General features: G+C 33.8%; 3 protein-coding genes and 1 pseudogene across 4 annotated transcripts; 2 read left to right on the top strand and 2 right to left on the bottom strand.

Annotated features, from left to right (window-relative positions):
• The first annotated feature begins 13,065 nt into the window (after positions 1-13,065).
• LOC133305073 (proteasome subunit alpha type-4-A) lies at positions 13,066-16,925 on the top strand. 2 transcript variants are annotated; one of them, XM_061505204.1, is made up of 2 exons: positions 13,066-13,207; positions 15,970-16,925. In XM_061505204.1, the coding sequence occupies exon 2, from the start codon at positions 15,982-15,984 to the stop codon at positions 16,732-16,734; it is 753 nt and encodes a 250-aa protein (XP_061361188.1). In that variant the 5' UTR covers positions 13,066-13,207; positions 15,970-15,981; the 3' UTR covers positions 16,735-16,925. The 2 variants fall into 2 exon arrangements, with proteins under 2 accessions (XP_061361188.1, XP_061361187.1); XM_061505203.1 differs by having other exon boundaries at positions 15,967-16,924.
• Positions 16,926-17,801: 876 nt separating this feature from the next.
• Positions 17,802-20,411, bottom strand: LOC133305085 (protein trichome birefringence-like 34; annotated as a pseudogene).
• Positions 20,412-37,768: 17,357 nt separating this feature from the next.
• On the bottom strand, positions 37,769-38,713 carry LOC133305075 (abscisic acid receptor PYL4-like). The gene has a single exon (XM_061505206.1). It carries the CDS (start codon positions 38,432-38,434, stop codon positions 37,769-37,771), a length of 666 nt encoding a protein of 221 aa, XP_061361190.1. The 5' UTR covers positions 38,435-38,713.
• A 23,220-nt stretch (positions 38,714-61,933) lies between these two features.
• Positions 61,934-66,121, top strand: LOC133305074 (uncharacterized protein At5g01610-like). Its single transcript, XM_061505205.1, has 3 exons — positions 61,934-62,200; positions 64,501-64,555; positions 65,597-66,121. The coding sequence occupies exons 1-3, from the start codon at positions 62,114-62,116 to the stop codon at positions 65,965-65,967; spliced, it is 513 nt and encodes a 170-aa protein (XP_061361189.1). The 5' UTR covers positions 61,934-62,113; the 3' UTR covers positions 65,968-66,121.
• The last annotated feature ends 5,968 nt before the right edge of the window (positions 66,122-72,089 follow it).

The following is a 72,089-nucleotide window of genomic DNA, read 5'->3' as shown; positions in this document are numbered from 1 at the left end:
ATGAAAATGAAAGTATTCAAAGTACACAAAAGAGATTCACACACCTCATTACACATTTGAATGCTCTAGATAAAGACTTACACTAATCATGATTTAATTATTACATCTTGCTCCACTATTTCCCCTTCATATGATGAATTGTCTAAGATGTTTGAAGAAATGCATAATGAACCATTAGAACATGTTAAATCTCCTAGAGCATCAAGAAAGACTATTGCTTCCTTAGAAAAAAAAATTGCATCATTAGATAAGGAAGTGAAAGAATTAAAAGATAAAAATCAAACTCTTAAGTTGCTTGATGCTAGTGTAGGTTGTATCAAATGTTTATCTTCAAATGATCATGCATCCTCATCATTATACACATCCTGTAAAAAACTAAAGAATGAGATTGATGATTTGAACAATAATTTAAGCAAATTCACATGTGGTAAAGATAACTTAAATGTGTTGCTTAGTAAACAAAGATGTATGTTCAACAAATCCAGTTTGGGTTTTGACATGAGCACACAAGAAAAATCATATAAGAACTTTTTCATTTCTCTATCCTACATGACAAGTAGTTAATTCATTAAATGCTTTCATTGTGGGGAAAAAGGTCGTAGTGCATCTATATGTAAAATTAGAAAGAACACATTATTGGGCAAAAAAATGTGGGTTCCTAAAGGAATTATACCCAAGACTAACACACAAGGACCCAACAAGGTTTGGGTACCAAAAATTAAATCTTGATCATGTGGTCTAGATTTTTTTAAGGCCAAAAGCTCCAAGTGATACTTGGATAGTGGTCGTCCAAGTCACATGACGGGAGATGTAACCAATTTTCAATCATTCACAAGGAAAGAGCATGAATATGTTTCCTATGGTGACAACAACAAAGGAAAGATCCTTGATATTGAAAAAGTTGGTAACTCCTCTTCCATCTCTATAGATAATGTTTTACTTGTTGATGACCTTAGGCATCTTTTAAATCCATACTCTTTATTTCTAACCCTTTAATTGCATTTTTATATATAATATGTGCTAATATTGATTATATCATTGTGGTAGATTGTGTACTATAGGTTTCTTAAATATATTGATAATCTTGTCATATATCAAAGTTTGGATAAAATAATAATTTAGTAACAAGAAGGGGGTATTTGCCAAAAATGTTGTCATATCCAATTCATCCCCCAATTTGAATACGAAAGTCACATTCCAAACAATTTTTTAGACTATAATGAACAAAAAACAAGACATGACTTGATAATCACCAAAAAGGATAAGAAACTTAACATTAACTCGAGAAAAGTTGATCAAGAAGACTAGTTATTTTATTAAGTCTAAAAGATATAAACATACTCAAAAAGTTTGAAGTCTTACAAAGACATCATTGTAAGTTTAAAAGTAATATGAAAGTGAGATTTCTTGATTACAATATCAAGAAAATTTCAAGAATGCATAGAAAAGTCAATATGAAAAAAATACAAGACATAAGAAACTAAGTTGCTTAATTGAAAATGCGTATGAAGAATCTCACTCAACTCACTAAACTTTAAAACTATAAACAAAGTAGTGAGAAATATTGAGATGATACTTATTTACTCTTAAATGATCAATACCAAATGAGAAGCATAAGAACAAATGATCATAAGGAAAGGGAGGAATTCGAATCCCTTTGCTCAACAATCAACCATCCCTTTCCTCAATAGTTAATCTTAGGCTTAAGAAAAGTCTTCTTGGATAGCATTAGATCTCCACATGGAAGGAAAAATATGACCATTTAATGATGGTACTTGTTGTGCAATTTGCAATCAATTAAATCAATCATACAAATACGCAAGTGCATGTGCCACAAGTGATAAAGGGATGTGTGAGTCCAAGTATCATTCCCACGGAGATGATTTATAAAACAATGATTATTTAAGTAAAGAAACTAGAAAATGATTAATTTTTATGGTTGAGTTTGTAATATAAAAGATAATTAAACTAAGAAAACAGTAAGCTAAATTTAAAGGTATTAAGATGATGGATGAGATATAGGTCATATTCAATTTCCCTGATACAACAATACTGAAACGATGCTTTAATGATGCTATATCAATGCTAACTAGTAACCGAACACTAAGGTATATTGGGGCTTTTGGCCAACCTAACATATATACCCAATAACTAATTCCCACATCTCTATGGCCAAACTAATCACTGAATTGTTCAAGTTCAAGTTCTAGGTTATGTGGTGTGAATGATCTCTCTACCCACAACTTAATCAAGTTATATTAACCTAATTAATCCACACAATTCAACAAGGGTCTGGATTCATAAACTTCTCGGCCCCAACCTCCTCAATATCATATATGTATTTCTCGACATGCACATGAATAAGATTAAGCAAACTCGTGGAAAAATAATTAATCATTAATAAAAACAAAGTTTAGGCATACATCTCAATGTTACAGCATAGGTACTTTATCACCTAACCTATAGAGCAATTTAGCTCATAATGGAATTAAATAAAACAGAGAAAAGAAAGAAAGAACTCATTGGAAAACAGAACAGAAGATGAAAACAAATGTTGTAGGAAAACGTCGTCACTGCTTTGCTCCAGCACTGCTCCAATAGCTCTTCCTCCTCCAAGAACCTTACTTTCTCTCTCTAAAACGTGGGAGGGGTACTACATTCTTCCCCTCCCTTCTTTCTTGCCTTTTTGACCTCTCTCTCGCTTTGTTCCGAACTGTTGTTTAACTCGTGGGGGAGCTCTTCTTAAATAGGAAAAATGGTTGGGCAATTGGGCTTTTAGGTTAAGAGTTATAATTCATGAATCTTGTTGCTATAGCCTTATCGTATCCCTAGATTCTTGGGCTGTTGGCACTTGTTGGATAAAATCTTGATTTTCTTGGAATCCTTGTGCCAATGTTGTTGTTGACCGAATCAAGGTTGTTGTCCTTGTTCTTTGGGATTTGGATAAGATTCAATCTTTGAATTTGTCTTTGACCCTTGTGGTTTCTGAATTAAATCTTCAGAAACTTCTCTTGCTTGCTGGTGTATTGTTGGAGAATAACTAACTTTTGAAATTCAAAAGTTCGGTTGTCCCTTTGTCCATGCTGTCATGCTGTAGCGCTTGCTATATCATTACTTCGTCAACTTCTCTGCTACAGCATTTTGACGTCAACTTTTCCTGCAAAGACAAACACTCAACAAATCATCTTTTCTTATACAAAATCAAGGAATATTATCTCATTTGCCATACTTAGTGCCTGTTTGGATTCTCTTTTTTTTAAGCTAGAAGCTCCTTATAAGCATAAGTTAGGCCAAACAGGTTTTGGGAAAAGCTCTTATAACGAAAAGCTCTTTTTTTTTATAATGAAGAAAAAAGCTGAAAACTAAAAGCTACTAGGAGGAGCTTTTTTTTAAGCTCTTATCTGTTTTTCTTGAATTGTGTGCTTTTTTTTAAATGAAGAGTGATAAAGATAGAAAGAGAGATAATTTTCTTGAAATATGTGTTTTTAAGTCATTTTTAAGCTAAAACTTTTATGTAATTTCCAAACAGCTTCTAGCTTCTTTTTTTAGCTCTTTTTTTTAGCTTTAGCTTATAAGTAGCTTCTAGCTTAAAAATAAGAGAATCCAAACATGCTCTTAGTCATCTCAAAGCACTTAATCATGAATATGCAACATTTAGCTCAATTATCATGCAAAGAGGTCAACTTATATGGAATTTATGCAACAAATTCATCATAAAAATACTAAATTAACTCTCATTTGGGAGAGTTATCAGTACTTTATGGTATTTTTGGACTTACGTCCAAATATGCATTTCGCACAAACCAATGTTAGAAATTTAGTGGAAACACATGCTACATCAACCTAAGCACCAATTAATTTGGTACTTTATTGTGTCATCTAATTTGTCATGACTCATTTTCGCGTCATCTAATTTGTCATGACTCATTTTTGCGTCATAATCAGTACACATGCTACATCAACCTAAGCACCAATCAATTTGGAAAACTTAATTGTGTCAATGATACATTTAGCATATGATGACTAAAACACATTAGATTTGCCCAAGCTTATAAGAAATACTAGATGTAGAAATAATAGAGGGTGGAGTATCTTGATATAACAATGCTGAAAGAGGCAATGGTGAGGATCAAAGTTGTGAGTGAAGAGTCACCATGAATATCTCAAACGAAGGCAAAGAGAGAAGGAATGGTGCAAATTGTTAAGGGCACAATGCCTCTGTATTTAGATAAAGTAACAACTCATAAAATATTATATTCAAGATTTATCTTCAATGGCTGAAGAAGGGTATTAATATGTGATAATTAATATTCTCTAATCATGAATGAGAGAACTACAACTATTTTGCCCATTGGGCCCTACTGTGTGTATGAGACAAGCGCACCCCCTATATGTGGAGTGTGGTGTGCTAGTATAAGGGAGTAAGATCCTCTGCTATGAAGGTTTAAAAGTCTCACTTTAAGAATGCAAGTGAGGGATCCCTTAAATAGGCCTCAGTGGCCAGTCCATGACACTACATATATAGATAGTGAACTAAAACTAGATTAATAGTTTGAAGGGCTTCTAAAGCCTTAATACTTATAGTTATTACTTGCGGTGTTTTAAGTCCTCCATCCAAAATTAATTCGAAATTATAAGTCATAATATTTTTTTTATTGGCATAATTAATCATAAATATCTCATAATACGTATACAAAATTTTTCCACTCTTTTCGATTTTGTACAATTAGATAACATCAATGTGATATTTCTATATTATTTCATAGGAAATAATATCTTTTATGTTGTAGTAGATAAATTTTATTTTTTACACACATAAAAATATATGGGATTCATATTTCTTTTCTCCTTTTTCTCCTCACATTATCCCTCATGAGCGCAATACATTTTTACGTATGTAGCAGATAATAGAGAAACATTAATCCCCATTTCTTAATATCATCAAAATCAAGTCAAATATTATAAAAAATTATTTTAACAAAGTAATTTCACTTCATGTTACCTTTTTCCTACAACAGTTAATTAGATAATATTACAAATTTTATTTATAAAGTCAACACATAATAATAAGTCACACGAGTTAAATCATAAAGAATTATATATAATAAAATTATCTCCTACAATATGAGAAATATTGATTTTATATATTTAAATATAAAAAAGAAAATAATGATATTTTTTAAATATAATGATTTTTTTAAATAAATACAGATATTATGTAAATTTCCTTATTAAATTAATAATAATAATATATTATTATTATATTTGTGTCCATGTGTGCGTACATGTATAAAATTTTAATTTTTTTAAATTAAATTAAAATTTAATTTTATAATAAAAATCATTATAATTCCATTCGATTGATTATTTATTTCAAACAATATAATTATTTTGAATTATGATTCATATATTAAAAAAAATAATCATAACTTTTACATAATGCAATTTAATAGTTTTACGTCACTAAGTTAAGTGAGGTTTAAATTATTTTACACACTCATAATCAATACTTTTATAAAAATAATAACCCACATTGTAAATCTATATATATATATATATATATATATATATATATATATATATATATATATATAAAAGAAACCCATTTGTTGGAAAGTTTTGCCATGTGTCACTCCCTGGTGAATTCTGAGTTTTCCTTTCACATTACATGGCACCTGCAAACTTTCCTTTTTGGATAAATTGAAAAAAGACTTTTCTTTTAAAAATCGAAAATCAATTTTAATTTCTAATATTTAAAACAAATGTGGTGGAAGACAAAACATTTAATGCGCCACTTACCTTCACATTGGTTTTAATGACTCAACTATTTTATTGGTCTTCACATTTACAATGGAATTATTAAATATTTTAAATATTTTAAAATACGAAAAAAACGGAAAATTAATTTTTTATTCAATTAAGTAGTGGTGTAAAATTTTGAATTTCGAAATGGAATGACTTAGCTGTTTTTACATTGAAATTATTAAATATTTTAAAATGCAAAAAAAAATCGGAAAATTAATTTTTTATTCAATTAATTTTTCGATTTTTCTTTTAAAATTCGAAAATCAATTTTAATTTCTAATAATTTAAAACAAATGTGGTGGAAGACAAAGCATTTAATGTGCCACTAACATTCACATTGGAATTGATCATCTGATTTAATGAGTCAGCTGATTTAAAATTTAAAATTTTGAAATAGAATCACTCACCTGTTTTAATGGCTCAGCTATTTTTACTATGGAATTATTAAATATTTTAAAATAAGAAAAAAAAACAAAAAATTAATTTTTTATTCAATTAAGTTGTGGTGTAAAATTTTGAATTTTGAAAAGGAATGACTCACCTATTTTAATGACTCAACTGTTTTTACATTGGAATTATTAAATATTTTAAAATATAAAAAAAAGCGGAAAATTAATTTTTTATTCAATTAATTTTTTAGATTTTTCTTTTAAAAATCGAAAATCAATCTATATACATATATAAAGGAAACCCATTTGTTGGAATGTTTTGTCATGTGTCACTCCCTGGTGAATTCTGAGTTTTCCTTTCACATTACATGACACCTGCAAACTTTCCTTTTTGGGTAAATTGAAAAAGATTTTTCTTTTAAAAATCGAAAATCAATTTTAATTTCTAATATTTAAAACAAATGTGGTGGCAGACAAAACATTTAATGCGCCACTTACCTTCACATTGGAATTGGTCATCTCATTTAATGAGTAAGCTGATGTAAATATTTTGAATTTTGAAATAGAATCACTCACCTGTTTTAATGACTCAACTATTTTTACAATGGAATTATTAAATATTTTAAAATACGAAAAAAACGGAAAATTAATTTTTTATTCAATTAAGTTGTGGTGTAAAATTTTGAATTTTGAAATGGAATGACTCACCTCTTTTAATGACTCAGCTGCTTTTACCTTGGAATTATTAAATATTTTAAAATGCAAAAAAAAAAGGAAAATTAATTTTTTATTCAATTAATTTTTCGATTTTTCTTTTAAAATTCGAAAATCAATTTTAATTTCTAATAATTTAAAACAAATATGGTGGAAGACAAAGCATTTAATGTGCCACTAACCTTCACATTGGAATTGGTCATCTGATTTAATGAGTCAACTGATTTAAAATTTTGAATTTTGAAATAGAATCACTCACCTGTTTTAATGGCTCAACTATTTTTACATTGGAATTATTAAATATTTTAAAATACGAAAAAACGGAAAATTAATTTTTTATTCAATTAAGTTGTGGTGTAAAATTTTGAATTTTGGAATGAAATGACTCACCTATTTTAATGACTCAGCTATTTTTACATTGGAATTATTAGATATTTTAAATATTTTAAAATACAAAAAACAGTGAAAATTATTTTTGTATCCAATTAATTTTTTCGATTTTTCTTTTAAAAATCGAAAATCAATCTATCTATATATATATATAAAGGAAACCCATTTGTTGAAAAGTTTTGCCATGTGTCACTCTCTGGTTAATTCTGAGTTTTCCTTTCACATTATATGGCACCTGCAAACTCTCCTTTTCGGGTAAATTGAAAAAAGATTTTTCTTTTAAAAATCGAAAATAAATTTTAATTTCTAATATTTAAAACAAATGTGATGGCAGACAAAGCATTTAATGCGTCACTTACCTTCACATTGGAATTGGTCATCTCATTTAATGAGTCAGCTGATTTAAATATTTTGAATTTTGAAATAGAATCACTCGCCTGTTTTAATGACTCAGCTATTTTTACAATGGAATTATTAAATATTTTAAATATTTAAAATATTTTAAAATACGAAAAAAACGGAAAATTAATGTTTTTATTCAATTAAGTTGTGGTGTAAAATTTTGAATTTTGGAATGAAATGACTCACCTATTTTAATGACTCAGCTATTTTTACATTGGAATTATTAAATATTTTAAAATACAAAAAACAGTGAAAATTATTTTTGTATCCAATTAATTTTTTCGATTTTTCTTTTAAAAATCGAAAATCAATCTATCTATATATATATAAAGGAAACCCATTTGTTGAAAAGTTTTGCCATGTGTCACTCTCTGGTTAATTCTGAGTTTTCCTTTCACATTATATGGCACCTGCAAACTCTCCTTTTCGGGTAAATTGAAAAAAGATTTTTCTTTTAAAAATCGAAAATAAATTTTAATTTCTAATATTTAAAACAAATGTGATGGCAGACAAAGCATTTAATGCGCCACTTACCTTCACATTGGAATTGGTCTTCTCATTTAATGAGTCAGCTGATTTAAATATTTTGAATTTTGAAATAGAATCACTCGCCTGTTTTAATGACTCAGCTATTTTTACAATGGAATTATTAAATATTTTAAATATTTAAAATATTTTAAAATACGAAAAAAACGAAAAAATTAATTTTTTATTCAATTAAGTTGTGGTGTAAAATTTTGAATTTTGAAATGGAATGACTCACCTGTTTTAATGACTCAGCTTTTTTTACATTGGAATTATTAAATATTTTAAATATTTTAAAATGCAAAAAAAAAAAAACGGAAAATTAATTTTTTATTCAATTAATTTTTTTGATTTTTCTTTTAAAATTCGAAAATCAATTTTGTTTTCTAATAATTTAAAACAAATGTAGTGGCAGACAAAATATTTAATGTGCCACTAACCTTCACATTGGAATTGGTCATCTGATTTAATGAGTCAGCTGATTTAAAATTTTGAATTTTGAAATAGAATCACTCACCTGTTTTAATAGTTCAACTATTTTTACATTAGAATTATTAAATATTTTAAAATACGAAAAAAAACGGAAAATTAATTTTTTACTCAATTAAGTTGTGGTGTAAAATTTTGAATTTCGAAATGGTATGACTCACCTATTTTAATTACTCAGTTGTTTTTACATTGGAATTATTAAATATTTTAAAATAAAAAAAAACAGAAAATTAATTTTTTATTCAATTAATTTTTTCGCTTTTCTTTTAAAAATCTAAAATCAATCTATTTATATATAATGGAAACCCTTTTGTTGGAAAGTTTTGCCATGTTTACTCCCTGGTGAATTCTGAGTTTTCCTTTCACATTACATGGCACCTGCAAACTTTCCTTTTTGGGTAAATTGAAAAAAGATTTTTCTTTTAAAAATCGAAAATAAATTTTAATTTCTAATATTTAAAACAAATGTGATGGCAGACAAAGCATTTAATGCGCCACTTACCTTCACATTGGAATTGGTCATCTCATTTAATGAGTCAGCTGATTTAAATATTTTGAATTTTGAAATAGAATCACTCACATGTTTTAATGACTCAGCTATTTTTACAATGGAATTATTAAATATTTTAAATATTTTAAATATTTTAAAATACGAAAAAAACGTAAAATTAATTTTTTATTCAATTAAGTTGTGGTGTAAAATTTTGAATTTTGAAATGGAATGACTCACCTGTTTTAATGACTCAGCTGTTTTTACATTGAAATTATTAAATATTGTAAATATTTTAAATGCAAAAAAAAAAACGGAAAATTAATTTTTAATTCAATTAATTTTTTTGATTTTTCTTTTAAAATTCGAAAATCAATTTTATTTTCTAATAATTTAAAACAAATGTGGTGGCAGACAAAATATTTAATGTGCCACTAACCTTCACATTGGAATTGGTCATCTGATTTAATGAGTCAGCTGATTTAAAATTTTGAATTTTGAAATAGAATCACTCACCTGTTTTAATGGCTCAACTATTTTTACATTAGAATTATTAAATATTTTAAAATACGAAAAAAAACGGAAAATTAATTTTTTACTCGATTAAGTTGTGGTGTAAAATTTGGAATTTCGAAATGGTATGACTCACCTATTTTAATTACTCAGCTGTTTTTACATTGGAATTATTAAATATTTTAAAATAAAAAAAAACAGAAAATTAATTTTTTATTCAATTAATTTTTTCGCTTTTCTTTTAAAAATCGAAAATCAATCTATTTATATATAATGGAAACCCTTTTGTTGGAAAGTTTTGCCATGTGTTACTCCCTGGTGAATTTTGAGTTTTCCTTTCACATTACATGGCACCTGCAAACTTTCCTTTTTGGGTAAATTGAAAAAAGATTTTTCTTTTAAAATTCGAAAATCAATTTTATTTTCTAATATTTAAAAGAAATGTGTGGCAGACAAAACATTTAATGCGCCACTAACCTTCACATTGGAATTGGTCATCTGATTTAATGAGTCAGCTGATTTAAAATTTTGAATTTTGAAATAGAATCACTCACCTGTTTTAATGACTCAGCTATTTTTACAATGAAATTATTAAATATTTTAAAATACGAAAAAAACGGAAAATTAATGTTTTTTTTTTTTTTGGTATATGAAAATTAATGTTTTTATTCAATTAAGTTGTGGTGTAAAATTTTGAATTTTGAAATGGAATGACTCACCTGTTTTAATGACTCAGCTGTTTTTACATTGAAATTATTAAATATTTTAAAATACAAAAAAAGATGGAACATTAATTTTTTATTCAATTGATTTTTTTGATTTTTCTTTTAAAATTTGAAAATCAATTTTAATTCCTAATAATTTAAAACAAATGTGGTGGCAGACAAAGCATTTAATGTGCCACTAACCTTCACATTGGATTGGTCATCTGATTTAATGAGTCAGCTGATTTAAAATTTTGAATTTTGAAATAGAATCACTCACCTGTTTTAATGGCTCAGCTATTTTTACATTGGAATTATTAAATATTTTAAATATTTTAAAATACGAAAAAAAACGAAAAAAACTTTATGAGACAGATGCAGGTACTTAAGCCCAACTTTATGTTTGCTTTCTGTTGTCTAGCTGAATCAGCTCTTTAATTTTTTCTGGGTATAGTATTTGATGTGAAAGACCTTTTAGGTAGTTTTCCAGTTTTACAACCCCCATTTCGTCTACATGGACTCTTATGTAGCATTAGCATGCATCCCTTCTGTTATTTACTTTACCTTCTAGAAGCAGATCAAATTAATGCCAAAAACACTCTTTCTAGGTTGTGTTGACTGTTGATAAAATGTTATTGTCTTTACTCTTTTTCACTAAATTTTGGGTTATGTCAACCACCATGTTTCTATATGACTCACTGCTCTGTTGTCTTTAGTTTTCATGAAATTGACTTGAATAAATTGGATGTTGAATTTAATGTGGTATCATATTGCTACATGGGAGTTGATATTTTATCAATATGGGAAGTCAAATGGATAACAAAAAAAAGGGTTCGTTGTTGTCATCTTAGTTGGGGTATTTTTTATTTTATTTTTCCTGCAAATGATGTCAAAACCAATGTTGTTAAATCGAGATCTTAAATAAAATCGGAAGGGGATTAAAAAATCGTATAACGTAAAATCGTAATGTAAAAAACCGTAAAAAATCATAAAAACGTAAAAGCGTTTGGAATATTAGTAAAACCGTTTTGATGAAAAAAATCGCAAAAACGTAAAATCGTAGTGATAAATCGAGATTTTAACAACAATGGTCAAAACCATTTCATTTGTTGACGCAGGTTCAAATTACTGATTTTTTTTATTTTGTTACATCTTTTTAAATAGGTTTGATACAGAAGCGTATACAAACTCGCAGTGAAGGGAGCAATTCTGACCGAAGCAGCATATTTTGTGTTTCAGAAACATGTTTTTCTAGAAATTTGTTGTATTTTATAATTCGATATTGCAGTTTCTTTTTGTTTATGTTACATTTTGTTTAGCTTCTTATCACATTGCATTTTTTAATAACAAATAAACAGAGAAATACTAATTTTCAAGGGCTATAATAGTACTAAGGATTGTAAATGAAAGTGTAAAATATACATTAACGAATTTCACATTAATTAAAGTGTATATTATGAAATTTCTTTTTTCTTTTCTATGATGCTATATCTGTCCATTTTTTCATGGGTAATTGTTAGCCCTATTAATGTTGCATAAAAAAACAAAAACATTAAAAAAATTGTAAAATAACAAAATTATTTATATTGTAAAAACCTAGACGCAACTATAAAAACTTTTGATTGTAGTAAATAAAAGTTCATCTCTGAGATAAAATATAAAAACCTAGACGCAACTATAAAAACTTTTTTGTGTGGATAAATATAAAAACCTTTTACATGCTGATAGTTAGAGGTGGAAAACTGAGCTCAGCCCTGAGGGTCGGCCCGCCAATATATTTTTATAATTCAATTGAAATTTTATCCTTCTTCTTTTATAATTAAATTACTAAATCTGATTTCAATTTTTGTAAATACAAATTTGTGAAATTCCAAAGACTAACGACACTAATCCTTGCAAAAAAATTATTTATATAAAATGCTGACAGTTAGAGGAGGAAAACTGGGCTCGGCCCGGAGGGCCGGCCCACCAATATATTTTTATAATTCAATTGAAATTTTATCCTTCGTCTTTTGTAATTAAATTATTAAATTTGATTTCATTTTTTGTAAATATAAATTTGTGAAATTCCAAATACTAACGACACTAATCCTTGCAAAAAAATAATTATTTATTATTATTTTATAAATCTGATTGTAGTAAATGAAAGTTCATCTCTGAGATAAAATATAAAAACCTAGACGCAACTATAAAAACTTTTTTGTGTGGATAAATATAAAAACTTTTTATATGCTGATAGTTAGAGGTGACAAACTGGACTCGGCCCGGAGGGCCGTCCCACCAACACATTTTTATAATTAAATTAAAATTTCATCCTTCTTCTTTTATAATTAAATTCCCAAATCCTCACCCAAAAAAAAAATTCCCAAATCTGATTTTAATTTTTGTAAATATAAATTTGTAAAATTGTAAATACTAACGACACAAATCCTTGCAAAGTTTTATGTTAATGCTGTGATTTTTTTCACTGAAATATAGAACAAAATAACAACACGATTTTTTTTGTAAATATGAGATTTGCAGTGTGATTAACCAACTACGACGCACGATAAAATTTTTAATCTTTTTCGGCGTGCTTCGCAGGGCTATTATACTAGTAAAAGGAAAAAGTCACCCTTTAAGATTTCAGATTTCGTGTTTTGCAAGCCCAAGTGTGACTCAAGAGTCCTGAATTCCCCTTCCCCTCCTCACACTTCGTTTCCTTCACAACATCGCACACACAAACCTGCCCTTTCACCTCTTTCTCTCGCCGTCAGCGTCTCTGCTTCTCGCGCCTTCGATTTCGTGTGAGTTTTTTCTTTTCTGCCTCCGATTCCCGTTACATTTCTGTCTCTCTTCTTGGATCCCTTAAAAAAAAAAAAAACACTCTTTGCTTATTGGGTTTTACCTCATTATCTGTTACTATTCTTCTGGTTTACCATGCATTTTGATTGTTAAAGCCCTAAAAGTTTTGTTTTTTAAGTTCCTTGAATAACCCCTTTTGTATGATTCTTGCTTACTGCTGTGGAAATGCTAATAAGTAAAAAATAGCTATATTGTTTTGCTTTTCTTGCTCCGTAGAGAATCTGTGTGCTTCCGCCTATAAATACAATTAAGGTAGTCTGAAGTTAAGGTTTTAAATTTCTTGGGGGGTTTTGGGGATCTCTGATCTACATTTTGTGGTTCAGTCATATTAGTTGAATATGAGGGTTTTTTTTTTTGTTTATGCTGCTTGGGAATTGATTAGCTTTCTGTATGGTTTAAATTTTTTAAACGTTGATCTTAGTAATTTATGGATGATTGTTATATGTATCTTTTTTAACATGTCAGATTGACTTGTATAGTGTTCTGAAGCAGTTCATTTTATTCCGGCCTGAAAATTGTTTTTAATAGTTAATTAAGTTTGTTGCTCTTTTTATTATCTAATTTGATCGCCAAGGCTTTATGTAGCTTTCCCTGTTTTATGTAGATATATGTATTTTTTTGTAAGTTAGACAAGGCTAAACTGATCAACCTCACTCAAAATTAGTTTGGGTTGAGGTATGTTTTTTCTTCAAATCATCCCATACCTTGCTGTGTGTTATGTGGTGTATTCAAACTATATTCTTTTTTTAACCCCCTCCCCCTACCCCTTATTGTTCTCTCTCTCTCTCTCTCTCTCTCTCTCTCTCTCTCTCTCTCTCTTTCACTCTGACATAGACACATATTTCAGTTGATGAGGTGTGTTTGAAAGTATAAATGTAGAATTATGATGTGCGATGTATTCTTGCTTAGTTGCAATGCTTTACCCTTGCTATGATGAATAGTTCAGATGATGCTAGTTTTTCAAGCTGTTCAATGTTCATCTTGTCCCTATCTTCTATGTGATGTCACATCTGGGTCATAATTATGACCTTTTATTCAGAACACTGAACCTGCTGTATCCTGCTCCTGAATGGAGGTTTAGTGCTGCTCTAGCTGCTCAAAGGGTAGAGAAGATTATGAGGGAAATTTTTTCATTTGGTATGTGCAAACAAAGACGAGACCATCTTGTTAGTCAAGATTGTTGTAGGCCTAAGAATGAAGGGGGGTTGGGTTATGGGATATGGTGTCCAAAAATGTTGCGTTAGTGTCGAAATGGCTATGGGGTCATCAAGTATTTCAGAGTAAATTTGGTTTAAATCATATAGTGTTGGATACCAACTCAACAATCAATGCTACGGACGATCACAAGTCTGGGCAAACCCGTGAACCCAACCAACCAAACATATTTTAGAGCAAAGCATTAGTATTCCAATTTTTTCTTCACTACCTTAAGTACTCACATGAATAACATTTTCCTTTGGGTCATCAACCCCTTAAAAAGTGAGCAATTCACAAGTTCCTGACCTTAGTATTAAGGATGCCTTGGAAGGTACTGCTATGATTGTCATCTGAAACCATATCAACAGTCATACCAGTATTATCAATAGTTTGCTGAACATTGAAAGATCATTAAAAGGTAAACAGGAGTGTATGTCAGAACAGGCCTGCATTGGAGGTCAACTCCTAGTTGATTGACAATGTTACCTGAAAGAGAAACCTGAACCTGCACACGAGCTGTAGGAGTAGTCCGCATAAAACCAGCATGCTTACCTTGTCAGCTTCAACAAATAACTATGCCAATTCCTAATGAAACCGTGTTCAGCAAAATTATTTACTCACCTTTGTCTTTTTATGCATTCTATGTCTTCCAGCAAATAACTACTTCATGTAGTCTTGTACTCTTGTAGGTACTGGAAACCATATTTTTTTAAAATGATTGAGACATACAAATGTGTTTTTAACAGAGTTATCTAATTTATGTGATTTTCAAATTTAATATGTCATTTTTAGAGGAAAAGCTTTTTTTATTTATTTTTTTAAAAGGGGAAAATATAAAGCAGCAATGGCCTCAAATGTCACAGCCGTTTGTTTTACTTTCATGCCATCGAGTTGACAGTTTTTCTATAATATGAATGGCTTAGGAGCAGATTTGTGTTATTTCGTGAGTGTTTGGTTGTGTGACTAGAAGGACTAGTGTCTATGGAATTTGAAATAGATATAATGATATTGTTTTCTCATACTTCCTTTCAGTTTTCCTATTTAAATCTGGAAGCTGTATATTGTTTGGCCATAACCGATGGACTTATCTCTCATACTTTCTTAGTGGTACTTATATCCTTAATACAGTCTAGGAACTCTAGTGATATTGTAAGCCTATAATATCAATCGAATGATACTCTTGTAAAACTTCTCTTTTGAAAAATTAATGTTTGTTGTGGTTTTATTGACTTTTGTGATGGTCAGAATTGACATTTTTTAAAAGAATCACAGGGTTGCGGGTACAGGGGTACTTCTGTAGAATCTAGATCATTCTATTGTTACTTCCCCCAAGTTTCCCAATTTGTTTAGTATCCTTTAATATTTATAATTTTCTGCTGAGCTCAGAGGTATATGGAGAAAAAGTATTAGAATGTTAATTCTTTCCTTTCCTTCTTTTTAAAAGATAGGAAATGCATTATTAATTCCTTCCATTTTCTATGTTTGGTAATTTGCTTTGAATTAGTAGTCACAGATCAAAATGTCTCGAAGATATGATAGCCGCACAACAATCTTCTCCCCTGAAGGACGTCTTTACCAAGTTGAGTATGCAATGGAGGCCATTGGGAATGCTGGTACTGCAATAGGGATCTTATCAAAAGATGGGGTAGTGCTGGTTGGTGAAAAGAAGGTCACATCGAAGCTGCTGCAAACCTCAACTTCCACTGAGAAAATGTACAAGATTGATGATCATGTTGCATGTGCTGTGGCTGGGATAATGTCTGATGCCAACATCCTAATCAACACAGCTAGGGTCCAAGCACAACGCTACACATTTGCCTATCAAGAGCCCATGCCTGTTGAGCAGTTAGTTCAATCTCTTTGTGATACCAAGCAAGGTTACACCCAATTTGGTGGTCTTAGGCCATTTGGAGTCTCATTCCTGTTTGCAGGATGGGACAAAAATTTTGGCTTTCAGCTTTACATGAGTGACCCAAGTGGAAACTATGGTGGTTGGAAAGCTGGAGCTATTGGTGCAAACAACCAGGCAGCACAGTCAATACTAAAACAGGACTACAAGGATGATATCACAAGAGAAGAAGCAGTGCAACTTGCATTGAAGGTATTAAGTAAAACTATGGACAGCACAAGTCTCACCTCAGATAAGCTTGAACTTGCAGAGGTTTTTCTGTCACCCTCTGGAAAAGTCAAGTATGAAGTTTGCTCCCCAGAGTCTCTTACTAAGCTGTTGGTGAAGCATGGTGTGACCCAACCTGCAACAGACACTGCCTAGTTTGCTGTTCCATTCTATCCTTTTCATTTCCGGTGCTTTTGGCATTAGATGGCAGATATTGGCTCAAACATATTTCAAGCTTTTAAAACATTTTGTATTCGTACATCTTTGATTTTCAAGACAGTTAGATGGTATTTGTGTCCCATTTCTTGCATTTTCACCGTATCAGCTTGTCAAGCTATTTTCTAAGTTTATGCTTCCGTAATTTGCCTGCAAATTCAAATGTGGAAAATGCCATGCTTCATTTGTTCCGTTTAAAGGGTAAACATTGCCAGAAAAATGAACCAAATCAAAGAGATATCAGGGATTAAATAATCTTATTATTATCCTTTTTTTAATAAGATTTGAATTTCTTATCCATGCTTTATGCGTTAATCTGTCTATTTTGCTTTCTTTCTAAGGTTGTGTCAACTTGTTATATGATATGGAGGTGGTCTAGTTGGATACATTCACCATCTATTTTTCCTTTTTTTTTTTATATAATGTTTTTTGGGGTATTCATTTGTCTTTAAAAGCTATTGAGGTTCTGAAAACGTACCTTAGATACTTCCGATATGTATTTGTGTATGTTCGTTTGCTTTTCTCTTCTTTTTTTGTTTTTGTGCAAATTTTGCAATAATGTTTACTGAGCGCTTTCTTCATTAATGTTCTTGGCATCTAATTTTACTGTTTTTCTTTTCATCAGATATTGTCCTTCAAGATTGTTCAATAACTAACGTGTGAAAATAAATGCAAAGCTTATCAATCGAATTACTATCATTGTCACTAATATGCTGATGTCATTTCAGTTTAAAAAATAAACCAATATATGACACATGAAGATTATGCATCATTCCCAGGAAAGAAACCAATATATAACAAAACATACATAAAAAAAAAAAAAAAAAAAAACCTACTGTATATATGACATTTTGAGGATAAGGAGAGGCAAGATTCTTTACACTTCAACTCCCCTCACCACACTAATGAGAGAAAATAAGATGACAAAGCAAAAACAAAATGAAAAACATAAGATAAACAAATTAGCAACATGCAAAATATTATATTCCAAACTTGTGAAATGTTTGTCATCGATGGAAAATATAGGCATACAGGAGTTCATTCCACGTGTCAGGCACTCCAGGGAGGCACCAATGTATGCAATCTGCATAAGTTTTTGGATTTGATATTTGTTCTTCTGTTCTAGGTTCCCATTGCTTCCTATAGATAGAAGGGTGACCTTCTTTCCTGTACTCTGAGAGCTGGGTGATGTTAAGCATTTGAACTTTCAAACCTCTTCCATTCAAATCTTCAAGCACATTTTCCACCACTCTCATCATTTCAGGAACTGAACCATTCCCCCAATATCCCTCTTCTCTAATTAGTTCTGTTTCTTTGTAACAATTGTCACCCTTAGCTCCTCCCCATTCATTAGCCCTGCAGTTTTTTACATTACAAATCTAATGTGTTCATTGATTCTATCATAGTGTAATTATAGAGCTATCAATATACATATATTTGTGCACTGCTATGTGATTCTATTTTTGCTATATATAGTGCATAATGGCATGAAGCTTCTTGCCTTCTTTCACAAAAACAGAACTCACTGTGGGAATATGTGTTCCGTTTATGAGTGTCCATTATTATCCTAATAGATTCACAACATATAAATGGTTATATGTAATTTTAAACAGAGATTATTCGTGTAGACAATTTTCTTTACACTCATAATGGATTCTTATATATAAGAATTAGTCAAATCCTTATGCAGGAATTAAAATAATGATAATCATGAAAATAATATGCCAATATCATAATTCTATCTTAAAGCAAGGTCACGAATCTATTTTCAATGATGGGTATTGTAGAGTTGAACCTTACTTTTGATGAGTTGGTGACATGGTAATAAAAAACAACTTTGTCTTATTACGATCAACATGGACTTCCAACCAATCTGACCAGGTCCTCAAGGCCATCTCATAGACTCTCACCATTCCTACCCTTTTGTACACTCCATTTGCATCTCCAAATGAACCCCACCTGCTTGTAGTTACATTGTCACTATTAAATCAAATTGGTAGTGGAGTAGGAATAGGATTCATTTATGAAGAAAAAATTACAATACAATCATAAATGGTGGTTGGAAATTGGAGTTGTTGACATGCAAGTTGATCAAATTAAGAGAGTGATGGCTAGGTGAGTTGTACTTACAAAACATTCATTGCATGTCTTCTCCACCAGAGGAAAGTGTTGAAGACCAAAATGTCAGCATCAGTCCAGTACCTAGCATGTTTTTCTATGGCCTTGACTCTGACAATCCGATCAGGTACCCTATGGTTCACAGGGTCATCTGAGTTTGATTCTACCAGTAATGGGGCCCAATAGAACTCGATGGTTGCATTGTATTCCTTGATTAAATGCGTCAATTGAGCAACTATTAGCCACATATAGCTACTTGTAAATGTCATGGTTGTCTAATTATAATATGTCAAATATGAGTTTTTTTTTTTTTTTTTTTACCCTATTGTTTTTTCTATTGTTATTTGAAATATGATACAAAAGATTATAAAAAGAAAGCACACGAAATAGCTTGTTTACATGCATTTTTTCCCTATGTTCTTGCATTAGTTAAAGAAAGCATTCTACTTTGAATAATGTTATCAGATACTTTTGCACTATCACTACATATAAAAAAGACAAATTTTGATGCATAAAACCTGCCCAATTTGCAAGGACGAGTGATGGTTGATTGCATGCAGCCTTACACTTATATTTTTACAAAGAGATTTTTTCTCATGACCCTAAAACCGAGACCATCGGATCATGAAGAATTACCTTGTTGCTCCAAGACTCGCCATCACGTCACTTCATATAAATTTGATTAATTTGTTATCAAGCTTTTTTATTCACCAATCTACACATACTTAACTACTTAATTATATACCTTTTAATTGATGGTTAAGTGTAAGTATATTCTTTGATCAAAGTGATGTGAAATAATGTGTGTGAAAGTGTGCACGAGTAACTTAATATTCTTGTAAAGATTTACTTTGGCCTTGAAAATGCTGAGTGACCCATTGGCAATGGTGCGCATGGATTTGAGAGTTGGGGGCAGGGAAGATTCAACAAGGCAAACCATAGAAACCCATTGGCCTCTGTTGAGTGAATCCCCTACAAACACAAGCCTCTTGTTCCTTAGCATTTCAAGCAATGCTGTAGCATTGAACCTTAACAACATAGCAGGAACCACATGTTACAAAGCTAAAAAGAACATAACCAAATTTAATGAAACATATCACACACATAGGTACAAAGAATGAGTATTAAAAAATGTCACAAGGAGATAGAAGAGACCTAGGTAGGTCACATTGATGGGGCTTCCATTTCCAATTCTGGTAGCTAAGGTCCTTCCTTCCAAACTTCTCACAAGCCAATTGATCTGACATGAACGTGCACTGTTGCTCTTTGTAAAGTGGATAAGATTCATTATCAAAAACCCACTTACCAGAAAACATGTTACATTTTGATAATGATTCACCAGAGATAGTCCTTTCTTGAGACCATTGTCCTCCTTCCTGTGTTAGATAAATGGCAGTGACAACTAGAACAGTGGTTAAGATGGCTACAAGAGACTGAAAGCTGTTTCTGATTCCCCAAGTGCTACCTAGAACTATTTGGTACACCTTTGCCATTTACATTAAGCTTTTTCGTTTCTCACCTTGCAATTCTTTCTCTTCCTCCTTTTTGAAGTTTCTTCCAGCCGGTTGTTGAGGTAGAAGATTTTTTTTTTCATCTTTAGCCAAAGTTGTAGTAGGTAGAGCATGATGCCTTTTGAAGTTTTTGTTAAATGTTCATATATTTCCAATGACCAAAGATCAAATTTACTACTCACTTTTGACTTTGAGATTAATTAAATATGGATTTTTAAAAATAAAAAACAGAAATCAAACTTCAAACTTCAAACTTCAACTCCAAGCTTAGAGAAGTTTGGCTTCTACAGGGTGAAGTTACTCTATATGGAAATGTAAATATGTTAATTAGTAATAAAAATATTAATGGTTGATCTATGTAGTTGATTTTATTATAATTGATTGAGGTGTTTGACTTTTTTCCATTTTTTTATAAGAACCATTTGGTATCTACTCATCAACAGACATCGATTAATCTGGATTCAAGTCGGACAAGATTATAAGAATGATAAAACTCTTCCTACCAAATTATAATAGATTTAGTGTGTGTCATTTAAAAAGATACAAGTTGTGTCCTGTGTCATTTTAGTGACTTATACAAAGTATGACCGATCATACTATGTGTGATTCTAGAAAGTTATTTTTTTTTCACTTGACACGTCAGCAGCGATGTGACTGAGGAGAGAGAAAAAAAGTAACTTTCAGATTTACACAAAACATGACCGGTCATATTTTGTATAAATCATCTAAAAGGACACAAATACAACTTGTGTCTTTTTAAATGATATTTCTTTTTTCCAATTATAACATATTTATATATCCAAAACTCAAACTCAATATCACTCATTACGTTGGAACAATTCCTCATTATTGATCTTCCCCTTTATTTCCAAATAGCCTATTTAGAGATTAAACTCCTTCGATAAGATCCGTGAGTGACATGTGAGATCCACTATTTGACTTTCTTCAATTTATCTTTGTATTGCACTAATGAGCATCCTGTGCATAGGATGTATTATTTTAAGGGAAATCTTTTTTTTATGTTGTTGGAGATGAGTTATATTATGTTAGTGAAGTAAAGTTATAAGAGGAACTCACACATAATTGGAGAGAAAAAAAATAAAAGTGGAATTCACTTTTGTTATGTGTGTGTAGGAAGATGAGTTATCTTATATTGAATGAGATAAATATAACTTTTATTTTAAATCTAGCTAAGATATAATTAGTTAAAGAATTTAAATTTAAAATAAAAAAGTTAACATATGTTACTTTTTAGGAAATTAAAATGAAAAATTAACTTATTCCCAAGTAAATATATTTTTATTTAATATAACGTGGGAGATTATGTCAACATGAAAATTCGAACTTTGCTATTTACTTCTTCGCTTCCCAACTTGGGTGGTATTTCCATATGGGAAAATATTGGGGATAAATATTTTTCATATTGTAAGGGATAATTTTATCTTTTATATACATATTAAGATGTGTGGGGTATATGTTGGATCATGTGAAGAGAAGTGAGAGAAAAAAAAAATGGGCACCACACATTTTTATGTGTGTATAAGATAAAATTATTTTCTACAACATAAGAAACACTAATCTCATATGAGATTCATGTTTTCTTTTTCTCACTTCTCTTCACATAGCTCCACATACTTTTACATGTATAAGAGATAATTTTATCTTATAACATCGTAAACATTAATCTCATATATTACTAATCTGAAATATAAGTTGGAACATGTTTTTTTGCTGCAATTACACTTCACAAACACTATTTTAGTATTTTATATTCGAAATTAATTAATTGTTTAAAAGTTCGGTACGAGGACGGGTTGAAGGCCTAGTTAAACGATGTACGTGTACCATTAGGTTGTGTTGTTGACATTTAGGAACCAAGAAGATTGCTTGAAGAAAGGTCGAAGCATATTGTCTTTTCTACTCTTCCCCAATTCTTCCCCTAAAGAAAACGGGATTCAGAAACCAACAAATTATGCTGCAAGGTTATATCCAATACAAGACATGAATACGATAATTTTGTGTTGTAATATTTTAAAAGCAATGGATATCCAAAAAAAAAAAAAGTTATGTATGAACTAAGAATGCAATAGTATTCAAAAGTAATACATTGATGGGAAGGAGTGAGAAGCTTAAAAGTGAGTAAGTTTCGATTTAAAATTAATTTTATAGCCGGTTCAAAGAATTGGAATTCGTGAAGATATCGAAGAGCTGACTCGTCTTAAAGAGACAATAAGAACTGATATAAGAAAAAATAAAAGTAATGAGAAGCAAATATAATCTGGATTCGACACGTATCCATGCATCGTAGCCAAATTGGTATGGAAGACCCGTTGAAATAGAGGGAGACCCACGAATATTTAAGCCTGAGTATCTAGAGGGAAAAAAAATCCAATAAAACAGTCAGAGCTACAAAGATTATTGTTAGCAGTACTACTATTGTATCTCTTACCCTTATGGGTCTAAATAGGTTTGACGTTCAATTAGAATTTATGATTCGACCTATGTCAAGGCAGTCTAACTTAGAATATATATATATATTATAAAATAGAACGGACTTAGTCTTTAAAAAATATATTTAAACTAGATTATAAATGTTCTTTTATAAGGCTTTGACATATAGTATATTATTTAGTTTAAATAAACTAAAATATAATTATTATTTCAAATATTTTAAATAAAAAATAATATTATTTTAGTTTTTTTAAATTCATGATAGATTTTGAAAGCTTAATAAAATTAAATAAGCTAACGGGTCTACACTAGGGGTTTTGATTTTCAAATATAGAAAGCTAACAAGTTAGTCAATATTTTACATAAATTTAATCTATCTAAGCTTGTCATCATTCGATTGGCTCCCTGTAAAATCCTATAAAAGAGGAATTTTTCCTCTTCTAAGGTTAATATAATGTGTTATATATGGGTCCATCTTAGAGGTCCATATTCTAGAAAGTTCAAGAAAGGACGACTGAAAGAGGAAACCAAAAGGAAATAAAGGAAAGAATCTTTGATTGATGTTTATCCTAGTACGACAGCAATGAACCTAGCGCTGGGCCCCGAAAAAGCAGCTAAAGGTCCAGAATTCCACCACCCACATGTAAACTCTATAAAAGGTAAAAAGTCTATAGATATGAGTATGACACCTACACTCCTTCTCATATATGCTGTTATTGTGCACACACACCATCCTCTATGGTTATGCTGTTACAGTGATTGCTACTTCAAAAGCATATAGATACTTGAGAGTCTAAGATCTTAGATCAATACACTAGTCTCTGACTAAATATCTCTATCCCGATAATAAAACACAATGGGTTCAAAATTCAAATGATAAAAAAGTGAGTAATGGTAGAAAGGAGAATGTTGTTGAATCATGAGCTATGAATAAATTGTGTTGTGGCTTGGGGCGAAATATGATAACTTCAAAAGGAATTAGTTACTTGAAATTTTAACTCAAAGTTCTCTTTTTTTTTTCTTTTTTTTAGAAGAATTTAGACAAACATGAGAATTCATAGTGAAAATATTTTATTTTTTATTTATGAAATTTTAAAGGACACAAGAATTAAAAAGACACATTTTGTTACACAGATGCAAGTATTAATGTAAAATTAAAAGTTTAAAATGATATTCTTTTATTTGTAAAAGGATGCAAGAATTAAAAAAATATTCCTTTTTTTTAAAAACAAGAAACATATCATAATTAAGCATGTAAAATGATTTTTTTAAGAATGCAAGTATTATTTTAAAATGAAAATCCAAAATGGAATTCTTTCTTTTTGAAAAGAATTGTAAATTTTTTTTTTTTTTTAAATAGAGAAAGAGAAATAAGAAATTGAAAAAGAAAAATTAATTTTATTTTAAAAATTACAAAACTAAAGGAAATCAATAAAAAGGAAAGGAGAAATGAAAATTAAGTTTCAAATTATATTTTTTATTTTTGAAATAAAACACCAAGTGAGGGAAAATATCTTCTGTACTACCATGGTACTGAAGACTCAATACATTTTTTTATTAAATTTGAAAAAAGGTAATATAATCAACTTTTTTCTATTTTACTCACTTTTTCTAAGATTATTGTCACTTAAATTCTATTTTTTTTATTTTTAATAAAGAAGTATATACTTCTCTCGTATCAAAAATATGCTTCAATAGACGATACAAAAGATAACACAAACCTATCTGCCCTAAGGGAGCGTTTGGTTGAGGAGAAATTTTTTGAATACTAGAGAAATGTAATTGATAGGAAAATGGTTGGAAAATGAGTTTAGTAGGAAAATGTAAAAAAAGTTGTTTGGTTAGAAAAAATTTACCGGGCAAATTATGTAAGATTTATAAAGTCTATGTTTGGTTTGAGGTAAAATATAGATGAGGAAATAAGTGACAATTATGAAAATATCCTTATTTGGTGAATTAGCCGTGTCTAAGGACCGATTTGAGTGAACAACAGATGACCATAGGTATACATCAAATCTAACTGTGGTCTGTAAAATAATTTCTTCAAAGGTTCAAACCTCCTTTGCCTCTTTAATTTTTTGCATCAATTTAATGTTAATTTTTTGTGCTGGATAAGTACATGATTGGTGGACTTTAATATCCTTTTTTGTGATGAGCTTTTCCTTAACCAAGAAATGAATGTTGTTATATACATGTACGATGGCATTTAGAGGTGTCAAATGGAGTAGTTAAAACAACAGGGTGGCCTTTGGAGGTGTGAAATGGAGGTGCAAGTTCGTCACCAATATGAATTCATTGAAATGCTTCAGCAAATTCTTTGTGTGCTTTTAATTAGACAAGTGGTTCATCTTTATTTGCCTTATAAAATTAACCATTGCATATTGGTAGAACTGATAGATTATTTGTCCAGTTGAGAGGACAACTTCTTCATCAAATAACTGATAAGGTTTCTGGTGCTGGCTGGATAAGAGCCATGACAGCTGTTTCATTCAGAATGTGGATAGATTGTCTTATAGAATTAACCAGTTCATACTGGTAGAACTGACCATTTTGTGAAGGTGTATGTGTTCATGTATTAACCAAATAGGCACAATATACTCAAACCTCACAATCCTAAATCATCTTCATTGAAATAGTTAAGTAACTGCAAGAGTTTTACAGATAACAAATACATTACTAATATTGTCATCACAGATTCACATGACCAATGAATGGCAGTAACAGTAAGTCAACTACTAATGCAACATATTTCTGCAAATGTCCCTTGCTGTATGGTTCTGTTTGTGATACTGTGTATGTCGATCATATAACTATGATGCCAGACACTTTCAATCTATGTTGTCGGGTAACTCTTTGCTTCAGATGACAACCCAAAAGTCTTCCCGCAGGACACACACATGTGAAATGTCAAACATGACAACAACAAATAGTACATAATCACCAACCTGCTGCATCTTCAACATGCCTGCTGCCATATAATACTGTAAAATAAAAACACTAACCATAAGATAAAAAATATTGACTTAATATTGACTACCAAACTTAATATGAACATACCTGTTGTGTTCAAGCTATGCAATGTTATCTGTTATGTATCTCAAGCACAGTTGGACATCAATCCCAAAAATTGTCACGAAAGACTCACTTTTATATGTTTACAGCTATTGCCATATTAGAAGACACACAACATCTTTCTTCTTCCTTTGTTCAAAACCGAATAATATGGACAACGAGAATCAACTATTGCCATATTACAATACACACATCATCATCTTTCTTCTTTCTACAGATGGAAACTATTAACTGCCTCATCAGGACGAACTTCCAAGAGGTGGTTATAGTAATATATATATAGAATAGGTGGGAGTCAAGACTGATGAGGGTACATAGGTGGATCTTGTATAGGAAGGTTAAGATAAGGTAATGTGAATGTGGCACAAAAATTTGTGTCTGACAGCTGTATTGAATAAGAGCAAATGAGGGAAATATGACTGCTGATTTGGATAAGATATCATCGTAGGAATCAATTCTGAGGTCAAAAACATGTTTATGAAGCAAAGCAGTTGTTTCTAAATTCTTGTCAGTATAAGGTTTGTTTGTGGCATTCTTTATAGGATGTATCTCACATTCTTTATTTTTGTCTCTATGATGTAATAATCAAACAACGGAAATAATTATGTTAACCATACAGAGTTTCCGGTACATAAATACGGAATATACATAACCAAAAACGTAATGAGATACATATATGAAAAAACAAGCCTTTAATCAAATATGCAAACGCCCAAGACAATAATACGGTCGAACATAGCTCATATCACTTATTCAAGACAGATCGAACCAAGGAAGACTTACTCGAGCGGAAAGGATGCAGGATCTGTTGCTGTGAATGTTGGTTCTGTTGACGTCACTCCTCAGCAACTACAAACGGTTGGAAATGATGCAGGATCTACGAAAAAAAGGGTCAATCGTCAAGCTGAAGTCCGACAATATGGTTCCTTCCACCATGCATTTTGTGAAATAAACTTAAACAGAGGCGAAAATGGTAAAGCACATATTTTTGGAAGTAAACACCATAAGCTATTAAGTTGTTAAACGACGCTTACTTCCTTGGTTACTCTTTTGGGTCACAATCGAACATGCAAAACCAGGGAGCTTCCTCTCGTCGTTTCCTGATTTGCTCTTCAACCCACAAAACGAAGATAAGCTTACGCCGCTGACCTTATCTTTCTTCGCGCTTTAGATGAGGTTAATATGGTCTGATGCCATTTTCCCTCCCCTTCATTTCCCTGGCTAAGTTTGAAAAACCACATACAAATTGGCTTTCGTAACAGTGAATTTTCCTTGCTATCTACTACAAAATGCTGAAAGCTATGCAAATCGCTTAGATGGGGAAATTGAAGGAAACCGTGAACCAAACATGGTTGTTTTGCTTTCCCACTTTCACTTGCATAGGCATCCTCCTCGATACCCCGAACCAAACACCACCTAAGGGTAAAAAGTCCAAGTTCTGTCAAACACAATTATTGCTTCTACTTATTTGGATAGCTCGTAAGATGACTCTATTATCACTCCATATTATCCAAAGACTAATAAGTAATATAGACTTTCAAAAGTCAAGTTTCTCATGTTGTACCTATCTAATTAATGAGATCATTTATTATGCTTAGGACCACCAATGTTGTCAAACTCGAGTTTCTACGTAGAAACGAAAAGAGGTGATAGAAATGTAAAACGTAAAAGTGACACGAAACGTAAAGTTTATACTTTCTATTACTTAAGGTCAAGATACAAAATTATATATATGCATGTAAACAAATATCACATAATGAACATGTGTGTTGAGCCACTTATCTACCTAAAAAGGAAAATTATTTTTGATAACCAAGTATCAAAATTATAAACAGTGATAATTAACAAGTAATGGATAACCGATCTGCTCTAACTGCTTCATACACTCTGCAGATTTTGGATCATCTCTCATCAGGATATAATTCCACTTCTTTCAATGCACACAATGATCCAAAAACACAAAACGATTCTTATAGCATAACTTATAGAATTGCAGCTTTATAAGACATAATTATAAAAGACATATATCCAAACAAAAAGATATCAAGATAATGTGCATATGATTTGGGACAAACGAAAATTGGTTTTTTTTTGTAATTTTTTTTTTTGTAAATCTTATTTTTTAATTTTTTTCGTTTTAAGTAAAAACGGTTAAAATAGTAAAAACTTAAGTTTTTATCCTTTTTACACGGCGTTTTTACTAGTTTTTATTAAGGATCATTTTTACGTGAGTTTTAACACGCACCATTATAGTAAAAACGTAAGTTTTACGTTTTTACACTAGTTTTTGATGATAATGGAGACCACTATTGACGGGGTGATTCTCTTGTGAAAATAGGGAGGGCCAAAAAGGAAGGCAAAAAATAGCAAGAATAAAAAGGGAAAGAAAAAATGTGTGTTGTGAGAATGAGCACCAATTTTTTGTGTGATGCGTGAGTCTAAAAAATATTTCCCTAATTAATAGATAAGGATCAAAACCATGAAGCCAGCCACAAATAGGATTAGACCATTTCAATTCGGTTACTCTATAATGCAGTATACAATTTAAGTGATAAATTTATATATGTACGTCAAGGAAGTATTAAGTCCCGCCAGTGACAATGTAAAGACCCTTAATTATAGTATCATATATTTTTGCTTACAGTTTACTAGTAAAACAGTTTAACATCCTTCAATTAACTCGTGATTAACAAGTTTGGAATCATAAATCTCTTCACCTCTTTTACAAACTTCTTTTGCACTCTCCACCCTTACCCTCATCACCATCTTTCCTTTTTTTGATGTGAAAATTTCTACTCTTTCTTTACAGCCATTCAAGCAAGTTGCAAATCTCTATGCCAGCAAATAAAGAAAAAGGTAGGAAGGAGGAAAGCTCCCTTGATTTTTGGGGTACGTCTACTGCAACGTGCTAAGATTCTCACAAAATAGACTTAAAACAATGAGGTAGGATCTTTTGACATAAGTGTCAAATTTAAATCATTTGAGAGTCATTAGATAAAAAAAGATCAACGACTCTGATTTGTAAACATGTGACCACCATTGATCTTTTTTGATCTAATGACTCTTAGATAAAGTGTCAAATTTCAAATTTGATACTTGTGTCAAATAATCCTACCTCTAAAACAATTCATAAACAAAACAAATTCATATAACACTGACTACCTATTGTTATATAACTTTCGATTTCTACAACGTAACCAATCAGGCCTTAAACATATTCCTGCTATGTATGCATCACTTGCATGCATTTTGATCGTTTCCATAATCTTAATAACTCAAATTAAATGTTGATAACCAAATAAATCTTGAAATTTGTGGGTGAACTTTACGACCCACAAAGGGTTTTTATGAAACCCTATTGGATGATTGATCGTGCATCAATTATACTTTTTTACCAACATTCCTTCAATCAGTTAGGCATATATGCGACGCATTCCTTATCTGATTTTAGTACTTTTTTTTAGCTGGTACTTACAAAAGTAACAATTTCGTTTTTTCTTTCTTTCTTTCTTTTTAAATATCAAGCCCCCTTTGGATAAGGATGATTTGAAGATATAGGCTTCAGGTATTTCATGAAGTCAAAAGAGATTGATGAAACAAGTTGCGTGACGTCAAGTAAATGGCGTCGTTTCTCCTTCACTTCTTTAATTTTGTTGCAAACTTATCCACGGCTTTACCCTTTTTGTGTTATGCTTGAAGGAGAAGAAAATGCCAGTTCCAAATTAATTGGAACCCTTTTTTTCACTATAACTACTATATACCCCAAAACACCAAACTCTTAGCTCATATACTATGTTTTGTATGGTGGTTAGATGGTGAAAATATTTAGTCATGCTCACATTGACCAAAAGTTTTAACTTTTTCATTCTTTGTTTTTAATTCACCTTTTTCTTTTTACCTGCATTTTGATTAATTTTTCATTCTATAATTTTCTATTTTTGGAACTCATACTTTCTTCCAATGCTCATAAACTCTGAAATCTGAACCTCTTTCTAATTAAGGCCAAAACGTTATTAGAAAATTTCAAATTTAAGCTTCTGATCTAATATATTGATTATATCGATACCGATACTATGTTTTCATATGTAGGATCATCTTGCATTAATACATATAGATGAGCATTTATTTGTATCTTATATATTGAAACAAATTACTTGCATCCAACACATGCTTTATTTAATGAATTTAAAGTCATCACGAGAAGGAACCGGATGAGTAGTAAATAATAATAATTTTGGTTTTTATAAGTTCATCTTCTTCTGATTCAATGAATCCAAAACTAAATGCTATATCATGCTAATTTGTAAATGGTTAATATATTTTTGGTTTTTATACGCAATACTCATTTAATTTGTAATTTGGTCTTTTTATTTCAGTTTAGTCCTTATAGGTAAAGAATTTTTAATTCGATCCTCACCACATGTTGATGTTCTAATACAGTTTGTTGGAATTATAATACAATAAAATATAAAGGCCAAATTGAAAATAAATATCAGGTATGGGGACGAAAAATATAATATACTACTAGTGTCTATATACAATAATCATTTTTAATTTGATTCTCATAATTCAAAGTAATTCAACGTTATCTTATCTGAACTTATTAAAAAATTGGGATCATTTCTTATACGATTGTACTAAATTTAAATTTAATAATGATCGAGTGAGATTGCTTGTTCGGCACAAACGACTAAGAAATTCCATACATATGATTGAAAAGGAATTTTGTTCTAAAGTAATAACTTATGTATAAGAGATTTCCCTATGATTTGAAGTTTGAATAAGGGAAATGAGTTCTCGACCTGCAACAAAGGTATAATAACCAAAAATATATTTTGTGCTTTATAAATTTAATTAGTAACTAAAATAAAAAATACTCATGACCTTTACTTAAATGAACCAGTTTAAAACATTATAATGAAGGCACCCAAGTGAGAAAGACATTTTCGTGTGTGTCTCTTTCATATTCATTGAGTGCTTCTACTCCCTCACTCTTACTCGAATTATTGTTGTCTGATTTTATCTGATATTTTTTTGTTTTTTTAATCACGTACCCCTTCTCAAATTTGAATAAATGTAACATTATTAGGGGTTCAAATTCGAATCCTGACTTTCGAAGGTTTTACGTAATCACTATTTACAACTTTAAAACTACATAAATAATTGCTAATTCATCATATATAAACTAAACACAAGTCGCAATTGTGAATCCTCCTCCTTTGATCCGTGCATCTATGTACAGCTTGAGGTTTGAGAATAGGACTAGTCGATTTTAAATGTATTTATGATAATTATTTCATCCTCTCACTTTATTTATAGGGAGAAATGGATTTTTTTCTTTCTTTTTTTGGTGCCCGGAATTAATCATTCAAGTTTTTCTTATCAGTCTCGTATTCTATCTTTGGTTTAGTTGTGGGGTATGAAAAGAGTTTAGTTTGTGTGGCATTGATAGTTCAGCATATGCTCTATCCTGATTAACTATTTAATTAATCTAGAATAAGTTTTATTCTCATTCCAAGTGAAAAAGAAATAAGCATCAACACCAACGGGGATTGACTCAAGTGGTAAGGTACTTGGGTTCGCTTAAGTAAGGACTCGAGTTTGAGACCTTGTGTATGCAAAAAATTCTCGCTGGGAGACTCACCTGTCAATGCTAGGTAACCTACCCGGATCGGACTGGACATAGTCAGGGCGAAGCCCCGAAAACCAGTGTAGCAATCCAAAAAATAAATAAATAATAAGCATCAACTCATAAAACGCAAACTAGCATACCATACCAATATTGAATGAAACAAGTACATTTAAAAGAAGTTAAGATTATTTAATTTACTCGATTTTTTTTTTTTGATAAACATTTTCTCGATTTCATTACAAAAAAAAAAGGCGTTACCATATTAATACTGATTATATTCTCTTGTGTGCATTTGTCTAAAGAATTGTAAAGATAATTATGAGGAAGTGAACTTAATTAGGAATATAAGATTCCTATGTTTGGTATATATATATATATATATATATATATATATATATATATATATATATATATATATAGTAATAAAGATTATTGATTCCCAATTGTAGGAAAATAGAAGTTATCTTGTAACCCAACTATTAACTTCTACTTTTACTCCTATTTCTTCCATCATTTAAATTTTGAAAAATATTTCCAAAAATATTAAATGCTAATCAAATATGCTTTTGAATTTATATGAAAATAACATTCTTGCTTATAGTAATTTTAAAATGTCATTTTTATGAATATAACTATATACCTTAAAACAAATGTCTCTGGTTTAATCTCTTATCATTTATATGAATATTTCCACCAATTTTATTTTATTCGAGTATTATATACAAAACTCCAAAACTGGTCCAGCAATTTTTAATAACATTGTTTCAACCTCAATTTTTGGGAAAATTCTAATTTACTAAATTCCAGTATAATATCATGTGCATTTTTGTCCTTAAATTCAGAAAACGTGCAATGGCCAAGTGATTCACATTATTTCTTCATTTGCTACGGATCGGATAAGAGTTCGCTCTCAATATTTTAATCTTAATTTGAAAAAGACAGAAAGAGTTAAATATATAGTTGCAAAACAAATTTGAAGCTCCTTATTCTAATTTGCACGCTCTAAACTGGCCGGGTAGAATGATATGAGTTTATGGATTTAATTTTAATCTAATAATTATTAAGAAAACACTTTATGTTCCAAGTTTATACACCCCAGGTAGATCCGCTTAGCTCAAGCCGAGGAGCTCAACCTAACCAGAGGCCCAAGACCTTTTTACACATATCCATATTCCGACTAACATCATAGGTTTATAATTTCGAATTAAGAACAGTGATCAAAATGTCACTGTTCACTAAATTTTTTATCTAAATGTCACGTGAACAGTGTTATTTTTCAATCTGTCACGGGGGCAAGTTCGCTACCCGGTGTAGCGAACTCGATTTGCTGACGTGTCACGTTTCTAGTGGATATCAAGTTCGCTACACGGGTTAGCGAATTCCATATTCTTTTTTTTTTTTAACTTGGTACTTGTTATCCACTATAAATGTACTTGTTATCCACTATAAATGTGACACGTCAGCAAACCGAGTTCGCTATACCAGGTAGCGAACTTGCCCTCATGACAGATTGAAAAATAACACTGTTTGCATGACATTTAAGTAAAAAACTTGATAAACAGTGATATTTTGATCGAATTATGGGATCATACGCCATAAGCCTGGATGGTGGGTTTAAATCCACAATCCTTTCGTGCTCATTTAATACTACGATCCTTATAACTGTCTAGTAATACCACGATCGCTCCATGACTCTCTTCTATAAATGCTTAGAACAAGTATTATAAATACATAGGAAAAAATGTTTGTCATTTTAAATGACATAAAATTATGTCATTTTAAGAGAAAAATAGACACAGAATAATTTTTTTTATTTAAATTTTAAATTAAAAAAAAATCACTCAGATTCTCTCTCCCATGATTTTCATTTTCTATGTCTATCTCTCTTTTAAAATGACAAGCACTAAACCCAAATACATATACAGTAACAAAAAAAAGATACTTCAGATATCTCTCATTCACCCGTTCACACATAGCTGATATATTCATCGCATACACCGAACCTTACTATCTATCAACTTACCCTCTGGACTAAAATAAGTTAGTTTACTCCTTCTCGTAAACGGAAAAGCCAAAAAGAAAAGAGAAAGATGGTAGTCAGTGAGTTACTGTTTCATAAAATGATTGTAAATAGGGAATAAATAATATATATAAGGATGGGCCTTAACAAGTGGTAGTACTCAAGTTTCGCACTTGTACTTGGAACAGTGACAGAGTCAGTGACCGGATGATCAGTTGTGTTTTGTGTGGTCAATTTCAGAATAATAGGTTAACGAAGACATGCCATGCCATGCAGCCATAAACTGAACATGGACGAGAGAGAGAGAGTGAGAGGAGGAGAACGAGGAGAAGTTGGCGTGAAAGGTGAATGAAACTTGAAGAAAGGCATTTCATATCTTCGGCTTTAAATGATATCCGTATAAAGATAGATCAATGGTGATAAAGAAAGAGAGAAAATAGGAATTATAATCATTCAAAGATGATGAATCAATTAATATAAAGAAATAAATAAACAAAATGACACAATTTGGACTGATCAGAGATAAATATAGGGAGAGTGACCAAAATGCCACGCTTTGGCAAAAAAATTACCAGAATGCCACGTAAAATTTTCCAAACTGCCACGCGGTATAATTCACTACACAGTGTAGCGAATTATGTATGCAAGTAATTCGCTACACAGTGTAGTGAAATATGTCACATCAGAATACACAAAACCAAAAAGTGCCATATGTCAGAATGTTGAAATTCGCTACATAGGGTAGCGAATTTCAACAATTTTGACACATGGCACTTTTTGGTTCTGACGTGGCATATTTCGCTACACTATGTAGCGAAATATTTGCATGCATAATTCGCTACACTGTGTAGCGAATTATGTCGCGTGGCAGTTTGGAAAATTTTACTGTTCGTGTGGCATTCTGGTAATTTTTTTGCCAAAACGTGGCAAAATAATCACTGTCCCATAAATATATCTCAAGTAACTTAGAGAATTTTTTTTTTCTCCCTCTATATATATGGCAAACTCATTTTTGCAGCCGCTGCACATACAACAAGCCAGGATACAGTCCCAGATTCTAGGATACGGTTCCATATCCTGACTTTTTTTTTAAGAAAAGCAGTGTGGCCTACTTTTTTTTGTTAGCTGCAGATAGCATCTCTCTGAAGCCATGCACAGCAGAAAAAGTGCCCCGTATATATATTTATATATGATGAGGGATCTTTTGACTCTAGTGTAAGACTTAGAAGTCTTACTTCTCATCCTAACTGTTCATTTTCATCCATCTAACGGTTGTCTATTATTTGTAATTAATAATAAATTAATTAGTATAACTCAATAAACTATAACTGATAGATGTATATATGAAAATCAACAGTTAAGATGAGGAGTAAAACTTCTAAATCTTACACCGAAATCAAAAGATCCCTTATATATATTATAAATCATCCAGTATTCGATCGCTATATAACAGACGCTAACTAATCTGAATTTGAGTCAGGTAAGATTACAATGACGATAAAGCTTTCCCTCCCAAGTTTTAGCATAATTATATACCTAGGGCTCTAATTTGTGTCCATTGCTTAAGTTGGAACAATTGATTCACGTAGGGTTTAATATTTTTGTTATTTTTGCATAATTTCTTTTTGTAACATTCATGAGAAAAAGAGTGGATTCTATTAATTTTTTTCTCTCTTCTCTACTTGACGACGAGACTCGCTATTATATATGTGGCAGAAAAAATATTTCTACAACAAAGCAAAAGTATTTTTTTTTCCAATTTTTTATTATATAATCCTAATTATTGGTTAGGCAAGTTAGGTTTCCTAATATTCTGCAACTCAAGAAAAAAGAATTGTAATTTTTTCATATATAAGATTAATCTGGAATAAATAACATGACAATTATTCAACCCTAATTAATTTCAAATTCAATTCTAATCCCGAAATTCTCTTCAAGATTTGAAGGCAGTCCATTCATATTAATATTTATATTTCCACTTGATCGCCTATATATACTTAATATTCAATATTCAATATTCAACGTTCAACTCAAAACCCCAAAAGTGGACAAACAAAAAGGGTGGTACACACCGAGAGGATAATTAAGAGCATATCCTATCTCCTCTCTTTTCCCGTGTCTCTTCCCTCCCACTTGCTCTCCAACTTGCATAAACCGACGATGTACTATTCAAACAAAACAAACATGTTACCCATTTTTTTCTCTCTATTTAGATATTGCTTCAATGTTTCGTTTTCATTTGATTTCTTTCTCTTTCCAGTAGTTGGGTCTCGCTTATCTCTCTCACGCGCAAATTGAATTAAATTAATAAAACTACAAAATTGAGTTTAAATAAAACTGAGTGTCTGAACAAGCCTAAACATTTCCATTATTATACTGCAACTTGCAATTTTATTTTATTTTTGTTTACAATTACTTTCTTTTGATGTACGGGGACTGCAACTTGGGAAGTAAACATCATCAAAATTAAATATAAGTTCATGTTACAGCTAAAGACAGGTTGGAAGATATAGAGTATATACTCTTCAATATGTTACACCATTTCATTTTTTGTTTTTTGTTTCTGGCAAGGTCCTCGCTATTCATCTTTCTTTTTTACAATATTATAAACCTAAGTAAAATTTTAAAAGTCACATTGCAAATATATTTGAGCGAGAGAAAATAATCTTTTAACAGGGTATATTATTTTATTTCTGTCTAGATATACTAAGAAGAGATAGGACATTGTGCCTACCTTTTTATATGCATACTTTATCTATTCATTCTCAACACCGTTGGATCATAATTTTGTAAGGAGAGAAAATAAAAGTTAGTTGAGATTCTGATATAACGATATTGGAGATGAGTAGGTAGAATAGTCATAAAAAAAAAATAGACATAATATCTTATCCCAAATAAAAATTACATTATAAAGATAAAATATTTATAATAAAAAGTATATTATAACAAAAAGAAATAAACTCCGCAATCAATGGATCATATTATCTTTTTCTTTATAAAAAAATAAGACGTTTTAAAGCTACACATTCAGTCTATCACTCTCAGTTTGCATGCACCACAACAATACACGAGATATCAGATTAATTTGTAATAACCTAATCAATCTACTGCCGGATGATTACTCTAATTAGTAAAGATTGTCATTAAGTTTGACTTTAAATAGTGATTAGCTTTATATTTCCTACAAAAATCTCTCTAAAATGTTCCTTAGCAAGCATAATTATAGCTTTGTACTATTTCTAAATTTTAGTTACATTATAGAATATGTATGCGTATACCACTAATTTTTTGTATTATAAGATGTATGCTGTGCTTGTATGCAAGAGAGAAAGTGAGGACACAGCCATAGCCAATACATAACCAATACCGAAAATTGTATGACAATCATAGTCATCGTCATCGTCATATTCGCCTTAACTTTTGCAAACCCTATTTAAAAATGCTCCATATTTCATGTGGCCTGGAACTTGTACGTAATTCATGACATATATATAATAATATAACACTAGTTTTATATACAATCAAACAAATTAATTACTCAATTCACAAACAACATAAACTTACACATATCAATCAATTTATCAAACACATATATATATATATATATATATATATATACTTAGTGCAAATCTCTTCGTAATATCACCATCTCCACTACATTGATTTATAAAAGGAGGAGGCCCCAGTTAGATTCCCACCCACATTAACACTAATTGCATGTACGAATTACCAACCGTTATGTCACCATTGTTATTTTAATTCAATAGTTATCCAACAAAATATTTTTTATGGGTTATAAATCTGAACAAGTTAGGTTTTGATTCTATGGACATAAACATATATATACTACAAAGATACCTAAGATTATACCATTGTTACAGAAACCCAAGTTTTATTTTTCACTTTTTTCAGTTAAAATTAAGAAAACAAAAATAAATAAACAGAAAAATATTTCTGTTTTTACTACAGAAAAAATTTCTCTTCCACGTCCACATAAAAATGATGGATCTCTTTACAATGGAACACTCAATGTGGCAAAGAAATTTTTTTGCAATAAAACCGGATTGTCTACCAACTCATACAATCAACAATCTAGTAATAATAACAAATTAACAATTTTTATATTTATATAAATTATAAATGCAAAAACAAAAATTGTAAAAAGAAAAATTAGGAACAGCACTTGTAATCGTTGATGTTGTTGTTGTTATTTCGTTGCGTTAAGTTCTCTGCGGTTTTCGCGAGTGACTGAAGGTTGCACCGAACGATGGTGTCAACGAACACGCAAGTATCTTCCTTGGTGTTCCCCGGCGGCACGTCCACGACGTAAGATTCCACCACCACCGTGCCGGCGCCGTCGCCTGTAGGGTGGAGGGTCGTGACGGAGCGGTAGTTGGCGAGCCTGTGTTCCCCACCGACGACGCTGAAGCTGAGAACATGCCGCTCCTCGTCGAGGATCTCGAGGCGTTCGGTGCTCCGGGCGGCGGGGAGGCCGGAGATGACGTGGACCTCACGGAGGGTGCCGACGTCTCCGTCGCCGCCGATGACGTTGCAGCTCTTGACGAAGTGCTTGTAGGCCTGCGGGTTGTCGAAGCGTCGCACGACGGACCACACGGTGGAGACGGAGGCGGCGATCTCCTGCACCACGGCGGAGCAGCACTGGTTGGGGGAGACGGCGTGGGTGTGGTAGCGAGCCACTGCGTCGGGGATGGTGGCGGCGGGATTCATGAGAATGGTGTCTCCGCCGTGGAGGTTGTGGCAGTTTGCGACGGCGGTGCCGCAGGCGGGGTTGATCCTGTGGAGGAGGAGAGAAGACTTGGGTGGATTTGGAGGCATTTTGTTGAACTTGTTATGTTGTTGATGAATAAATGAATAATGACTATGAAGATGATGATTTCTAAGTTTGAATGGTGTTAATGAGGTTTTGAAGTTTTTTTTTTTTTTTTCAAAAATAAAAATAAAAATAAATGATAAAGGAAAGTGAGTGAAGTTTTGAGAAGAAGGGATCTTTTTGGGTTTGAAAGAGAGGGGGGTTGGTTGGGTTTGTAGTTAGAGTTATATAATAGAAGGAGCTTCGCTTCAAGTTGCATGTATTTTCTGTGGGCGATGTGAGAGAGAGAGGGTGGTGGGGTTGGATTTTCAAAAGATGAAAGGTTAAATGAGGTTCATGTGGGCGTCGTATTAAAATAGGGACCAAGTTGGTCGACTTTAATTTACCAAAATGGTGTTCTTTCATATCCTTTGTAGGATGTTCTCTTTTGCTTGTGGAACAAATGAACCTAGCTATTTGGTTACCAATCTTGTCCTTCTTTTTCAATTTCACGTGCTAAATTTTGAATCTTATAAATTAAACTTTTTCTTGTCACATAGCTTAGGAAATGCGACATCACCTAGCTTGTCTTTAATTCGCGATATTACATTCATAAGCTTTTACTAATTTGCAATTACAAATTGGAACACGTCATTTAGTTGTCTTTATTTGGATTTTGTGTAGACCTATATAAAAATAGGAAAAAGGTATGATCATGAAATTATAAAAGGAAAAATATTATATATTTTACTTTTCCAATTTCAGTTATATGATATATCCAAACACTTTTTAAATTTTCACTTAAAATCAAATTTCACTTTAAATATTCTTTATTATTAGTATTTAAAAAATGTGAAGTCGAAGGTATGTGGATTTTACATATTTATTATTGTATTTTGTATTGAATGTATTTACTATTTAGTTGTATTTAATCTTGAAGTGGGAGCATGTTAAATTTGAGTTTAAACACTGATCGGACCAGATACAGTTGGGATGGCCCAATGCGTATTAAGCCCAAATCACACACGGTTGAGACTCTTTGGGAGGTTACTGGCCTGGGCCTGGTATTGCTGTTGGGGGATGAGCCTGAACTCTTTGTCCTTCGTCCTTCACGTTGCTCCAGATGGGGGGTTACCTGCGAAGACACTCTGATGCTTAAGTCAGTATCAGAGGCAGGTGTTTATATTGTGAAAGTAAAGGATGATCGTACCTTAGTGGTACAACGTATGTTTATATAGTAGTCGAGATGTATGCTTGTAGGATGCCTTTCTTCATGGTGAAGGCAAAGGTTCCTTGTTACCAACGTAGTGTGGCTATCAGTGTTTAAATGTTGAGGAGCTTGCCGCCATGGTGTCTAGTAGTAGAGTCATAGCGAGCTGGAGCTGTCCGTAATTTACTGGTGTGAGGGTGCGGTGGTGTTGCCTTGGTTAAGTTTACAGTATGTAGAAGGTATCCTGTTGCGTGGGGAACAAGTACATCCTGCATGTCGTGAGGAGGTATTGCGCCGTGTAGGACGCGATAGGGTCATCGTGCTAGTGTGCCGCGATAGGGTTATCGCGCTGGTGTACCGCGACAGGGTTATCGCGTCTGTGCCTGCCCTTTATGCCTTTATTCTGGGTCCTATATGAGTTTGGGCTTTCATGTGTTTATTGGGCCCTGGTTAGGCCTATATTATATCCGGATCAAACACCAATATCCGAATTTATGATTGTTGTTGTGATTTTTTTTTTTTTTTTTTTTTTGTGATTTTTTTTAGTTATAAATATTTAGTAAAAAATATTTATCAACTTTAATCAAAGAAATTATACATATTTTTAGGAAAAAATATTTCTCTTGCAACAAGATATGAAGTTATCTTGTGCAACCCAAAAAAGCAATGTCATTTTGGGGTTTAGAAAAAAATCAAGGTATTTTGAAAATTTTATTTTTCCTTTGTATTAAGAATTTTATTAAGAGTGTGTATGACAATCATTTTGTTCCTCAACACTAATTCTGAGATGAAATAGTTTTTTTTTTATTTTGTGCCTTGGAAGAGTTTTGAGAATCAGAATTACATTTGTTAACACATATTTTTTTATTCTGAGAATCAGAATTACGTTTGATAACATAATACAACTGAGGTGCTTAAATATGGTTGTCAGCATCGATGGACGAGAGAGACAGAAAGAGATGAATGGCTGGTGAGATGTTGTGGCTTGCAAACGATGGTGCTTGGTCAAGGGGGTTAATGAAGGGATGATGGAGGAAGGCAATGATGACTTTGGTGGAAGGAGAGAGGAGATGGCTAGGTTGGTTATGAGAGACTTGCTTATGGGTCAGTGGTTTGTGTTTTGTAAATTCAGTGGTGGTGGAAGCCAGTGGTCGAAGGGTTGGGGTTTTAGTGGGATTTGGTCGAACAAAATCGGTGGTGACCGTGGAGGTTTGTGGCGGAGAAGATGATATTTAGGGTTTCAATGAAAGGTGGAACAATGATATTCGAATGAAATGGGATTTGTCAGTAGTGGTTTGGTTAGGCATGGTGGTGGATATGTGGTTCGCCGATGAATGTGGAAGTTAATAGCTGGCTTCTATGGTGGTTATGGAGGTCTGTGGTTGTTGGAGGTGAAGGACAATAGGGGTTGTTGGTCGATGGAAGAAGATGAAAGGAGAAGGGATTTGGGTTTCTAAAAAATAATAATTAAATTTTGTATTTTAATTTTGTTTCAGTATATTTTTAAGAGAAAGGATTGAGAGTGGCGAATGAAAAAAAGAATAACAGAAAAGTGATTATTATTTTGTGTCGTAGAACAGAGAAGCAAAAAAAAATTGTTTCCTTTTTTTATTCCCTAACACAAAAATTAAACTAGTTCATCCTGAAAATAAAAAAATAAATCAATTTTACCAAGCGCTGTTTTTATCCGTTTCTGTTCCCAGGAACAAAAATTAAAAAAATAATAATTATCAGATGGTTATCATACACCCCTTCAAATTACGTTGTTTTATGATTATAGGAGGCAACTTTATCTCCTATTATAGAAGAAATGTTAATCCCATGTTTTTAAATAATCAAATTAATATATGGGTTTTATAAGAGTTATGTTGTAGGAAAAGTGATTGTGTAATGTTATAAAGATTCGTTTTGCGTGCTGTAATTTTTTTTTCTTCAAAAAGTGTAGGTCCCACAAAATGTTGTGTGTGTAAGAAAGTTTGTTGTGTCATGTTAAATGACAAATGCAAACCCCTTAATATATTAGCTATTTGGGTATGGTTGGTGGAAATTTGAACAAAAGCCTCCCTTTGGCTAGACCAGAATGGAGGATTTAGAACTAGAAGTAAAAACATATTCAAATTCGCTCTATACCACCATAAAAAAATAAAAATAAATAAGAGACTTACAGGATTTGTGAAATTGCATGAGTGAATTTCACTAAAATACTTAAAAATAATGTATACATGAAAGAATTATAATTACATTGTGATATTTACAAGAATAATAAACAGGAAGAAAATATTTCTTAAAATACTAAACTTCCAATGCTACTTGAAATTAGTTAAGTAATTCAATATTTTGGATCCAACAAGTTCTATTAATTTAAATAATTCTTATTTTATTTGCTATTAGGTGGAATCTTAAATTTTCATTAATGAATGAATATTGTATAAGAGTGTATATAGTGTGTATTGCTCAAATCCAAGTTTTATATAATTGTTTTTTTGTGTGTAAAAATATCACAATCAAAGTAAATATCATGCAGGTTCTAAGACTATATATATTACTATTTATAGAAATATATTCACAGATAATTTACGAATAATAGGCCTTAAGAGGACTTGAACGCCAATTAATTTAATCGACCCCCCACCAATCCACCCATATTTAGTGTGCCAATCTTTATCAGTCGGGGATTATTTCAAAGGTTGAAGGGTATTATTGACCTTATGCTTCTTGGTACTCCATTCTTGTTTATGCCAAACTTGATGGCTGTTTTGTAATTTCCAGGAACAAGAAGGTTCGAATTGCCTAACTGCTCCGAGATAGACATGCAAATGGATGATCAAGTTGCAGGCAAGGTCGTACAACGTGAGATCATATAATTAAAGTTATAAAAAAAAAAGCATTTTTTTTTTTTGGTATGAAAAAAAGAGCATTTAAAGACACAGACTACACACCAATCTCAATATTATAAATAAATAAAAAAATTGACTTTAAAAAGAAGATAAAATTTGTTGAGATATATAATCTCATATTGGTTGTATGTGCAACTAATGTGGAGTTTATAAGGCATTGGGCACTCTCACCCTTTGAGCTAGCTTTTGGGATGGTGACCTCAAGGTTCTTAACATAATATCAGAACCTTCGAAATCTCACCGCCTCCCACATATAGGTGGGCTTGTATGTTGTTCACCCCTTCAAGCACATATAACTAATGTAGAGTTTATATATCTCAACAAAATTTAACCAAGCACATATTTTAGAATCTCAACACCTGAAGAATGCAAAGGAACCAGTGCCGATCTTAATTTAGTACTTATTTCTGAAACATTGTAATCTTTCATCATAATATTCTGTATATAGTTTTGATAGTAATGATCAGCTGATCAAGTTTTGAGCTGTCACACATAATTAATAAGGTCTAATTCATGATTTTTGGACCAGTTACTTTGTAATTGGTGAATCTTCCTTTTTAAGTTGTAGCTGAATGCTTTTTCAAGTTCTTCAGGAAACAGATGACAAATATACTTGCAAAGCACTCAAATCAGTATTTGAGTTAGCTAGTGAATTAGTGTATAGATTAGATGTGTACCTAAACATTAAATTCCTACATTGGGAGTGTTTGTTGGTTGGTAACTGGTTCACATTACGGGTTCATTAACACAGGACAAAATAAAAATATTTTTATACAAATATTTTGCATATATATAAGTTTTGAAAGCTAAATTAATAATAAATTATAACCCATAAATACTATTATTGTAACACTGCACCGATTAGGGGTTTATCGTTTCTACAAAATACAAACGCAGCCAAAGCAGCCTCAGAAATCTATCTGTCGTGGGGTCTAACAAAACTGCATCACAGTTTGCGGATTACCTTTTTTGTGCTTTAACGTGATGAGTCTCACTCTTTTTATGTTTCCCCTTTTTCTTTTTGTTCAAAATCTCAAACTGTATGTGATCTAGTGGCTTAAACTTTAAAGGAATTTTGCGAGTATTATTTATTTCAGTTTTAAATTTAATTTAAAATTTATTAAATATTTTCAGTTTAATTTAACAGCTTGTATAATTATATAATTTTATGTTGTTTTTTTTATTAGAGTTTGGACTTTTTTTCTTTTGTGCACATCACATAAAATTGATACCAACATGTGTGCCCTTTAATCTATGACCCTGCAATGACTACTTGGTATGTGATGTACCACAAAACTTTGCCCACGTCTGAACCTCTGGACCAAGCATGAGTGTATATATTTTCTATCATTGGTTGATTTAATGTTGACATTCATAGGACATAGGTCCCTCAAAATAATGCTACATAGTTTTCCTAAATTAATGTACAATGTTATATCAATATCAGGGACTACTCCCTCCTCAATTTCATTTTTTTTTCAATTATACATGTGGTAGATTAATACTTACTTAATTTCATCAGTAATACTTTAATATTTTTATCATTTTAATTTACTTTCAGCTTTCATATTCATTATTTTACCTTCATATTTTTTTTTCAATGTAAGTATAAATGTATAAATTCATTATTAAAATTTGTTCACTTTCAACACCCCATAAATGTTTGTTGGATGTGTCCCTCATCCATATTTTCGTTATAAATCTGCATACATATAGTTAATCGATTTTGATCATTAATTTATAATTTATATATATTTTTTTGGGTATAATCTAGAGGTACCCACATTCAATCTCTTCCGGTCACGTTGTCCTCGGAGTACGGCCTTAAAGGTTATCCCTCATTATAACAGTAGATCCATTAAACTTTATCGGAAGAAGGATGAGATTAATTTTTAATTAGAGAATAATTTATATATCTTTAATAGTATCAAGTCCCTCGTGGATGGATGCCCTTTTTATCATAAAAATTATAAGATTATAAGACTGATATCTTAATTGTTGATTTTTTAAGTTATATTCCCACTTGCATGCTTTTCAATACCAATTAAAAGGACTATTTTATTGTTTTAGTTGTTTCTTTTCCTAATTTAATGAAAGTTCTTATTCTCTTACTTTCCTTGTAGCTTCCACGTGACCCTCCCAACAAAATAAACGGGATAGCATATTGGCCCATTTGAGAAGACTGATTCCGTAGGCCTTCCCCTCCGCATTAATTAGAAGAAAAAAAACGAATATCGTAAGTGAAAAACACCCAAGTTATGGATCATTATCCATTGTCCATTTCATTCCGTTGAATCTTATTTTATTTTACTTTTTGAAAAAATTCAAAAAATCCCTTGTGGTGTTATTATTTTAAATCACTTATACCTTTATATATATATTCTTAATCACTTAACACCTGTTTTTTTTTCATATACACCTCTCCTTAACACTATTAAAAAATTAACTAAATATATCTATTTTTCCTTTCTTAGAAGAAGAAAATAAAATGATAAAAAAGAAAAGAAAAGTAAAACAAAAAATTATGAAAAATTAGAACACTTAATAAAAGACAAAAAGAAATAGAACAAAAATCAAATGTGTCTAAATAAAAAAAAAATAAAGAATAAGAAAAAATGGAAGAAAAAGAAAGCACAGTTATGAATTTTTAATATATTTGCTTTTAACTTTTTCTATTTTTCTGTCCTTAGTCTATTTATTCTTATTAAAGTAAAGTTCATTTTAAGTCCCTAACAAAAAATACAGTTCTCACTTTCGTCCCTTACAAAAAAAAAGTCAACTATTGGTCCTTCTACAATTCCAGTTCTTTGAAAATGTGGTCCCTTAGAAATTCAATGAAGATCCAATTTAGTCCTTAAAAAAAGAACTAATACGGATTTTTTTTTTGTAAGGGACAAAAGTGGAGACCAAATTTTTTGTTAGGGACCCAAAATGGGCTTTACTCTTCTTTTTATTTAGATATGTTTGGTCTTTTTATATATTTATTTTATTCTCTCTTTCCTTTTTAATTATTTTTATGAAAATCTTTAGTAGACGGGATGGCACAAGACTAAAAAAATTGAGAAGTAAATCAAAAAAAATGAAAAAATGAAAAAATGAAAAACAAATAAAAATAGAAGAAGACAAAAAGATTCTCTGAAGACAAAAACCTAGAAGAAAAATCTAAGGTAAAAAATAAAATTACAAAGAAATCGAATAATAAGAAATCATATGGTTTTATTTTTTTATAACAACTGAGCTACCACCATTTGGTTTTTTCTATTTTTTTGTTCTTATTCTATTTTATTTTTTATACATTTATTTTATTTTTTATTTTCACACTTTAAATTTGTTTAACTATTTTTTTTTGCTTTAGTCTTTTATTAAGTGTTCTAAATTTTCATAACATTTGATCTTATTTTTCTGTTTTTATCAGTTTATTTTTTTTCTTCTAAGAAGGGTAGAATATGTATATTTAGTTAATTTTCTAACAATGTTAAGGAGGAGTGTGGATGGAGAAAATTACAGGGGGTTAAGTGATTAAGAAAAAACACAGGGGTATAAGTGATTTAAAGCAATACCACATGGGGGTTTTGAACTTTTTTCTTTATTTTTTTATACTGACCTTAATTATTTATTTACATGGGTATAAGTGATTTAAAGCAATACCACATGGGGGTTTTGAACTTTTTCCTTTTTTATACTTGAGTCAAGTCGGCTCCAGATATCCTCATAAGTTGTAGCTCATTGAGCCAGCTGTGAGACTAATCCCGAGTCGGGACTTAATCAAAATAAAATCTCTTCGTCTCTTCCAAAAGATGTATTTGTTGAGAATCAAATACAAGTTCTCTTCTCATCTACTCAATGTATGTTGCCAACTGAACTAAACCCATTATATTTGAATTTTATTTTGAGAAAATATACAATGTGATCTATGAAAGAAGTTATTTGTGTCCCTTTAAACTCTCAATTTGTTTTTTAAAATTATCATATATCTCAAGATTACTTATAAAGTTAAAACAACTCTGGCCGCTAATCCATTATTTTGGTTGTTGGAAAAAATATCTTTAGGATATCTTCATTATTTGTAAAGATCTATTTCCTTATTTCATTAGGATTTAGGTTAGGTTTGGGCTAAGTCCATTAGTATTTTTTGATATATGTACTCTCCTGAATCAATTCAAAATACAGATTTATTCCAATATTTCTCTCGTCTCTTGTTATTTTACATGGTATCTAGAGCCTAACGAGAGGAATCATTGTCCGCCTTTCCTTACTCTTTTTTCATAATTTTAATATTATAGTAAAGAGATATTACTCATCATGAGGGATTATCTTTCCCAACCTTTTCCTTTCTCTTTTTCTCTCTGCTTCTCTTAGTTTCTTCTTCTCATTCTTGCCTTCGCGCTGCAAGTATTATGCTCCATCGCCGTCGACCGATGCCGCAGCCGAAGGAGCTACCGCAACCGAGTTGCCCACGGTGAGGGGTCCACCATCAGATTCCCTCTATAATTCAATATCTTGAACCAATGAATGGTGATTTATTTAAAGTAAGATTTGTGATTGTCATTTTGATTAATCAGTCTTTTGAACATTAGGAGGAGAGAATAAATAGTTGAAAGAAGAGATTGATTGGATGCATTATTACTATTTCATTTAGATCCTCGCACAAAGCAGAACTTGAAGTTCAAAAGATAAATAATTTGTAAAATTTTGTGAATCAACTATCATATGCTTTTAGTCACCTACCAAAAGTTATTAAATCTCATATTCCATTTGTATATACCCCAATTTATATATATGTCAAAATAGGACAATCTATTTTTGCAAATGAAACAAAATCACACTTAAAATGTCAAAGATTGATCGGTTCCTATGGAAAAAATCCTTCAGGGGGCACTCAGTTGAGGAGAAAAATTTTGAATACCAGGGAAATAAAATTACTAAGGATATGGTAGGAAAGTAAGTTTGGTAGGAAAATCGAAAAAATATTGTTTGGTTGGTCAAAATTTTACCGAGAAAATTGGGTAAAATTTTGTAAGTCTATGTTTGATTGAAGGTTAAATATTGATGGAAAAATAAGTTGCAATGAAAAAAAAACCCTTTTAAAACACCATGGATAAGGGAACTTGTCCGTCAGCGTTGTTTCTCTTCAGGACACTCTGCTGCATCCGGCTACGCTAACTGACGAAGAATGCTACGAAATAGAGGCTCAAATTTGAAGGTCACATCTGAATTTCAAGTCTGAAGAACCTTTTTTCACCTACATGCATTATGTTAAATTCCATTATAACACCATGGATAAGGGAAAAACACATCTTTGTGGAGGAAAAAAAATCAGATGAAAACCAAAATCCTGTGTCCCCTTTATCTCACCTCCCACGGTACGCAACCTTCATGCTCAATGATGGTTTGGTTTGGGTTTTGTTCTGCCTGAGGCAGAGATGTCCAACCGTGGTTGGATGGTTAATCTTGGATTTAGTGCTTCTCTCTAGATACCTATGAATTAGGTATCTTGGGGACAGCGAATCATTACACACAGTATGATGGCCTTGGCCTGAGGGGTGTGTGTGTGCACTGTCGTGATTGCCTAAAAGTAGGGTTTGAGCGATCTTTCATACATGTGGTCTTTAGCTCCTATTTATAGTGCTTACCTGTGGGCTTGCGCTACTTGGGCTAGCTGTGACTATGGGCCTTCCTCTGGTCCATAACAGTTGCCCCCCAGCCCGGTAGACTGAGCTTTCAGGATGCCGAGATGTAACGCCGAGTTTATATGGCACCCAATATGTCGTACTGTAAAGCCTGGTTCGAGACCGTGGCTCAACAGAAGAATGTATCTCGTATCCGACCTTTGTAGCTGGATTATTGTCTCAGGCCATAGGCATTTGTCCTTTAACTGGTGACCATCCAAATTAACTATTGCTTCAGTTTGACCAGATATCTCCAAGTTTGTAGCTGTGGTTCCTCCTACTACCCCGGCTACTAAAGCATAACCAAGGTATTGGTATTGCAAATGTTTTCCTGAGCCCATGACGATTCTCCTTCTAAAACGACGGTTCTTCTTTTCAGGTAATCATAATGGCCCTCCACGTGGCCTTCCTACCCCCAAACACAACGTGCCACTGCACCTGTTCGTGCCGCTTGCAATTATTGCAACTGTCAGGGTGTTCTTTTAACTGTCTCATCTAGCAAAGTTACCCTTTTGCCCCCGTTGTTTGGTTTCGCGGGTCATGTTATTTGATTTCTTTCTTTCCACTCATTTGCCACTTACGTTTTTCTGAATTGGTACTGTGCTTGGAGGATTTCTTCAGTTTGCTAGTTTCCCAGAATCTTCAACCTTTTTCCAGGTACGTTCTTTGTTTCCTTCTGAGTTATCGTTTTCTTTTGTTGATATTTTCTATGCGACCTTGTTCCCCACCATATTTCATCCCATGATGCTTGCCGCTTTATTATGCTTGTTTTCAATTTATGCATGCACAGCCCTTAGCTACCTGATCATGTGTCATTCGAACGTCTCTTTGCTCCTCGCATGAAACTTCCTTCCTTTGCTTGTGATTGTTTACATTTTACTGTTCCTTTAGTTCAAGTTCTTCTGAAATATGAGTGGGGGGAACTTCAACGGTCGAGGAAGGTCCACCTGCCCTCGGATCTTCAGCCGCAGTGATGAAATTATGGCGGAAGAAGATGAACGGGTTGCGCAAGAGGAAGAAAGTTTCATTCAGAGCCTTCCCCCTGGTTCAAGATATTGGTTGTACGGTAGACCTCGGACCGAGGCAGAAACTCAAGCCGCCCTTCTCAGAGGTTACCGAGGAGGTAGGATTAGGGGGGCCTCCTCATCTCAACCTTCCATACGGGGACGTCGCCAAAGGTCTAGCCGCACTCCAGATGCTTTGCGAGGACGTACGGTTAACAACTCTGGTAAAGACTCTGCCCCCCTCCGTCTAACCTCAGCTTTCGTTTCCAACCCTAATTCGGCTCGAATTTCCTCTCAAGCCGAGTTAATTAATAATGAAGTTAGAAACCCGGATCCATGTTTCAACTGCGTCTACCTTAGCACCCAATTTGTTGAGAGAGGGAACGACTCTATAGCCGACATAGTTCTAGGGAGTTGTACCCACTATCCTGGCTCATTTACCCCTGCTCCTTTAGTTTCATCTGATGATTCGTCAAGCTCTTCTCGTAGTAGTTTGTTTAGCTCAGGTACGTCCTTTCTTTGCTACGTACTGTTTCTGTTTTTAATCCTCCCATTTTTATTGTTCTAGGTTTTATGGAGTCCCCTTCTGCAGAGTTAAACCCTGAGGCGACCTCCTCTAATCAAGAGCAGGAAGCCGACGTCAGTCTTGCTGAGCAAGGCTCTTTCCCCGTCAGCGACGCTCTTCGCAAGCAGTTTCCTTGGGTTACTGAGGAAGTGCTTAGCTTTAGGTCTCTTATGACCACTGAGGAGATATCCGGGCTTCCCATAGGTAACCCGGTGGGGTTCAATACCTTCTGTCCCGCAGAAGACGAGCCCATTTGTTCAGGCCGGAATCCTCAGGAACCTCCCTTTTTCTTCTGTTACCGCGACTTAATTACCAAAATTGGTCTTCGCTTTCCTTTTTCTTCATTCAAAATACACCTGCTCAATCATCTTCTCATTGCTCCCACCCAAATTCACCCTAACGGGTGGGCGTACATTGTCGCCTTTGAACAGTTATGCACCTCTTTGTCTGTGACATGCACCGTTCCCTTTTTTTATACTTTTTTAACATATACACCCCTCTTAATGGATCTGAGCCTCCCAAGTTCAAAGGGTGGACCAGTATCCGTGGTCATGCTAGTAAGCCTTCCCGGAGATTATTTTCTGTTTATAGTGATTCATTCAAAGATTTCAAAGGTGCATACTTTAAGGTTGTTGCCGAAGTCGGTGCAAAGCCGTGGTTTTTAAATGAGAACAGGGAAAGCAAGTTTCCTCTGTACTAGTCCTACGACCATCATCTTCGTAGGTCGGCTGATTTTAGGCTCGGGCTGTCAACCGAGGAGAAAACCAGCGTGAAGACTTTGTTAGCCCATGTCGGCGCGCAAGGTCACTTGAGTTCTACTTCTTTAGTTGCAAAGTCTAGCGCCAACATAGCCCAGACCAGTATGCCCTCATACAAAATATGTATATTGATTTGTAGTAATGGTTCCTTCTCTTTCTTTTTTTTATATCTGCACTTATGCCTGCTTCACTTTTTTTTTATAGGCAGCCAGATGGACCCTGCTGCAGGTGGAGTGCCAGATTATGTTCTAGCCCAGCGAGGGAAGGCTGCTGCTCGCCCACCTCCTGCCCAAAAATGGCCACAGACTGCTAGTCCTTCTGCTGGCACCACTAAGTCTTTGCCATCAACTGCCGACATATCGGTGTTGGATTTGACCAACGATGCTGACAACTGGCTTGATGCTGACAACTACCAAGTTTCTACTGCTGTGGATCCAGCCGGGACCACAAGGGCCATAGTTTCTATGGACCGTGGTAGTCCGGCCTCGAATCCTCTTCCTGCTGGACTTAGGAGAGGGGCTCTTTGGGAAACCGGAGTTGTGAAGGAGCTGCGAGGTGTGACGCGTCCTCCGCCTGAATTCTATGGGACCGGCATTCTGTCGAGAGCCCAAGTGGAAGAGCTTGAAAAGGTCGAGCTGTATACCTACAAGACGACATCCTTAGTGAAGCCGTACTCACTTTTGTCGGAGAAACACTCTAAGGTATGCGCTGAGAAGGATGCCCTTCAAGCTGATAAAGATACTCTTCGAGCTGAGTGTGACAAGATGGCTGAGGAGAATAAGAGCTTATCTACTGCAGCTATTAATTTGAAAACCTCATTGGAGCAATCTCAAGCCGATTTAAAGCTTGTTGCAAATTCCTTTGGCCTCGAGGCGAACACAGAAGCTGTTATTAATTTTTTCAAGGGAAAATTGTCCTCTTTGTCCGAGTTGGAATCAAATAACAAGGTTTTTCATGTGCAGGTCAGCAAGCTACAATCCGACGTGCAAGAGTTGCAGGTGGACTACGACAATAGTCAAGCCGTTCTTGAAAGGGCTGCTGAGACCGCGTTTAATAACGTTGTTAACCATATCAAGCATTTTAACCCGGGTGTGACCTTGAACATTTATCAGCTTGACTGTTTTGGATATGTTCTGGGCGATGTATTCGTCTCTTCAGCCATAGAAATTGACGCTGCCGCTGGGGAGGGTACTTCTGCGAACCCAGCGATTGAGGCTGCAGGGCATCAATTCGAAGAGGAGATGAGGGATGTGTCTGGGAATGACGCCCAGCAACTTTGAAGAGCCGGAATGCCAGTCTATTTTGTAATAATTTTTTCTCTGTTAATATTTTGTTGACATTTATGGAGGTCCAACCTTCGTCTTCATGATTAATGCCACACTGTGGTTGTTCCCTTTTTTGACTAACTTGGAATGATTTAGCCATACGTTCCAATTTAATCTGCATGATTCTGTTTTATGTTTGTGACAACGTTAAAAAAGATTTTAGGGCGTCCCCTTACTTTCCACGTTTGTTTCCTTTGCGAGGCCAGAACTCTCAATCTTGCCCTTTAGGCAAGACAGGTCCAGATACCCCGGCTTTATTGCAAGGCCAGAACTCTCAATCCTTCCCTTTGAGCAAGTTGGGTTCATATACCCCAGCCATGTTGCGAGGCCAAAACTCTCAATCTTGTCCTTTGGGCAAGACGGGTTCAAATACTCCGGCCGTAATTCGAGGCCAGAACTCGCAATCTTACCCTTTTGAGCAAGACGGGTTCAGATACCCCAACCATATTTCGAGGCCCGAACTATCAATTTTGCCCTTTGGGCAAGACGAGTTCAAATACCCCGGCCGTAATTCGAGGCCGGAACTCTCAATCTTGCCCTTTGAGCAAGACGGGTTCAAATACCCCGGCCGTAATTCGAGGCCAGAACTCGCAATCTTGCCCTTTTGAGCAAGACGGGTTCAAATACCCCGGCCGTATTTCGAGGAGAGAACTCTCACTCTTGCCCTTTGAGCAAGACGAGTTAAAATACCCCGACCGTATTTCGAGGCGAGAACTCTCAATCTTGCCCTTTGAGCAAGATGGGTTCAAATACCCCGGCCGTATTTCGAGACCAGAGCTCTCAATCTTGCCCTTTGAGCACGATGAGTTCAAATACTCCGGCCGTATTTCGAGGCTAGAACTCTCAATCTTTCCCTTTGAGCAAGACGGGTTCAAATACCCCGGCCGTATTTCGAGGCTAGAACTCTCTATCTTGTCCTTTGAGCAAGACGAGTTCAAATACTCCGGCCGTATTTCGAGGCTAGAACTCTCAATCTTGCCCTTTCAGCAAGACGGGATCAAATACCCCGGCCGTATTTCGAGGCTAGAACTCTCAATCTTGCCCTTTGAGCAAGACATGTTCAAATACCCCGGCTTAATGCTTAAGAGACAGAAAACTGTTTTCAAAGGAAATGTATTCTTTATTGAACTTATCCATCATTCAGATTTCTGGGTACAAAGAGGGAGATGGGAAATTAACGTGGACCTTTTTCAGCTATAATACTTTTTTAATTTGTCCGCATTCCATGTTCTCCTGACATGCTTCCCGTGCGGAGTTTCTAAGATATAAGCTCCTCTTGATAGCTTTTCTTTTATTCTGAAAGGTCCCTCCCATCTCGAAGCTAGCTTCCTGTCGGCTGCATTTCGGCCACCAACGTCTGCTCTTCGCAGCACTAACTCTTTTATCTCGAATGATCTGGGCTTTACCTTCTTATTAAACCGATTAGCAACCAGCTGTTTAGCCGCATAATTTTTACAGTGTGCAATAACCCGACCTTCATCTATCAGATCCAATTCTGTTGCTATTTTTTGCTATTTTCTTCCTCTGCTTGTGACAGGGCTTGGACTCTTCAGCATGACGGTTCTCCCAATTCCACCGGGATCATGGCTTCGCATCCATATGTCAACTTGAAGGGGGATTCTCCAATAGAGGTCTGTATTGTGGTTCTATACCCCCACAGCACGAAGTACAACTTTTCTACCCACTTTTCTTTGGCGGATTGTTCTATTTGCCTCCGTAGTCCTTCTATTATGACTTTGTTAGCTGCTTCTGCCTGACCATTTGTTTGAGGGTGCTCAACCAAGGCGAAGCGATGTCGGATGTCAAGGCTTTCCATCAATTTTGAAAGGCTTTACTTGTGAATTGAGTTCCATTATCTGTTACCATATCAGCCGGCATCCCGAATCGACATATTAAGTTCCTTTCCAAGAAGCACTGAATTCGAGCCGAGGTGATGGTGGCTACCGGCTCCGCTTCAATTCACTTGGTGAAGTAGTCAACTGCTACCACTAACCATTTCAGCTGGCCCTCCGCTGCTGCAAATGGACCCAAGAGATCCATCCCTCATTTGAAGAACGGCCATGGAGCTGTGATTAAATTTAATTCCTCAGGAGGAGCCAGCAGGTTCCTTCCGTGCTTCTGGCATTGATCGCACTTCTGTACGTGCTCTTTTGCATCACCGGCCATGGATGGCCAAAAATAGCCGGCTCAAAGCGCTTTTCGAGCTAGTGCCTTGCCTCCGACGTGCTGACCATTGATGCCCTCATGGATTTCAGACATAACGTATTAGGCCCTGTCCGAGTTTAAACATTTTAGCAACGGGGAAAAGACTCCTTTCTTATAAAGTTGTCCTTCTACTATAGTATATAACGCCGCATCCCAGACCAACTTCCTAGCTTTCGCTTTCTCGGTAGGCAATGTCCCTTTTTTGATGTATTCGATGATGGGGTAACGCCAATCATTCACCTATAAAATTTGCATGACACACGTCGGCTCCGGAATGCTTTGTTCAACCACAGTGCTATGGTTTCCCCAGCCCTTGGTGCTTGCCAACTTGGACAATATATCGGCCCTACTATTTTCATTTCTCGAAATATGACTAACCTCTACTTTTTCGAAGTTCGCGATTATCTGCTTTGCATACTCAAGATATTTTGTCAACAAAGGTCCTCTAACCTGGTAACTTCTTTCAATTTGGGAGGTGACCAACTGGGAATCACTATAAACCTTCACTTTCCGAGCTCCGAGCTCTTTGGCCTGCTGTAAGCCGGCTATGAAAGCTTCATATTCCGCCTGGTTGTTGGAAGTTTCGAAGTCCATCTGCATAGAGTATTCAATTGCTACACCATCGGGGTTTTCAATGATAACCCCAGCTCCACTTCCTTTTGAATTGGAGGACCCATCAACATACACTTTCCAGGTATCCGGGCTACTTGAGTCCTTATGTTGGATTGAAGTGAGCTCTCGAACAAAGTCTGCCAACGCCTGAGACTGGATCGCCTTCCGGCTTTCGAAAGCTATGTCAAATTCTGACAACTCCACAGCCCAGCTCATCACTCTTCCTGCCAAGTCAGGTTTATGGAGTATTTGCCGGATTGGTAGGTCCGACCGTACCAAGATTTTGTGCCCTTGGAAATATGCTCGGAGTCTTCTTGCCAAGATTAGGAGAGCGAAAGCTACCTTTTCCAACCGTTGATATCGGAGCTCAGCCCCCTGCAAGAGCCGGCTCACGAAATATATCGTTGCTGGCCTTCTTCATTTTCCTGGACTAAAGCCGAGCTTACAACCACATCACCAACGGACAGGTACATAATCAAAGTTTCTAGCTCCCTTGGCTTTGTTAATACTGGAGGAGAGGCCAGTTGCCTCTTAATTTCCTGGAACACGACTTCACATTCTAAAGTCCAGCCGTACTGCACTTCCTTCCTTAGTAACTTGAAGAAAGGCAACGCCGTTTCTGCTGACCGAGGTAGAAACCTGGTAAGTAAGGCTAACCTTCCTGTTAACTGCTGTATTTCTTTCTTATTCGTCGGTGCCGTCATTTCTAGTACGGCTATACACTTGTCCGGATTAGCCTCGATCCCTCTGTGTGTTAACATAAAGCCAAGGAATTTTCCTGCAAAAACCCCGAAAGCACATTTTGCTGGATTTAACCAGATGCGATGTTGCCTTAACTTGTCGAAGGTCTGCTCTAGATCTTTAATGTGCACCGCTACATCAACCGACTTGACTATCATGTCGTCAAGATATACTTCAATATTTTTACCCAGTTGATCCGTAAACACTTGATTCATCATTCTTTGATAAGTAGCCCCTGAGTTTTTTAGTCCGAAAGGCATCACATTGTAACAATAATTCGCCCTTTCCGCAATGAAGAAGGTTTTCTCCTGATCCTCCAGGTGTAATAGAATCTGATTATACCCTGAGTTCGCATCCATGAAGGACAACATGCGGAACCCAGATGAGCTGTCAACCAATTGATCTATGTTAGGCATTGGGTACGCATCCTTAGGGCATACCTTATTCAGGTCAGTGTAGTCTGTGCACACCCTCCATTTTCCTTTTGGCTTTTTGACCATCACTACATTGGACAGCCAAGTGGTGTATTGTATTTCCCGGATAAAACTTGCTTCGGACAATTCCTTCACATGATCCTCCAACACCTGTCGACGTTCCAAGCTAAGCTTTCTCTTTTTTTGAGCTACCGGATTAGATCCAGGGTATACCGCTAGCTTGTGGCAACAAAATTCAGGATCAACCCCGGGAATGTCTGAAGACTTCCAGGCAAAAATGTCCCCATTGTTCCTTAAACATGTGGTGAGCTGGGCTTTTTCTTCATCTGTCAACCTTTTACCGACCCTAGCAGTCTGTCCCGGGTCCCCAACAGTTATCTCTTCCAGTTCTCCGTCGGGCTCAGGCCTCGGAGTCTGAGTATCATCCCTCATATCCAACTCGACCATTTGAACGGAGTTTGTTTTCAAGGGGTTTTGGCCGTTCTGCTTGGTCATTGCTAAAACTTCGGGATCTTTGTCTACTGCTCTGACTGATTTGAAGTAACAATCTCGAGACTCCTTTTGATCCCCTGCTATAGTGATCACCGTGTTCTGCTTACCAATCATCGTAAGTTTCTGATGCTTGGTTGAGACCAGCATGTCCCAATTATGGATGGTGGGTCTCCCCAAGATCACATTATATTCCAAAGGGAAGTCGGCTACAATGAATCTCACCCTCTCGGATTTGTAGGCCTCCTTAGTTCCCAAAGTAAGCCTGAGGTCAATATACCCTTTGGGGTTAGTGTTGCGGCCATTAAACGCAATCAAGGTCGTGTTACAAGGCTTCAGGTCTTCCTCATCCAAATTCATTTTTCTAAAAGCCTGCCATAGAATTATGTCGGCACAACTTCCGTTATCTAGAAAAAATTTCTTAACTCTGCAATTGACCAACGTCCCTATGATGACCAGTCCATCAACATGCCCTGGCATTACATCCTCCAGCTCTTTCTTAGTAAAATACAACAACGACGGCTCTGGTTCTTCTTCTTTAAACTTGGGGCATTCCCTTATCGAGAGCACCTCCCTTAGGTATTTGCGTCGGGCATTCATGGTATCACCCCCGCCACCAAAGGCACCGCTGATCACATTACATTCAAACTTCGGCTCTTGGAATTCATCATCTTCCCTAGCCGGCTTCTTGCCTCGGCCTTTCTCTCTGAATTTTTTATCTTTGGGAGGGCTCATGAGCCGACCCCCTATCCTCTTCCTGTTCCTCCATCCTTGGGTTCTGATCAAATACTGCCGCAACTTGCCTTCCCTGACATACTTCTCTATTGCATCCCTAAGATCCCAGCATTCATCAGTGGTGTGACCTGGACCATCATGGAATGCACAGTACCGGGAATGATCTAGCCCGGCTGGATTCTGCAAAGGCCGAGGTCTTTCCACCTTCTTCATATCTGTTGAGGCGACCTCACGCCAAATTTGCGACCGGGAAGAATTTAGGAGGGCATACTTATCAAATCTTCCCCTCACTTGGAGCCTGACATCTTGTCTTTTCCCCCAGAGATCATTGGTCCTTCGACCTCCGAGCTTCTCTCCCTGACCAGGATGGTGTCTCTGATCTACGTTCTCGAGTTCCATCTGTTCGAGCTCCAAGTATTTCTTTGAGCGTGTGATGAACTCCACCAAGGTCCGGGCTGGCTCTTTGTATATCGACTTAGCTAGCCGAGATGTCCCATGCAAGCCGGCTATTACCAAATGTAGATGGACATTTTCAGATAACCCCGGCACTTGTAGGGCAGCCATTTTAAATCGATCCAGGTACTTTTGTAGTGTTTCACCAGGTTGTTGTTTAATCTTTCCCAGCGCGAATTCTGACTTTGGCTGCTTCTTACTGGTAGCAAAGTTAAGCAAGAACCTCCCACCAAATTCTTCGAAGGATCTAATAGATCCTGCTGGCAATAATGAAAACCATGCATGGGTCGCGCCAGTTAGCGTGGTTGCGAAAAGCCTTGTGATCAGAGGCTCTTCAATCCCCTTGATGTACATGGCCGTGTCGAAAGCATCTAAGTGCACCTGAGGATCCTGCGTTCCATCATACTTACCCAGCTCAGATAAATTCAGATTTTCTGGGTATGGTGTTTCCACAATCTCGTCCGCGAAATGACTGTCGTTATATTGTCCCCTATTATACTTCCTCTGGTATACCCCGGACACGTCATCCGGGTTCCGGATTACAGGTCCTTCACGATGGGGACGAGGGGTCTCTGTATGCCATGCTCCATCCTGCATACCCCAGCCTTCATCATGCTGTGGTTGTTGTTGATGAGCCGGTTTTCCCACAGCTCGTTGAGGTCGACCACCGTTATTTCTTGTTGAATGCCGAATTTGTTCCTGGTTGTTCTGTTGTGGATTTGCAATTCTCAAATCAGTCATGACCTGTGTGATGGCTCGTTCGGGGTCAGGGTTGGTAACTCGCCAGAGCCGAGTTTCCAGTTCGCGGATCTGTCTTGCACCCGTATGCCGCTGAAGCTCATTTCGTTGTTGCATCCCATCCATCCTTCCGAGCACTGCTGCAACGGCTAAGTCTGTTACCCGTGGATCGGGGGCAACCGCGTTCAGCTCTTCAATGGGTTGCAACCCTTGCACGTATGGTGCGCCCTGATTGACCGCCAGGGTTGATGTCGAGTCTGAATGTACATCACTGACATGCACGACATCTGGATCTGGGATCTGCGACATCTGACGATCCTGGATAGTGCGCTGTATTTCAGGGTCCTCCCTGACGGGGGGAGGAACATGTGGGCCTCCGGGATTTGAAGTTGAGGGTTGGCGAAATCTACTCCTCGTAGCCCTCACCATCTCGTTGAATGGCTTTTAGAACGTGTTTTGTTTTGGGAAAATTCAAGATTCCCCACAGACGGCGCCAATGTTCTTCCTGAGGAAGAGATGTCCAACCATGGTTGGGTGGTTAATCTTGGATTTGGTGCTTCTCTCTAGATACCTATGAATTAGGTATCTTGGGGATAGCGAATCACTACACACAGTATGATGGCCTTGGCCTGAGGGGTGTGTGTGTGCACTGTCGTGATTGCCTAAAAGTAGGGTTTGAGCGACCTTTCATACCTGTGGTCTTTAGCTCTTATTTATAGTGCTTACCTGTGGGCTTGCGCTACTTGGGCTAGCTGTGACTATGGGCCTTCCTCTGGTCCATAACAGGTTTCAAACCAGAGAGAGGAAGATTGTGTTATTTGGCACGGATATTGAAGATGAGCTGTAAATCTGCAAGTAGATTTGGTAGGAGATTACGAGGGTATGTTTGTCAACATATTTGTTGCTTTTTGTTCCACTTAGCCGGACAACACACAATACCAGATGCCAAATGGTATTGTGTGGTAGTGTATTTTGTTCCATTTAATAGACGAACATCGATTACTGGGCAAATACGTTTGGTGCGAAAATATTCCAATCTCTTCTACCAAACATAGTATAACTAGATTCCCAATCTCAAATGTCTATCTATCTCCTAAGATACCTCCTACCAAACTCTACCTAAAATAAAAGGAAAGGAGCAAATGATCAAGATTGTCATAATATGAAAACAATTGCTGATGAAAATCCTAAAGAAATAGTCATCGACAACATAAATCCATAAACCTTTGAAAATAATAAAAATGAAGAGATCTCTGATTAATTGTATCACTACTAGAAAAATATGGAACCGAAAAGATATAGTCATTGGCAATATTTTATCATATAATGAAATAATGAAACGACGATAATCTTGAACCTAAATTTGTTGATAAAAGTAAGCAAAGAAATGATTGACCAAAACAGAAAGACACAATTCAAGCAAAATTGAATTCACTTGATAACATAAAGATTTTGGAGTTATAGTCTACAAACACTTGAAGGTGTACAACAGTGAGTACAAATGAGTTTTTGTGCGAAAACGTAATAAGAGAATAAAGTCATAAGAAATAAAATACTATTAGTAGCATAAGAATTTTGGCAAAGGTTTGGCGTTGATTAGATGGAAACATATTCTTCTATAGTGGATGCAATCACCTTCAGATATTTTATTAGTCTAGCAATATGTGAAAAACTTAACATGTGTCTAATGAATGTTGTTAAACCTAATTATATGGCTCACTAGATAGTGGAATTTATTTAAAAATCCCTTAATGATTCAAAATACCTGAAACACAAATTTTTTTGAGAAATGTTTTCAATAAGGCTTCAAAGATCATTATATGAATTAAAGCAATCTGACTGTATGTTGTATAATCTCCTTAGTGGATATTTATTAAGGAATGATGCAAAAATGACCTAATTTGCCTTTGTGTCTGCTTAAAGGATATGGATTCAAAATTGTTATAATAAGTGTATATATTAATGACTTAAATATCATTGAATCTGCTATTGATACTCCTTAAGAGCGTCGAAAAGCAATATATTATTTGAAGAACGAATTTGAAATGAAAGATATTAGAAAATCAAAGTTTTGTCATGACTTGCAAATTGAGCATTTGACAAATAAAATATTCGTTCATCAATCAATTTATACAGAGAAGATTTTAAAGCGATTTTACATGGATAAAGAACATCCATTGAGTATCACGATGATAATGAGATTGCTTGACATAAATAAAAATCCATTTCGATCCTATGAAAATGGAGAAGAACCTCTTGGTTTCGAAGTGTTATATCTATATGCAATTGCAAAATTAATATATCTTTCGAATAATACATGACTACATATAGGATATTCTATGTTGGATATTTATATAATCCATACAAAGATAGATCTCATATATGATATTTATTCACAAGTGGAAGTACAATTATTTCATGACATTCAAAGAAACAAACTATAATGGCCACTTTTTAAAATTATGTTAAGATAGAACAAAACATATCTGACCAAAATTACTCTTCACAAATGATCTTCAACCAAATGTTGCAATTGACGATCAACAAATTCTTTCAATTGATAATTTGGCAGATATATTTAGAAAGACATTGCCTACTTTAAATTTTGAGAAGTTGGTATATAAGATTCGGATGCGCATGCTCATATATATTAAATGATGTTATCATCAAGGAAAGTAAATTATGTATTGTATTTTTTTCCTTTCACCAAGATTTTGTCCCATTCGATTTTCGTTATAAGGTTTCAGTGAGGCACCTTGCGAAACATATTACTCGAAATGTATATTCTTTTCCTTTATGATGATGTTTTCCTTGTAAGGTTCAAACGAGATATATTATCTTAATAGACATTCAAGGACAGTGTTACAGATAATATAGATGTGGATGTTCATAACTCCAAAAAATAATACTAAAATGTGTAACTTCTAAAGATTTATTAGAATTAATCCTATAACTCTTATGGATTAATTTTGCAATTGGGAGGATTATATTTTGTCATTTATTCCATTGTAACTCTATGTTTAAGAGCATATAAAGCTAATGTACAAAAGTTATAATGAACAACATAATACAATAGAATATATTTCTTCTAGTTATCCTTTAATTTTATATCGAAATTTAGTATTTGATAAAAGTTTACGAGTAAGGGTAATAGCATGAGGACAAAATAAGATTTGAATCCACTAAAAGTGTATTTTGAAAGGAAAAAAAATGTGAATTATAGTTATTTGCGGAAAACTTAATAATTAAGTATGGCATAATATATATAAGGAGTCGTTTTTTCTACAATTAATGCAGATAAATTATCTGCAGTAAGTTTAATATGACATTATTTTGGGACAAATATATGATATTTTTGTAATTTTAATTTATTTCAGAATTATTATAATTTTTATAATTATAATTATTTAATTTTTCAATCTCAAAACGACATCATTTTAAAAGTAAATATAAATAACTTATTTGCGGTAAGTGCAAAAATATTTTTTTGTATATATAAATTGTTAAAACATTTTATATTAATTTTTCAATCAATCAATGTACACATGTGACTTTTTGGTTTTCTCTTACACTTGTTTTTTTGAATGAAAAACCAAATTCATAAAGATACATAAGTCATGTAAATTTCGTACTTAAGAATTAGTCACAAATTCAGGTCATTAGGTGAGCGTGTAGAATAAAACCAAATGAGGCTAATGTGATAATATAATAAATAATTATATACTCTGTCGAAAAAGTCCCATCGAAGAACCAGGCAAGGTTGTTCTCCATCACATCACAGCTGTGTTTCTCTTTCTCTCAGCGAACGAGAGGGAGATACAGATACCCTTTTGGATCAATCACCTTGCGTTGTGGATCGTGTAGAACGAGATGGATCAGATATTGAACAAAGTGGGATCGTATTGGTTCAACCAGAAAGCCTCCAAGGAGCTTAATTCCGTTGGTGATGACATCAGCGTATGCATACAACCCCATATTTTTTTTTTACCCTTTTTCTTTTTCTTGCAAAATTTCACATTTTTTTTTTTATAATGGGTAAGAGAGAATTTTCAATTTGAATTATTATTATTATTATTAATTTTTGATATGAATGTAACATAGGGATATGGTTTGGGGTTCTCCCAGGATCTGGAAAATAATGCAAAAATTGTTAATTTATGAAATAGGTGAACCCAAATTGGAATCAAGGTGAAACATTTGATCAATTTTTGTTGGGTGTGAATTTTGAATACTACAAATGGAAAATTGAAAGCATGAGGTGGTGCCTCCTTGTACTAGTTGTAATTTTATTCTCTTCTTTCGCATCCACTAGGAATTTGGGTGCTCATAGATTTTGGTTCATCTCCCCTTATTGGATTTGGATGCTTTGTGTCCTTCATTCATTGAATAAGGCCAGAGGTATTGGCTTGTTAATGTTGACCTTTGCTTTCTAAAGCCTCCTGTTTCTGATACGAAGTATATCTTTGATAGAAAGCAGGGAAATAGGCTTAGTATAGCATGTTTTGGTTCAGAAGCAGAAACATTGGATTGATATTGCAAAGAAATATAGCCAATAAATAAAATATTTTCTTCTTTTGTAAGTTGTAAGAGATTTTAAGTGTAAATAATAAATTCTAAATTTCTCTATTTGTTGTTATTAGTTATTACACTTACCAGCTTTTAGTGTTGCATTTATTTTAGAATTTTTAATGCTTAATTTATGATTTTGGTGAAGGAAAAAGAGGCTATAAATGTCTAAATTTAGTTTTATATGTGAATAAGATATCGGTATATATTGCCCAGTATTATGGTTTAATTCCCAGTATCTGAAAATTAATGAGATGATTCTATTATGGTGCGAGGGGTGTGCAGTTAAATGAGAACTGGTTCACGTCAATAAAAATATTTTTTGGGGTATATGTAGTTTGAATGCCTGGTAAGGAAATTGAAGTTGGGAATGAGCAAAGGAAGGTGGAGAAGCTCTGTAACTTAGGTTCATAAGGCCTTACAAATTTAATGCAAGATTATATTTCTAGATTCAATTTGAGATGCAGAGAGATGTGCCCATTTAAACATTGCTGTTTCTTTGATTAACCAAGTTAGAAGTAGTGACACATTATGCTCCTAAAAATATTTTAGGACATATATATAGTTTGAATGCTGAACTGTTGGTTTGTGTAGAGTCATGGGTGTGTCCCTTGGAGGGTGAAGTATGTTGATATAGGGATGCTCATAATAGCAATGGTAAAGACCAAGACACTGTTGAGGCTTCTATGGTGTTGTACATCAAAAGGGGGAGTGTGTATAAATGGCAATGGTGGCTCCACATTTGTGCAAAGTAACAGCTCATAATGAATAGATCCCAAGATCCCCTTCAATGGAAGACCGGGGTGGGAAGGGGGGTATTTAGAGAGGAGGAGTCTCTCTCAAGCGTGGGAGAGAGCGTGTAGGGTGGGTGCAGGGTTGTACCACCTAGCCATGTCTTGTCTCTGAGACAAGGCATGTTGTGCCCACTGGGAAATAGTGCAGGGAAGAAAGTGGAATTCCTTGTGATGAGCCTCAATGGCTCATCATAGGTGCCCTCTAGAAGGTTTTAGGTGTGTGTTTAGTAATATAGGGCCCAACTTACTGGGCATAAAGTGGGTAGCCAAAACAAATGCCTAGTAAGGAAATTTAAGCAGTGAATGAGCAAGGGAAGGTAGAGAAGCTCTGTAACTTGGGTTTATAAGGCGATATAATTTTGTGCAAGATCATATTTCTAGATTCAATTTGAGATGCAGAGAGATGTTACCTGTGAAACATTGCTTTTACTTCGATTAACCAAGTTAGAAATAGTGCCACATTATGCCCTAAAGTCTAATTACTAATGATTATCTACTTATGTAATACATGCTTGAATTGTGTTTTGTTACTGTCAGGTGTTTGAAAGCTTTTAACTTAAGAAAGGCAAATGTTGTGGGCTTGCTAATAACTTAATGGTTGACTTAGGAACTAATTATTCCTGCTTGAGTAAAGAAGATGTCTTTGATATGAGTATTGGGAAAAGGTGCAATGATTAAGAGTTTAAGATTGATTCCCCCACTTGCTGATAAATTGAAAGCAATTAGATAATCCATCATTAGCTTTGTTACAAACCTTATCTTGCTGTTAGAAATAATGAACCCTCTCATATGTTCAATTGTGAATGTAAATGTTTCCTCTAGACTACAACAAATGTTCAATAATGAACCCTTACATTGCTTGAGTAATTTCTTGACGCCTTTTCTTTTGATGATTAGTCAATGTCAAAGAGTATTGAAGGGGGAACCTCATGGTTGGTCAACAAAATAAAAGGTTTGTATTCTCCTATTCCTATTTGTTGTTCAAACATTTTATCCTACAATTACAGGCTGTAAAAGCTGTGCAATATATGAAATTACGTTGCTATTTCCACATAGTACGGGTAACGTAGGAGACATCTCTATTTTTCCCCGGGGGGATCCTTAGAATTACCACTGCTTAGCTTTCAATTCGCCTCTAACCATCAAATGAAATGTGAATAACCCGTCCTCTCCTGTTTGAAACAAGAAACAAGGGGCGCTTCTGGTTCTGTCGGTGCTTGAAACAATTTTGTCTTCTCCATATTACTATATCTCTAGTTTAAGATTTCATTTTATTTAACCTCATTATTCCAAATAAAGAAATTGATTGAAACTGGATGAAGTTATGGTGAGTTAATCTATTATTCTTGACTTCTTGTGTGGACACTGGTATCTGTGAGGTATCAGTTTCTGTGCGGTTGATTTACAATGAACGACAAAGAACTGAAATAGAAAATAGGTAAAACAGGATATTTGAGAGACCCTGCAGCCTCCTTCACTCTTCATTTTTTTTCCTTACCCCTCTATTTTCTCCCCTCTCCTTTTTATATCCGTACAGGTCAAATTTTCCCTCCCAATTCCCCGTGAGCCAATCTGTTACATTAACTATTCCCTTCTCGGATATACATATTAGTAATAGGTGGTTTCCTGACATTGAATGCATCAACTTTTAATTGTTATATTGACTATAACCAAGGCCACTAACAGATGCTTGAACCAACATTATATGTAATTGATTTTCATCTAAACATAATTATAAGGGATATCCATGATGAGTGGACTAGGCAGCATCTTGAGAATTTTATTACTTTGAACTATTGATAACTGTTTTGGCTGAGTTTTTTTTGGGAATGGTACCCTTGTCCATATATTGCTTTCTCATGTTATTTATTTATATATTTTTATCATACTTGGAATTATCAAATCAAATGAGAAAATGAATGTCATCCCTCAATTCCCGTTTGTATTCTGATTGATATTATTTTGGAACTATCACAAAAAAATCTATTCACAGGAAAGATGCAAAAGCCATTACCGGAGTTGCTAAAGGACTATGATCTACCAATAGGAATTTTTCCTCGGGATGCAACAAACTATGAATTTAATCCAGAGACAGGAAAGCTTATTGTTTACATTCCTCAGGTCTGTGAAGTAGGCTACAGGGATTCATCAGTGTTGCGTTTCTTCACCACCGTGACTGGTTATTTGGAGAAAGGAAAGCTAGCAGACATTGAGGGAATAAAGACCAAAGTATTGATCTGGGTGAAAGTGACAACCATATCCTCTGAGGGATCAAAGCTCTATGTGACTGCAGGCATGAAGAAAACAAGGAGTAGAGAAGCATATGAGGTTACAAGAGATGGTGTATGCATAGATAAGTTCTAAAACTTTCACATCATTTTGTGCTTGTGGATCATTTTGATCTCCATGTGCATGGTTGGTTATTGTAAGTAAGTAGTGTTATAATATGTATTTCAAATATTGCCCTTGGATTCCAATGCTGCGATTTGGAGTAAGTGAAATGTGTCTTTGTAGTTGATGATCAAGTAGTTTCATCTTTTTCTCTTTGGGTTTCACACCTTCATTTTGTCTTATTGTATCACAAAGTTTATTTTAAGATGGACATGTAAACAACAATAATTGTTTTAATATTGTTTGGGTTCATCAATCAACACTCCTAGGAGCAGTGATTGGCCGTGAAAATTTTGAGGCTGCTGTTAACCAATAAAGTCAAAGATTGATGAAACACGAGTCCTGTTTGGAGCAATATGTCTCTATGCCACCTGTAAGAATGGACATGTTTAGGACGTGACAACACAGATGCTGATATCGGAGAACCAACTTTCAGCATCTAAATAAAATCAATGTAACCACTATAGGCTTGATTTAAAATTTATATATTTCATTAAAATAATACAATGAGATGCAACAAAGGGTGAAAGCGATTTAAGTCTATAAATTTTGCAATGACATGGGGAGGTGTGGGATGTGTGCAAAAGCAAAGGTGTGTCAACCACATAGCGGATGCTCCAACTAGCATATGGGAATGGTGCATGTCCAAGTCGTGTATAGGGAGCGGGAGCATTCAAGATGTGAGACTTGCAACACACATCACGTGACAGGTGTGCATTGTGTAACTCGAATACACACATTTCATATGCGTCTTATTACATTATTTTAGTAAAATATTTGAATTTAAAATCAATAAAAGAGTCAATTTTTTACAATTATTACACTAGGGTTCATTTGAATTTGGGCCTCGAAATTTGCCAGAGAATGAACTAGGGAATTCTACCAGTAGACCACTGGTGCTGTTTGAACTTCTTTAACATAATATCATATATGATCATTGAGTATAAAGTGTCAATAATTATGCAATAGATTCCCTTTTTTTTAACAATTATGCAATATTTTACTTGTAACGATATAGGTGCTAGTGGTTCATTACTTTGTTGTCAAAAACTAGTCTAAAAACATAAAAATATAGAAGCGCTACATAAAAACATGTTGAAACGCAAGTAAAAATGGTCCTTAGTAAAAGCGGATAGAAACGCCGCGTAGAAATGTAAAAATGCTGGAAACGTAAATTTTTGCATTTTTACTTAAACTCAAAAAAATTTATTTTTAAAAAAAAATCCCTATTTTTCATTTTTTTAAACTCAATTTTCTCTTTTTGTGTTTTTAGACTTATATTTTATATAATCATGTGACATATCTTTTAAATATGAAGTTATTCATTAAATTTTAAATAATAAATTATATGATTTTTTTTGCATATATATATATATATATATAATTGACCTTAAGTAATAGAAACTTTAAATTTCGTGTCGATTTTACGTACGTAGAAACTTGATTTTGGTAAGACTGGTTCACTGGACTAGATGAGAAGCATAAGACGGTGATCAGGTAAGTTATGTTTGATACTTGAAAAGATTGACCAAAATTATTCGAATCATTAAGATAGTGGATCGATTACAAATGTGAAAATAGATGTTAACGGGTGAGTAGTGGAGAGATCCTTACATTACCCAGATGTAAACACCACGTTAATCACAACTATTTGATTTTGCATTTTTTTTTTAATTTTTTTTTTGTTAATTAGTCCACGTCTGTGAGATCTATAAAATCAAATGTTGGTAATAAACTAAACGCACGGTTTTCAATTGCGGCCCGGTAACTGTAGTTGTGATCGCATCAACTATATATTTGTTATTTTATTTTTTTTGGTAATTGTCCATAATTTCTTTAAGCAACCAGAACCTTAAATTGTAATTGTGACCGTGACCGCTCTTAACAATTTACATTGTATAAGCAATTTTTTTATGAGGAGCGTGGCATCCACAAGCCTCAGTCTTCACATTTGTCCGCATGCAGACAATCTCAGTAGTTGTTGGCTGTAGAAATCTCCGAATTTGACCATTGAACATTAGTATAAAAACCAAAGTATGATGATGCTTTTTTTGCATCAATATGGTGTGGTCCTGGGCGCATGGTGTCCACGCAGCAGTTTCAAGCATCCTAAAGCCAAAAGGCTCTTCCAAGCATTAGCCAGTTCCACTGAAATGACAATGAGCTGAAATGTACAATGTCCTGATAATGATATGAAACTAGAGGGTCCCCTCCTTCGTTTTGGACAAACAAAACGCAAAATCTAGAATGATAATGCTTAGATTCCTTGCATACGTGAGTATGTGACTGCTTTGATTAACTCAATGAGGTGCTGATATTTCTTCAACTGAACTTCTCTAATTACATTATGAGTTTTATATTTATCCTTTAACATAATATAACTTCACTTTCCTACCCACACATTAAAGAGGTGGGATCCACATATTTTTTTTTCTCTTTCATCATTCCACTTTCTCTCTCTTTTGATGTGAGAGTTGGAAAGAAGACTTACATTATGTTACATAACACTAATAAAACCCTTACATTATTTACCAAACAGTTTAAAGGGGAATAGTAATAGAGGTGTGTATTTTTACTTATAGTATCCAGTCTATCATTATGAGGATTTGTTTATTTATTTATTATGGTACAAATGTTGCAAATGCATGAATCAAGAAGACCTTTGATGATGATATCATTAATTTCTTCCTTTTCTAAATTTTTCCATATTTTTATTTATTTTTCCACGGATTAGTGATTATCCACTAATTGGAGACTTCTAATTAATTGGAATTTGGAACAATTCATTACCATTTGAACAAATAAATAATATTTTATAGGGGCGATTGTACTTATTACAATTTTAATCTTACCACTTGGTTGGTTACCGTTGGATTAACTTGAAATCAACGATTGAAAAAGAGAAAAAATCAAATTGCCGTTGATTTTAAATTGATCCAACGATAACCAAGTAGGTAATAAGTGTTGGGTAAAGTCGGACCCTAAGTCGATCACAAAAGCGAAACAGTAAAATGCAAGAGGAGAGAGATAGAGAAGAACATAGGCAATTTGTTTAACGTGGGAAAACCTTCATCAATGAAGAAGTAAAAACCCACGAGACACTAGTCCAGAATCAAACTTTCACTATAAGAATAGTGTGTTTCAACAATCAAACTTCCCTAGAGGTACAATCAAACTTCACCTACAATGGTGGTAATCTCAAATTTCCCTAAAGATGTATCTTACTTCAAACTTATCTCTAGAGGTATTCAAAATTCTTTTTCGTATCTCTAAGCCTCACACACTATAAGCTTATATAGAGGAGGGAGATGATTCTAGATCTTCAATTATGAAGAGACATTTGAACTACTCAAAGGATGTGTCCCTAGAGCCTTGCACCTTCATTTAGAGAGACATTAAACTACTCAAAGGATGTGTCCCTTGAGCCTTGCACCAAAATGAAGAGTTCCAATACCTTAGGACTTGAGCCAAGCATTGAAGAAGGAACAACTCCCAACAATAAAAGTAATCAGACTAAAATGATAGTAAGTATAATTTTTCCCTATTTTATATACCTTTATCCACTAATCTTTCGTAGAACAGGTAAATACCATAAGAGGAGAGATCAACTAAGCCTTTGAGTTTATACATAATACAGACAACACGAATCGATGTAACAAATTATCTATTTAATTAAAACACACACATATATATATATATATAATAAATTGTATCTTGCTGTAATTTGTTTTGAAGTAAGTAATTAGGGTGTACGATAATTTAAGATGGATTTACACAATTGAGGCTTACCATTGATATTTAGGAATCTCATTCTCAAACAACTTATGTGTGTGTTTGGATAAACTTACTTTAGAAAAATATTTCCTTTTTTTACAACTTTATTGTTGACAAAGATAAAAAGATGATAAAATATCCTTAACGAAATTACAAAATAATAAATCATAGCAAAAGTAAACAAGTTAATTTGTGATTGAGGAATGTTGATCATGACATTGAGTACGTTATCTTTTATTAGTTTATATATGAAATTGGAAAATAAAATAAAATAAAATATTGAAAAAATGATTCAATCCTTACCGTTTTAAATTTAATTGGATTAGATCAAATTTAAATTTAGAATCAAGCCAATTACATAGTAAAATAAGAAAACTAATTGTTATCAAAAAAAAAAAAAAAAAAAAAAAAATAATGAAATTAGATTTGGTGACTTTATTATTTTCATGATCAAATTCTACACATTTAGACAAGAACATAAATGGTAACAGTTTGCTGCCACTCCACCTAGCTAATTTGTGTTTAATTTTGTGCTTGACAGATCTCAATTTTGAAATCTACCCAAGCTTAATTTTAGAACAATTTTCCCTTGATCTGAATTATTTTTGCGAACAAAAATGTGACACTTTCATTGAAACACAGCTTATCTTGATTATGGGCCGAAGCAATTGAGATTTGTGAAAATAGGCTGGTTGAGAGAAGAATTTCAGTGGTCTGGGACCACTATTTACTCAGTAGTTCGAACCAATCAAAATCATACATCTAATGAGGAGAGAGGAGAGAGAAGAAATAAAAAATAACTTTTTGTCCAAGTGTCACCTCTTGAATGGAAGGACCACATGGGGCTTGGAGCACCAAAAAAAATTTCGCTGGTTGGAGTAAAATATTGCTAAATTTTAATAATTTTAATTGGACTTCTGATTAGTTCAGCTTTACATTCTAGAGGAAAAATATAAAAAGAAAAAATTAAAAAGAAAAGAAGAGCTAAGTTGAACCATCTTAATGACAGAAAGAGAGGAAAAGAACACAAAAAAAAGATACAAAAGGACAAAAGTCAACATTTTGTTGGGCAAGTGACTTCTTAACTTAGTATGTGGAAGAACACATAGAGGGAGAGTGAATAAGTGTTTTCAAATTTTTCAAATTTTTTTTACAAATAGATCTTTAAAAATGATATGCTAGACAAAGTTGACCTTATTAGTTCAAACAACACATCAAATGAACAAGATGACTGTTCTCAAATAATTTTGCAAATTCTATTCAGATAACAGTCACACAATTATAACACTTTAAGTACTTTACTTAGGTTCCTATAAAATTTCTATATGATGTATAACAGAAAATGTACCTGACCTTTAATACTCAGAGTAAATGTGCAGTTACAAGCTTTCTTACAAAAATCAGAAAAATCAACTAAATGCTATAACACTTATAAACCAGAAAATTTCTAATCAATGATAAACCATACATCAGTGTTACTTTCCATCTCAAAACATAAATTCAAAATTTAAAAGCAGAGACAGACACACACGATATATCCTGATTCACACACCTTAGTGCAATAGAATGCTACGTCCAGACTGAAGTAGCCGCAAATATTTTATTGATCACAAAAGTTGTGTTTTACAAACACTGAACACGAGTAATCAATCAAAATATAAAAAATCTTCCTAGTGCCTATACTGCTTCAAGCTCTAAGAATTCTCTCAAACCGAGCATAGGAGTTCACCAACTCCCTTCACCAACATAGGAGAATTTTTAGAGAGAGATTTTTTGTGAAGTGAGAGAAGTGTATTTTGGAATTATTAAACAAAGAGTAGAGAAAAACGTTTTTAAACAAACTTTCGCGACTGTTCGCTGAAGCGAGATGAGCAGCGAGCAAATGCTACTACTCGTGGAACATGCTCATTGATGCAAGTTTCACAGCAAAGAACCTTCCTCCTCGCGAGACATGTTCGCTCATGCGAGGAGATCAGCGAGGAGCAACAGAAATCAAACTTCAAAATTTCACCTTCATCAGTCTCAACACTCAAAATAATCAAACAACAAATGATCAATGAAATGCATGATACGCATTGGAGCTTGATATGTTGCTTAAATATATAACTAAGTGTGTTACAATGAATCTAAAAACATCTAACCAATAGTTTCTTCACATCTTCAATTTGAGTTCTTCATTAGGCTTGCTTTGACATCATCAAAACCATTTAGCATAACCTTCTAGCATGGAGGAGGTCCTTCACTTTTCTTGTGTAACATCCCCGTCTCGAGCCGGTTCAATTAACATACATATGATAAAACAGAAAACAACGGAAGACTTA

This window comes from Gastrolobium bilobum, unplaced genomic scaffold (assembly GCF_033153095.1).
Source record: "Gastrolobium bilobum isolate Gb01-03AN ecotype WA unplaced genomic scaffold, APGP_CSIRO_Gbil_v1 utg34677, whole genome shotgun sequence".
Lineage (NCBI taxonomy): Eukaryota > Viridiplantae > Streptophyta > Magnoliopsida > Fabales > Fabaceae > Gastrolobium > Gastrolobium bilobum.
Note: the sequence above shows the minus strand (reverse complement) of the source record. Positions and strands in the feature narration are given on the sequence as shown.

Coding starts and splice junctions, on each gene's coding strand:
- LOC133305073 (XM_061505204.1), top strand. CDS start 15,982: ATGTCTCGAAGATATGATAGCCGCACAACAATCTTCTCCCCTGAAGGA.
- LOC133305075 (XM_061505206.1), bottom strand. CDS start 38,434: ATGCCTCCAAATCCACCCAAGTCTTCTCTCCTCCTCCACAGGATCAAC.
- LOC133305074 (XM_061505205.1), top strand. CDS start 62,114: ATGGATCAGATATTGAACAAAGTGGGATCGTATTGGTTCAACCAGAAA. Junction 62,201..64,500: donor CCGTTGGTGATGACATCAGC/GTATGCATACAA, acceptor TTTGATGATTAG/TCAATGTCAAAGAGTATTGA. Junction 64,556..65,596: donor GTTGGTCAACAAAATAAAAG/GTTTGTATTCTC, acceptor ATCTATTCACAG/GAAAGATGCAAAAGCCATTA.